The sequence below is a fragment of the Podarcis vaucheri genome (assembly GCF_965113315.1).
Source record: "Podarcis vaucheri genome assembly, chromosome: 17".
In the NCBI taxonomy this organism is placed as follows: domain Eukaryota; kingdom Metazoa; phylum Chordata; class Lepidosauria; order Squamata; family Lacertidae; genus Podarcis; species Podarcis vaucheri.
The window spans coordinates 20,014,320-20,086,408 of NC_138755.1; the positions used below are offsets into that span (position 1 = coordinate 20,014,320).

A 72,089-nucleotide genomic window follows, 5' to 3' on the forward strand; every position below is an offset into this window, starting at 1 on the left:
AACGAGATTCCCAAAACCTTATGCATTACGAAGCGTCAAGGTCCCAGTCGAGCTCCCTAAAGGGCAGGGAAGGAAAACATGTGGGTGGAAATATGGATTCTTGTGCCTTGTTGCTGGCACGGCGGTGGGCGTTTTGGAGCCCTTCTGAGATGGGCTGACATTTCACCTTAAGGCACTAAGCCTTCAGCGCTCTTGATGTTAATGTAAACATTTAATAGGAAGAGCTGTTGGCCTCAAGAACCACGCTTTTTCCTTTTCTGTTTTTGGCAGCGTTTGGGGGGAACTAAGAAGTTCAGCCATGCAGTTCTGAGAACTTATGTCACAGGGCCATTCCATCAGCAAGATTTGGCTCATTCCAGCCCCCCCCCCACTGTTTCCATCCCAGCTAGTTCTTGGTAACTTTAAGAACTAGTGCCTGAGTTTGCTTGTTTCCCCTCCTTCCCCATTGCCTTTTCCGTTTGTGTCATGTCTTTTAGGTCGCAAGTCCTCTCTCCCTCCTTTTTAAAATCAATTTGTAAGCTGCTCTGGAAGCCTTTTCCACTCAAGATCAGGGTGAAAAGACTTTAAGTAAGCAAGGAGCTAACTGAGGACGTAGGGGAAGGGCCCTAGTTCAGTGGGTGAGCATCTGCTTTGTAGCATAGCTGTCAACTTACAGATTTGAAAATAAGGGACCAGCAACTTCAAAAATAAGGGATCAGCAGCCAAAATAAGGGATTTTCCGGGCACAGGTATGTTCAACTTCTGAGCCCCTCAGAACCAAAGGCAGAAAGCCCAGCCAGCAGCCAAACAAAGCCTCAAGGAAAACCACCATCACCTCTCTGCTGGGAAGCGCTGAGCAAAGGCGAGTCCCCAGGCAATGCAGCCGATTTGATCAGCACAAGACATGCAAGCTCCACCCCCCAGTCGTTCTTAGACTTCTTATTGGGTGAGCAACACAGCCAAGCAACACAGCTGGAGCCTCCCTCCTCCCTAGCCAGCAGGGAGGGAGGGAGAGGAGCTGCTTCCTTTGAAACCCAGGAAATTTTAGGGACATCATCAGTAAGGCACAGCAGCAGGACATGGCGCTGGGATAAGGGACTGTCCCGCCAAATAAGGGACGCTTGACAGCTATGCTTTGTAGGCCGAAGGTCTCAGGTTTGATCTCCAGCATCTCAAGTAGGGCTGGGGAAAGTCCCCTGCCTGAACCCCTGTCCGTCAATGTCGACAATACTCATCTAGATATTAATAGGCAAGATGTTAAATTGTTTTCGTATTCAACAACAGCAACAAGAGTATTGTTAGCCCAGAAATAGAAGCAAGAAGAAATTCCGACGAAAGAAGAATGGCAGACAAAATTAATGGACTACGCAGAATTAGATAAAATGACAGGAAGGATTCGAAACCTGCAGGACCAGAGATTTACAGAAGATTGGAAGAAATATACAAACTATTTGAAGAGCAACTGTAATCAACAAATTACGCTAGTAGGACTACAAGACGTTTTGTAAGGAAAAATATATGAAACATTGCAAAGTACAGAAAGAATAGAGATATTTGTTATGAGATTTAAATGTAATAGTGGAAGTAAGAAACGTATATTAAAAGAATAGATTGGAACATTTTCAGATGTGATTGATGGAAGTCAAAAAAGAATGGTATAAGATATAAAAGCATGTTTAATTACTGTTGAACATGATATGTTTAAAAATTAATAAAAATTACGGTAATATATATAAAAAAGAAGTACTCATCTAGATAGACCAAAAGTCTGACGAGGCAGCTTCCTATAGTCCGAATGTAGTTGCATGTTTTCGCTTGCTTCCAGACAACCTGTTTATTGACCTTTCATCCTGATTTGTCCCTACAATGCTTGCAAGGTTAGAGAACTTTGGCTATTGTCAGGGACTGGGCCGAAGAGGAATGGTGGAAACCGCCTCCCCAGCCTGACTCTTCCAGAGAAGGAGAAGACAGTTCAGAATTACAACAGGGGTTTGAGGGAGCTCAGAGGCAGATGAGGGGAAAAACTGGGAAATAATGGGAGAGGAGCAGAAAGCAGCAGCAGAGGGGAGACAGCTGATGGACACAGTGTCATTAGAAAGCATTCCAGACCGCCCCCCTCTCCCAGAACCCTGCGAGCCTTGAAAGTAGGAGAGCAAAGAGCTCAAAGGCAGAGGGCATGTAGCAGCACCCGTAGAAGTGACGCATGAAGGCAGAGAGGGAGGCAACACCATTATTCCAAAAGGCTGCATTTCTGAGCCTCTCTCTGTGAATATTGAAGAAAAAGCAGTTGGTAAGAACTCTTCCTTGTCTTATCTGTTCCTTCCACCCTGCCGTGTCGGTTGGCTCCTCGGATGCCTGACAGCTGTTTGATGAGCGTTCATGTTTCCTAGGAGGTTAGACGACTTTGTGTCAAGCAAATGTTCTCCCACGCTTTCGAGCGCCCTTCCCCCATCGCTTATGGCAGAAATCCGATTTTGAGCGGAAGCAGTTTTGTGGCGCGAGATCCTCAGATCAAACCTCTAACTGCGCAAGCCAAATCTGCCGGCGTGTGAATCACACATGGAAAGAGCAACGATGTGAAGGTACCGTTGGCTTGGGTTGTGGGTGAGGAGCAAGGGTTATGTGTAAGACTTTGCTGGAAAAGACGGAGAGCCAGGGTGGTGTAGTGGTTAAGAGCGGTAGCCTTGTAATCTGGTGAACCGGGTTCGCATCTCCGCTCCTCCACATGCAGCTGCTGGGTGACCTTGGGCCAGTCCCACTTCTTTGAAGTCTCTCAGCCCCACTCACCTCACAGAGTGTTTGTTGCGGGGGAGGAACGTAAAGGAGAATGTTAGCTGCTTTGAGACTCCTTCGGGTAGTGATAAAGTGGGATATCAAATCCAAACTCTTCTTCTTTTCAAGGTGGGTTTTCAAGGAAGAGATAGAGAGAGCTGTCACTGTTCCTTTATACGGCCAGAACTTTTTAATATGCGGTACAGGAAGAGCTACTTCTTGCTGAAGGAGGGAAAAAGGCTGGCCACAGGATACTGGTCCTGATGGATCTTGGATAAGCATATTGTCAATTTCAGTTTCCCATCTTTTCCCACTTTTAAGTTTAGCTCTCCACATTTCCAGATCAGTTTGCTGCTGCTTCTTTTTTTAAATTCTGGAAGCTTCACCAGTATTTCGCCACAATTTTCTCTTAATATGCACATTTCTTTATGAAATGATGTCTCATGTTTTTTCAAAGCAGCTTCCCCTAAAATAATGCATTTCAAACATTATTTTTAAACTACTGTACTTTTCCATGTTTAAGACCATGTTTTTTTATTCCAAAATCATGCTCAGAATTTGGGGTCATCTTATATATGGGTAATGCACTGTGGGGCTACGGGGTTGGTTCCTACAACGAGTTGGAGATTGTTATTGGTGGCTGCTGTAAGGGCTGTTGTTGATTGGCTGTTGCTGTGGCAATTGGGCAGGTGATTTGCTGCTTTTTTTCAGCGATGGGACAGAGGATAGGTTGCACTGTGTACACGGGTGAGTGGCATTGTCAGTCTGGTGGGTGAGCGATTTTTGGCATTTCCCCTAAAAGGAGCTCAACAACTCTGCCCCACCCCCAAAGCTCTACAAGTGTGGGCAAACCTCCCCCCAAAAAGCTCAACAACTTTGGGGAATCTCCCCCCCCCATTTTCTTAATTTTGAGTCCCCAAAAATAGGGGGCGTGTTATACACGGGGGCATGTTATACACGGTAAAGTGCGGTAATTTATGCATTTTAATATACTTTGCCCTACTCCATGCTTTGTTGAACACATTACTCAGCTAGAGAACTGCACCGAAAAATTCAGAGAAGGGTGAATTGTTAAAAGATGGGTATGTTTTGGTTTGCATATTGTTTTGGAAAACGCAAATCACATAGATTTGCCTCTAAATGCAAACTGATCTGAATTCCTCCTTCATCCCTAGCGCTTGGTCAGATGATCCAGTAGGGCTCTTTTTAACGTTCTTAAGATGTTACCAAAAAGAGAAAGAAAAGAGTTGTGGAAAAGCTGTTCAGTTTCTACCTTAATTTTATAGGCTTGGGAGGTTAGTTTGAGTGAATACCCCCAGACATTTGGCAGTGTGTTCAAATCCAAAAAGAAGCACTGATGAGTTAGCCAATTCTGATTGTTCCCAGCTGTGGCTAAAGCTGTGTTTCTGTCATGCAAAACCTGTTGCATTCACCTGTATACAGCTATTATGTTCCCCACATTGAAATGTGCATAGGGCTCACTTAAGTAGCATGAAAAGAGCTGTAATTTGTTGCAGTTGTTACCTTTTGACCTATTCACAAATTTGTGTTTAAGACATGAAGCTTACCAAACCTCTCTCTCCCTCTCTGTGTGTTTAATATTGTGACAGGAATCTTGGTCATTTCAGCCCTTTATTAAATAAAACAATTTCACAGAGATTTTCAGAATTTGAAAATATTCACAATTAGGGGTAGACTCACAGAATCATAAAATTGTAGAGTTGGAAGGGACTCCAAGAGTTATCTAGCCTGGCAAAGAAGATCACACACGGGTGGAGGGAAGTACTGGGTTGTGGGGGAGGGAGATGAAGGGATTAATTGAAATTGTTAAATATTGGTATAGGATTTAAGAGATTTAAATTTCCATAAAGATTTTGTAAGGAAAGCAGAAAGCAGCAAGAAATATCAAGTAAAGATATAGGAAAGGAGATCACAGTAAATGAAAACATGAGACTTACGGTTTTGCTATATATGATTTTATTTTGGAGTTGTCTGTTGTAAAGAATGTATATTATGTGAATAAAATAATAATAAAAAATCAATTTAAAAAAGAGTCATCTAGCCCAACCCCCTGCAAGGCAGGAATCTCAGCTAAAGCATCCATGACAGATGACCATCCACCCTCTGGTTAAAAATCTCCAAGGAAGGAGAGTCCACAACCTCCCAAAGGGAGTCTGTTCCACTGTTGAACCACTCTTAGGGTCAGAAAGTTCTTCTTGATGTCTAACTGAAATCTCCTTTCTTGTAATTGGTTCAAATCCTACCCTCCAGAGCAGAAGAAAGCAATTTTGCTCCATCTTCCATTTTAACAGCCCTTGAGATATTTGAAGATGGCTGACATATCTTCTCTCAGTCTTCTCTTTTCCAGGCTAAACACGCCCGGCTCCTTCAACTGTTCCTCATAAGGCTTGGCTTCTAGACCCTTGATCATCTTGGTCGCTCTCCTCTGCACGTGTTCCTGCTGTTTGGGCAGGGTGGGCCCTAAAATGTTTTGTACTTTAGGTATACGGCCCCCCCTCAAGTTCCCTATGTGAGACTAACGGGCAGAATTTTGGCATGCAAAACTAGAGAAGACCTAGTAGTTTCATTGGTAGGTTCTGGGATAAAACAATTGAGCCATGGGTGGAGCCATGCCACAAGCTGGTGGGTGGAGCCTGGCAGAATCTAGAGGACGGATGGGGTACCACAGGGGTTTGGTGGGGGGGGTCTGAATGTGGTCCCCCAGGGCTCCTAATCCAACCCTCAAGACTCTTCAACAGCCCTGACCCATCTCCCAGATGCATTCTGATACCCGAACATATCCACAGTGACCAGTAGGGATACTGCCAGCAGTAGCTTCTGCCCAAGCATCACTTGGGAGTTCATTGGAGCTCTTCCGGGCACCCTGCCATTCATTGAGCTTCCCCATTGGCTGGACCTCCACAATAAGGGCAGTATATCTTTAAATGCAACCTCCCTTCCCTGTTCGTCATGAGCTCCCCCAGAGATATCTGGCTGGACACAGTCGGAAGTGGAATAGTTGATTTGTGGAATGTTGGACTGAGCCATTACAGCTCTTTTTATATCCGGAAAATAGGCTTTGATGATGATGATGATGATGATGTTAGAAGGTTCTTTGGGGGATGTGTTATGTTCTCCTCCCCTTTCCCCTTGGAGCTGATTATTGATTCCTCCTAAACAAGAAAGCCTGTGATAAATGGATTTCTGTGGGCACTTGGGGTGGAGTGGAAAGAAACTTCCTCTTGTTAACTCTTTCCAAATTTCCCAGTAGCTAAAACTCCTTTAAAGCTCCCAGCCCCCTGTCAATTGGGTCTCATTTCTCTTTGGAGTCAGTTTTGGCTGGTCTGTAGTGCCACCTTTGACCTCCGATGTGAATTCCATGAAAAAGGCCCATTCAGCTTATCTTTCATATCTCTGCATTTTCATCGTGGACACAAGCCAGGGGTTTCCTCTTGCGACTGATGGAGAGGCACGATAAACGGAAGACATGCATTCCCGAGACATTCTCTTCTTTCCTCCTTTCTCCCCTTTGTGTGTGTATGTCTCTCTTTGTGTGTCAAAGCCTTTGAAAGCCTGTCATGTAGGATGGAAATATATTGCTTGTGGTCTGGACTGGAACTGAAAGCAGATATTCACCATTCTCCCTCTTACAGATCATTTGGAACATGGGCTGGCAACAAAAGCTCAGAAGGCAAGCCAATTCTTGGATGCTGAAAGGAAAATCGGAGACTCGGTTCCCATTGTAGCCCTCCGTTTTAAGTTACATTGTTTTATAAGAAACGGAGAACATCAAACCTGGACATGTTTGTGCTGGTAAATAACAACTTGTAGGAATGAATATTCTGAGGATCTTATTCCTGTTTGCTCAGGAAAAAGTCTCACAGGTACAACTGCAGTTACCTCCTGCCCAGTGGGTGTGGTTAGGACTGCAGTCTGTTCGGAATTCCCCACTCAACTGTTCCTCATAAGGCTTGGCTTCTAGACCCTCGATCATCTTGGTCACCCTCTCTGCACACGTTCCGGCTTACCAATTTTGTTGTTGTTTACTCATTTAGTTGTGTCTGACTCTTTGTGACCCCATGGACCAGAGCATGCCAGGCACTCCTGTCTTCCACTGCCTCCCACAGTTTGGTCAAACTCGTGTTAGTAGCTTCGAGAACACTGTCCAATCATCTCGTCCTCCATCGTCCCCTTCTCCTTGTGCCCTCAATCTTTCCCAGCATCAGGGTCTTTTCCAGGGAGTCTTCTCTTCTCATGAGGTGGCCAAAGTATTGGAGTCTCAGCTTCACAATCTGTCCTTCCAGTGAGCACTCAGGGCTGATTTCCTTAAGAATGGATAGGTTTGATCTTCTTGCAGTCCATGGGACTCTCAAGAGTCTCCTCCAGCACCATAATTCAAAAGCATCAATTCTTTGGCGATCAGCCTTCTTTATGGTCCAGCTCTCACTTCCATACATCACTACTGGGAAAACCATGGCTTTAACTATACAGACCTTTGTGTGCAAACACACGTGTCCAGTCTTTCCTTCTTTCTTTATTTTCTTTCAGCGGTTGGAGGATGGATGGCAGCTAATGGATTATAGTTGAATCCTGACAAGACAGAAGTACTGTTTTGGGGGGACAGGGAGTGGGCAGGTAGGGGGGGTCTCCCTGCTCCTGAATGTCCCCTGAAGGACCAGGTGCACAGCCTGGGACTCATTTTGAACTCACAGCTGTCCATGGAGGCACAGGTCAATTCTGTGTCCAGGTCAGTTGTTTACCAACTCCATCTGGTACACAGGCTGAGACCCTGCCTGCCTGCAGACTGTCTCACCAGAGTGGTGCATGCCCTGGTTATCTCCCGCTTGGACTACTGCAACACCCTCTACATGGGGCTACCTTTGAAGGTGACTCGGAAACTACAACTAATACAAAATGCGGCAGCTAGACTGGTGCCTGGGAGTGGCCGCCGAGACCATATATCACCAGTCCTAAAGGATCTACACTGGCTCCCAGTACGTTTCCGAGCACAATTCAAAGTGTTGGTGCTGACCTTGAAAGCCCTAAACAGTCTTGGCCCAGTATACCTGAAGGAGTGTCTGGACCCCCATTGTTCAGCCCAGACACTGAGGTCCTCCTTCAAGGGCCTTCTGACAGTTCCCTCACTGCGAGAAGAGAAGTTACAGGGAACCAGGCAGAGGGCCTTCTCTGTGGTGGCACCTTCCCTGTGGAATGCCCCCCCATCAGTTATCTGACGGCAGCCCTGTATTGGAAGGTTTAAAATGCTTGATGTTTTTATTCTGGTTTTTAGATATGTTATAAGCCACTCAGGGTGGCTGGGGAAACCCAGCCAGATGAGCGAGGTATAGTAGTAGTAGTAGTAGTAGTAGTAGTAGTAGTAGTAATAACTATTATTATTATTTCAATTCCTTCCAGTTACTAGGGCAAGATTTGGAAAGTTGCTGGAGGGCTTCATTTTGTCTCATCAAATATTATGGCACTGGAGTCTGATGCTTGACCTCTTTGTTGATCTTTCCAGTAGCTTTATCGCAAGATAAATTTGCTCAAGAGAACAGTTGGTACTGTTGGGAGACAAATGCCACAGATAGCACAGATCCGTCTGGGTAGAGAGCAGAAGTTTGTAGTTTAAAAGGGGGCAGATCTCTCTTGGCTATGGTGAGTGATGTTTCAAGACAAACAAAATATCTGATAGCTTTGCACAGGGAACAAAGAATGCTTAGGAAGCAGTCATGTGGCATTTCAAGTCCTAAAATCCCACTTGGTTTAATGAAAATCATGCAATTTCAATGAAATTATTATTATTATTATTATTATTATTATTATTATTATTATTATTATTATTTTAAGAATTTACCAGCTAGCTGCAAGAAATATGCTGGATGTTTGTTTTGTTGGTTTTTTATATTTCACACGCAATTATAGCCCGCTATTGGCTATGTTTTTCGCACAAAACATTGCATGAAAGTTTTCTGAGAAAATTTGCTAGTCATATCAGAAACACTTTCAGCTTTCTCGGGGCAAAAGAACCCCATATGTTTTGACCAAGGAGGAACCTCCACAGGGATCTCTGAGACATTTCACTGGACTTCTTAGCTTCCTGTTGACTGCCCTCAACAATTCTCAAATTTATCTTGAAGGCGACTCCCCAGATTCATTTTGCATTTCCTATTCGGCAAATTTCCAGAGACAATCCTGGTGGTAATACTTTGCATGCAGACGACTCCAGGTTTGCTCTCTGGGACCTACAGTTTAAAAAGAGGATTGGGTACAGGCACTGTGGTGTAGAGGACCTGGAAAACCAGGGTTCATATTCCCCATTCAGTCATGAAGCTCACTGGGTGATCTTGGGCCAATTCCTGCCTCTCAGACTAGCCTATCCAGAGGGTTCGGGTGAGGATAAAATGGGGTGAGGGAGAATTATGCTCACCTTGAACATCTGGGAGGAGGTAGTGTTTAAGTGCAATAAAATAAACAAAAATAGTGGGTGATATGTTACCATGTTTGCTCAGACAAGTGAATCTTAACCCATTTTTTTAATTTTAAATTTTATTTTGACAAAGTAATAACCATAAATAAATAAGAATAAAAATGTGCACCCCACCACCAAGACCATTCCATTGTAACTCTTCAACCTCCCAAAATTTCAACATCTCTTGTGATGGTTTGACCCCTTTCCATTTTAACAGTACAAATTCTACAAACACCCTCCATATCTCCTCAAAATCATTTCTCCTGCGTATTCCCCGTCTTACCTTAATGGCACATGCTGATTTATCATTTAAGGACTACTTTTAAGGACTGCACTTCTGCGTTCAGGAAATGAGCCCTTCTGGGACAGGAATGACCGGGGGATTTTTAGCTGATATGTGCTCATGGAACTATTGTTTCCTGTTTAGGGAAGTTGTTAATGTTTGGTGTTTTGTCGTGTTTTTATTATTCTGTTGGGGATAAATGAATAAATATATTATTATTATTATTATTATTATTATTATTATTATTAATTTCCCACTACACTCCGACTTCATTCTGCTGGTCAGATTACTCTCTGTCCAGTAGAGCTGATTCAGGAACTTTGTCAATATAAACAGGAGGACAGCAATTATCATTTTACAGTGATGGCCAAACTTGGCCCTCCAGCTGTTTTGGGACTACAACTCCCACCATCCCTAGCTAACAGGACCAGTGGTCAGGGATGATAGGAATTGTAGTCCAAAAACAGCTGGAGGGCCAAGTTTGGCCATCACCGATTTAAGATAATTTAGCCGAGGTAAAGCACTTGGGCAGTGACAGAAACGGGAATCAGAGCTTTCCCTGAAATGGTGTTTTTCTTGGTGTTGCAGGAACCCCGCCCGCCCAATCATTCAGTTTGTACAAACTTCACACACTCACACACCACATACGCTACACTTCTGTTATAAATTCATAGAAAATCAACCATACATCGGATCTGCACTGTTCCACTTTTATTTTACTCCATGAATGAAGGACTACAAAATGGGGAAGGTTTGATACAGGCCAGCCATAATCCCTTGAGCATACCAGAACATACACAGGAGGCCCTGCCCAGTTGCTATGCCAACCCTGATGGTCCTAGACCGAAGACCATCAAGATCACAAAGAACTTGCATATGAGAGTGGATTCAGCATGGACTGGAACAAAGGACAATGGTCAGCTCTTCCCTCTGGGGGCAGGAAACTGCAAGCTCCCCTTTGTCACCTGGAAAGTACTCATGGGGAGGGGGGAAAGGAGGGACCAGCCAGGTGACAAGACACTCAGGTTACCTCCACAACTCCTCTCTCAACCCCTCCTTTTTGTGATGTAGTCTTAGGGGTGTACTTTGGGGGATTAGTAACTAATAAAAGTTGGGGTCTTCTTTTGTTTTGGACTTCCATTTTGCTTCATCTTGTTGCGGGTGGGAGTCCTCTTGCGACAGTATTCAATAAAGGCCAAGCCTACAGGCTGCTGTTTTGCTCCAAGTTATCCTGGTTGGTGTCTTTGTTTTTGTCCAAGGGAGCCCTCGGATTTTTCTGTTAACATTGGGGAAGAAACTTAAAAAGAAAAAGAAAAAACAAGTTCAACCTAATCAAAGGATTTAAAGTTTTTCAGGGGCGGGCGAAATCACACGCATACCAGAGTAGCCCTGCTCTTTGGGGATGGGTATCCCAGTAAGCATTATCCAAGTTTCTTCTTTGAAGAGCCAAGAAAGCTGTCCCGATTTTCTCAGCTAATTTGGATCATTTTGGTCTCTAGGCCAACAAATTGCCATCCATATCATCAGCTTACCAACACAAGAAAACAGAAATTGCTTTCATTCGCTTCGCTCTTCATGCTCCGGCTGTGCAATTACTTGGGGAGGGGGGAGGGGGAGTTTTACAGGCCACCGCAGAGCTGTGGAATAAAGAGCCGCAATGTGTGAAGCCAAACAAATGGCAGCTTTGTCCTTTGGTGACCTCGAGGGCTGGTGTCACCGTGATTATCTGCTCTTGTGTCAACGTTGCTTCAACAGGACCTCAGTAGCAGCGAGGAAACTGCCGGAAGGAGCAAGCGCTGCCAGGAGGTGGAGGCGGAGAGGAAATGTTCAAAAGGGATCATGCCCTCCGTGCTGCCAGCCCAGGAAAACTGGTAGCTCAGCAGTACAGCATCTGGCTTTTCATGCAGGTTCAACCCTGACATCTTCAGGTAGGGTTGAGCCTGAAATTGTCTCCCACCTGGAAGCATGGAGAGAGGCTCCCCGCAGTCAGTGTTGAATTAAGCGTAGTGAAATTGCAGCTGAGAATCTTAAAATATATGTGACTGATACCCTTCTTTGAGAATTAAGCCCATGTCCAGAGTTTAACATTGGAAAGCTTTACTTGCAGACTCTTATTGATGAATTAAAAAATAATATTTACAGTCACAAGCTTTTTCGAAGCACAGGCTTATAGTCTCTTCTTCCAACTTCAAAACAACTGTATTTTCCTTCCTTTCCAGAGCTCGGCACTCAGCCTTCTGTATTTCAGTTAGGCCATGCCTTGCAGCTCCTAGGAGAGATATCCACTTTTACCTTCTCCTGCAGCTCTACTCTTTCTTTCCAGCAGAGAAGAAGCACTCCAACACTCCATCCAACTTAGCAGTGTTCACAGTGGATTCTTGCTACATATAAAATGGAGTCTCTTCTTCACTAGATACCTCCCATTTGACCAACATTAGCCAATCACATGAGAACTACAGAACTCTCTAGAATTCAGTTGCCAACCAATCAAATCTAAACACATAGTAACGCATGCAAGGATTTGCAATTTCAGTGAATTACATTACTATAATTAACCGTCAGTGTATACCTATGTGAAATGAATTTTGAATAACTCTTCAAACATCTCTGACAGGTAGAAGATAAAGTTGTCCGGGTGCTGTAACCTTAAGCTGTTTGGCCATTTGTCTGTCTCAATCGGCTCAGTCGGGGAAGGGCACCTTAAATTCTCTCCTGATAAGGGAGGAGAGAAGAGGCTCGTTTAACATGGCTTCTGGGTTTTCCAGGAATAGCTCCTGTTCTAAACTTGCTTCAGGTCCCTCTTTGGCTAGCTCAGCTTGTTTTAGTTCTGTTGCCAGGTCCACTCCCTCACCTCCAACGTTAGTTTTTTCCTCCCTTCTAATCCAGGTGTGGTCAATAGACCACTCATGAGAATGGAGATTTCCTGGATTATTTGCTTCATCAGCCTTGGGATGGAAGTAGTTTGAAATTTTGGCCTGTTTTTTCTTTGGGGGAGTTGTTGCAAGTTGTAAAGGTGAAATCCCCAGTTCTTTGCAACATTGTCTTGTAAGTACCATCTTTGTAAAGGTAAAGGTACCCCTGCCCGAACGGGCCAGTCTTGACAGACTCTGGGGTTTGTGCGCCCATCTCACTCTATTGGCCGGGGGCCAGCGCTGTCCGGAGACACTTCCGGGTCACGTGGCCAGCGTGACAAAGCTGCATCTGGCGAGCCAGCGCAGCACACGGAACGCCGTTTACCTTCCCGCTGGTAAGCGGTACCTATTTATCTACTTGCACCCGGGGGTGCTTTCGAACTGCTAGGTTGGCAGGCGCTGGGACCGAGCAGCGGGAGCGCACCCCGCTGCGGGGATTCGAACCGCCGACCTTTCGATCGGCAAGCCCTAGGCGCTGAGGCTTTTACCCACAGCGCCACCCGCGTCCCCTTACCATCTTTGTACTCGGAGATAAATAGGGCTATTTTATCCAGCCCACAGCTTTATGGGCTTTTCAATGGAGGTGGTTCAAAGTTGATTTAAGTAGCTTTGAAAGGGGGGGTTTACAAGTTCACCCGACAGCTCCCAGATTCTTTTACTGATAAAAGTTGGCAGATATTTTCATAGTTTGAGCCTTTTTATCAGGTTAATTTGATCATTAGAGCTCCTACTCACGCAGCAGAGACTCAGTTGAGACTTGAGCCATCTTCCCGGAACCACCTTCAGTGTATACAGTTTTGAGCTAGATGGACCAATGGTCTTACTCAGTACCAGGCATGTTCCTAAAATCCTTGCTCTCTCAGTTTTCAAAGTCAGGAGAATCTTCAGTAGGTGCAATCTGTTATGAACAGATCTCTTCTAAACTGTGCCTTGAACAGCAGTCCAGGGTGCAGATATTAGAAGGTGATGCTGAAAAGAGGGTGATGTCATGTGCACACCATTGGCCACCCCTTATTGCCCTCTCAAGCTAGTCTTTCTGCATCCAGATGCTGCTGTACTACAACTTCCATCATCCGTGGTCATTGGCCATGCTTGCTGGGGCTGATGGGAGTTGTGGTTCAATGACATCGGGAGTGCCAACGGTTTCCCACTCTAGCCCTGTGGGAAATGAAAACAGCAGCTTGCAGATATAGCTGCCCAGCCTGGGGGTGCAGAACTGGTGAGCTTTGGCAAGGTGTTAGGGCAGCTCCCTCATGTTTGGGGGAACCCTAACAGAACCTTGAAGATAATTGTTCTTCCCCTTTTAGGAAAAAAGGTAAAGGACCCCTGGACGGTTACGTCCAGTCAAAGGTGACTATGGGGTTGTGGCGCTCATCTCGCTTTCAGGTCAAGGGAGCCAGCGTTTGTCCACAAAAAGCTTTCCGGGTCATGTGGCCAGCATGACTAAATCACTTCTGGGGCAACAGGACACTGTGACGGAAGCCAGAGCGCATGGAAACGGCGTTTACCTTCTCGCCGCAATGGTACCTATTTATCTACTTGCACTGGTGTGCTTTCAAACTGCTAGGTTGGCAGGAGCTGGGACAGAGTGATGGGAGCGGGGATTCGAACCACCGACCTTCTGATAGGCAAGCCCAAGAGGCTCAGTGGTTTAGACCACAGCACCACCCGCGTCTACTGCAGCATATACATACTGTATACATGCAGCATAGGTATACTGAGAAGTCGGAATTGATGGCAGTCCCCATTAATTGTGCACGTAAAATTAACCACACCTGCTTATGATTGTCACATGATGATAATGCAATTTTCTGCATGGAAGCTGCTGAGGAATGCATGGAGTTTTCCTTTAAAATAACCAGAGCTACAGATTTTGGAAGCTTATGGTGGAGGCTCTCCACTCCATATCCTTCCAGGAGCGGTTTCTTGTGCTTTGTTTTAAATAAAGAAGCATACCTGCGGCTTCTTTCCCCCCAGGGCTACATCTCACCTGTCCCAATCATCAGAACCACTCCATTAACTCATTTCCTCTTTAGATATGGCTTATCTGACTCTGTAAGATGAAACCTTCCACAAACAGCAGATGGCAAAACAAACCCTCCAGCTTTAGCTTTTGCTCTGAAGTTTGAAAATGCCAATTGGTGGTGCTTTGTCTTTTAACAAAGGATCTGCAGGTGGGGTCATCAGGAGGGGAGACAAATCCAATTCTCTCCCCCCCCCCCCCGCACCCATCCCAACAAAACACTTACCAAATAACTATAGAAGAAAGAATTAGAAACTTTCTAGAGAAATGCCCAAGGCTCCTTGACTCCCCCCCATGAATAGGGTATCACTTGTGGGATCTAAAAGTCTTTTTTAAAACAAGCAAACAACATCTCTGGAATCCTGAATGCAGTTCTGAATGTGGAAACCATGAAAAGAGTGCACAACTTGTGCTTCCTCTTCTCTCTGCATTTTTGCAATATCTGCAGTAAAGAATATAAGAAAGAGCCTGCTGGAGGAGGCTAATTGTCAGGTGTGCGTGCAGGAGCCAGGCCCTGTGACCAATAGGACTTTGCAGGACTGGGGCCTTCCTAAGTTTGTTCTGAAGAGGTAAGGCGCGGCCACACAGATGAGGCTGATTGGTAACTCACAGCGCCTGGTGGCAAGAGCTGGGAAGGGATATAAGGTCAGCATTTCCCTTCAGCTCTTTGCCACAGCAACATGCTTCCTGCCTTGGGCTTCTTGCTTCCCGATCCTTGAGCCTCGGCTTCTTGACTCCTTGCTTCCTGACCCTCAGACCCTTGGCTTCTTGACTCCTGGCTCTCTGACCCTTGGACTCTTGGCTTTCTGACTCCTGGCTTCTGGACTCCTGTTCCTGCTCCCAGCCCACCATCTTGCCCCCGGTCCCGACGTTCCCAGCCAGGACTTTGATCACCCATGAACCCAACCGTGACACTAATGGTCCATCTAGTTCACAATCCTGTTCTCACAGTGGCCAACCAGATGCCTGTGGGAAACTGAGGACAACAGCATTCTCCCGTCCCGTGGCTTTCAGAAACAGGTCTTAATGCCAGAGCATAGTCATCATTACTTGTAGCCATTGATAACATTATCATTCATGACCTCCACTCCATAACTGAAGCATCTCATCATGGAGACAGTGAGATCAGTGGTGTACACGACATGAGCAGACTCCGCAAGTGTCTTTATTTTCCAGGGATAGGCCTGGATTTACAGAAGCCATCCCAGTTTCTGATTTGATCCCGGAATGTCTCACTTTTCCTTAGGACAGCCCTATTTTCACTGGAGAAATGTTGGAGGGTATGGAGTTATGCAATCCATGAGCCAAGGAGATATGTAACTATACAACCCTTAGAAGACATCTGAAGGCAGCCCTGTATAGGGAAGTTGTTTTAAATGCTTAATGCTTTATTATGTTTTTATATCTGTTGGAAGCCACCCATCCACCCACCCACACACTGTATGCTTTCCTTTTTAAAGTTTGGAATAGAGTAGTTGCTTTGGAAGACAATAATCAGGCATCCGCACAACATGACTAGTCCAACGAAGTTGATGTTGAAGAATCATTGCTTCGACACTGGTGATCTTTGCTTCTTCCAGTACACTGGCATTAGTTCGCCTGTCTTCCCAAGTGATATGTAAAAATTTTCAGAGACACCATTGATGGAATCTTTCAAGGAGTTGGAGATGACACTTATAAGTGGTCCATGTTTCACAAGCATAAAGTAAGGTTGGTAGTACCATAGCTTTGTAAACAAGCATTTTGGTTTCCCTGCGAATGTCCTGGTCCTCAAACACTCTGTATTTCAATTGAGAGAAAACTGCACTCACAGAGCTCAGGCGATGTTGGCTCTTTTGTAAAGATAACTGCCCAGGTAGAAAAAGCATCCTTGCATCTATAGTTTCCCCTTCACAGAGTTCCTGTCCCCAGCTTGCCCAACAAACTACAGTTCCCATGATTCTTTGGTGAGGTCATGTGCTTTAAATGTGCACCAGATGTTCTTTGAATGTATGGTGCTGTTGATCTGCCCTTCATGGCAACACACTCACATTCCTGAACTTTCCATTAGGCTTATAAGTGACAATATTGCATGGCAATAAACAAGCAACCAAACGAGCTTGGACTTGTTGCTTTCTTCATTGCCTCTGAGGTCTGCACCCATTAAAACCACCCTTTTTTCATCGCCTCCACCTCTTTTAGGTACAAATATTTATAAGAAAAGAAATCTATTGTGGTGACAAGGAAAGGATAGCAAGAAAAGGGGAAAGATAAATAAGAGGCGCCTTCTTGCTAAAACATTCTGGAATGTTCTTTTCAAAATGGTGAGTTTGCTTAACATTAAGGGACTAAGGCGTTCGCCATGAGAAAAGGAATGAAAAATTGAATCCGCTGTCAGGTTTGTTTGCGTGTGTGTGTGTGTGTGTGTGGAGGGTTGCCAACTTTATTCCTGGCAGGACTTTTGTGCCTTTTAACAACCGTGTGACATCCAACCATATCTGCAAGAGCCTCGCTTGCTGAATTTTCACTTGTGTTGCAGCTGTCTCTCACAAATAACATAGCATCACTTCCGTGGGGCATTCTATCCCAAATTAGGCAGGAACGTCACCGGACTGAGAGCAGCCTATTTGCCACTTGAAGTGGTTGCAAAGGATCTTGTTAAATCTTATTTTGAAACACCTCCTGACCCTCTAAACCCCCTTGTCTTTACAATGAAGCACACCCATCCCGAGAGCTCTGAAAATTCACCCTTGAATGACTGGCAGAATCCGAGACCAGGGAGAAGAGTTGGTGAAAGAAGACTGGAAGAAATTTAAAGACTATTTACAGAAATATTGTAAAATTAATGAATGTTAGAAGGATGTTGGATAGAAACTAAGGGGTTTCCAGCTGTAATGCTTTAGGAGATACGAAAAAAAAGGTTTATAAATGGGTAAAAGCTTAATGGTAAGGATTTGCTGAACTAACAAATTGAAGTGGAATACAAAGAAGGGAGGTATGAGGAGGTCTGGGGAAATAAGCGTAAGGAAGATATGTTATGGAAAATTATTTGTTTTTTAACTGTTTTTATGTTGTATTTTGTATTTTGTATTTTTTTCATTGTTATATTTTAAAAAACTTTAATAAATATATTTTGAAGGAAAATTCACCCTTGAAAAAGCATCTCTGTAAAGAAAAAGAGTATGCACTGATTTCACCCATGTCAATGTAAAGACCTATTTCCGCTGAGTTGTTGCTTTTTGTTCGTTTCTTCAAGGGAAGGAAGAAGAGACCACACACCAGCATCCTCAAGGCTAGAGGTCTCCTCCTTGAGTATCTGAGAGCAGGAGGAGAGTCCCCCTTGATGGGACAAGAGGTCCATCGCGTCTGTTTTCAACAGTCGCCAGCCAAATGAAAAATGGGCTGGCCATAGCTTTCCATAGTACAAATTATGCAGGAGTCAAGTGGGCTATCTAGCACTAAAAACCAATTTTCTAACAAGGCTCCCCAAGCCAGTTTCTTTTCTGCTTTCATCTCCATCCCCCTCCCCCTCAAAAGTCATGCAACATTTCTATAAAACATTCCAGCTGTTGAATTTTTTTTTTGGCCTTCATGTTTTGGAAAGCACCCACCACGATGAAGCAGAAGAGCCTCTGTATGTTCTCCGCCACTGCGCTAAATTATAATGGAGGCTAGAATGATCCACCATAAATATATAAACAAAAAAAACAAACAACAAGAAGAAAAACTCAACACGCATTCTCCAACAGATTTCATGGTGTGGGTGCTTCCCCATGCAGGGGTCAATATGGCAAATGGATCATTAAGAAATTGGAAACAATTTGGTGCCCACCCTTTAATTTATCCATTTTCCCCTGGAAAAGGAAATCTGATTAAATGGGGTGGAGGTGGGGAGAGAAAGTGATGATATTTTGATAACCAGTAACATTGTAAAGGCTTTTGGGGAAAGGACATTCACATTAAGCATTAGCACAACATACATTGTGAAGTAGTAGTAGTAATAATAATTAATAATATTAATATTATTATTATTTATACCCCACCCATCTGGCTAGTTTGCCCCAGCCTAAAACACCTGCACCTGTTCTGCAGGATGGAAGCCGCCCTTGCTGAAAATAATTATAATAATTATAATAGCAGGCAGGTGGGTCACGTGGAAATTCGCCACACGCAATGGTAAAAGTAGCCTGAGGAATCACTGAATCGAGTGGTGGTATTGCTACAGATTGGGGCTGTGTCCTGCGAATCACCTGAGTAAGGAAAAAAGCAATACCAGGCTGGGCGTGCCATGCCAAAGGTGCATTGGAGGTGAGGTTCAAGCTAACACATGAAATAACTATTTGCATATACATGCATTGAATAGGCTAACATGTGAAATACCCACATTTGCATATACTGTACATGCCCCGAATAGACAAGTTTGCTTTTCAACTCTGCAGAAATAATCCATTAAAAGAGAAACAGGGATTTTGTACATCCCTGATCTGAACGGCGCATTGGATGAGCTTCCTGCAATAGTCTTCTTCATGCAAACGGCTGGTGCTCATCAAGATAAGGAAACAATTTCCCTCTTTATTCAAAATAAAAAAATTCCTTCCTGTAGCACCTTAAAGACCAACTAAGTTAGTTCTTGGTATAAGCTTTCGTGTGCATGCACACTTCTTCAGATACACATGTGTATCTGAAGAAGTGTGCATGCACACGAAAGCTTATACCAAGAACTAACTTAGTTGGTCTTTAAGGTGCTACAGGAAGGAATTTTTTTATTTTGACTATGGCAGACCAACACGGCTACCCATCTGTAACTGGAACCTCTTTATTCAGTGGCAGAAGTCCCATATAAAATTATAAAGATGGGAATGGAACAATCAGGAAGGCTGCGGCAGCCCTTGCAAGCCCCCCACCCTCCGTCTATCAGTGCAAGGTTTCACAACATGGTTTTATTGTACCCCCTCCAGTGAGCAAAATTGCTACTCTATCACCACAAATGAAATTCAAAGAGAATCTGTGGGTCTCTCAGGCAAAACATCTGAGGGATTTTGACGGCAGGCTAGGAGGCTTTGATGAGACCTAGCAAAATTTTCTTTGGATGTGGGCGAGTTCTGTACATCACTTGGTTGCCGATGGATTTTGGCTGACACAAAGTAGAGTTGGAGGTTCCTCCTTGGACGGGACCGAGGAATTTTCAGGAAAGCCGAAATAGCTTGAATAACAGTGGCCTTTCTTGCGTGCGGCATGTCCTTAGCTCAGAGGTTTCCTGGCCGGTTTCACACATTATGAAGAAGTGTTGAAAACAGAAGCACCAATAGCGCTTCCTCCTCTTATTCTGTTTTGAAACATGCTACCACTTGAAGGAATAACATTTTCTTCCAACGCCTATGATGAGAAGTGTCAATTTCCTCTGCCTCTGAACCTTGAGGAAGACAGTTTTGATTCCATCTGCACTATACTGTCACACACCCTGATTTTTGAGCAGTGAGAAGTTCCGGCATTTGCCCAAAGTTTGGTTCCCTTGGAATGAAGCTCAGGAGAGACTGTCTTCTGGATATGTTGTTTTAGTTACACATCTATGCATCTTGGACATAGGTTGGAGTGGCTCACAAAATAAACACCTCCCCGTGGAGCTGGGACACTGAGGAGAGAGAAGAATAGAACTTTAAAATAAAATGTTTAGGATGACGAGCAGCTTCTGGGTTTCTAATAAAGGTTTTAAATGTCACCTGAATTAGAAATCAAGATAACAAACTTTTTATAAATGGTAAATTGTAAACAGATGAAAACACTGACAGGATAATAACCTGCAGTTACATAAGAGTACTGTATTTTTCTGTCTATAAGACGCCCCCATGTATAAGACGCTCCCTATTTTGGGGGACTCAGGTTTAAGATGCCCCCTAATTTTTGACATTTTTTTTAGGGGGGAAAACTAGTCTTATACACAGAAAAATACAGTATCTATTTAAAGAAGATAAAGAAATGAGTAAATTAAGCGAATTTGGATATGTAGAAGATATTAAAAATAAATTTAAGGAACCACAGAAAGAGAGGGAAAGAAGTTGAGTTTTAAAATGATTCGAAATAATTGTAAAATCAGCTAAATGTATGTATCTGAAAGGTATAATTTTTTCCCCTCACCTGGTTTTTGTCGATTGTAACGAACTGATTATTTGTTTATTTACAATATCCACTGCCCACTCTCTTTGTTCTGTGAACTGCCCTGAGACCTCCGGGTATAGGGTGGTATAATAATAATAATAATAATAATAATAATAATAATAATAATATAATAATAATAATAATAATAATAATAATAATATCTTGCATCTCCATTAGTTACAGCTTTGGCTCCATCACGGAGCAAGTTTGTCTCTGGGTCTCCAGCTTCCAGTCTGCTTCCAGCTCAGCTAACACACACAGACACACAGCTCTGGATTTTGTTTTTCTATCTTGCACCTAGGTGTGTGTGTGGGAATGCCCACTCATTTGCTCCATGGCACAGATACGTTTTGTGAAGAAGAGGAGGAGGAGGAGGAGGAGGAGGAGGAGGAGGAGGAGGAGTTTGGATTTGATATCCCGAAAGGAGTCTCTACCCGAGGGAGTCTCAAAGTGGCTAACTTTCTCCTTTCCCTTCCTCCCCCACAACAAACACCCTGTGAGGTGAGTGAGGCTGAGAGACTTCAGAGAACTGACTAGCCCAAGGTCACCCAGCAGCTGCATGTGGAGGAGCGGGGAAGTGAACCCGGTTCACCAGATTACGAGTCTACCGCTCTTAACCACTACACCACACTGGAGAGAGGAAGGTACAGTCGTACCTTGGATCCTGAACAGCCTGGAACTCGGATGTTTTGGCTCCCAAACACCGCAAACCCGGAAGTGACTGTTCCAGTCTGCGAACATTCTTTTGGAACCCAAACAACTGACAGGGCTTCCACAGCTTCTGATTGGCTGCAGGAGCTTCCTGCAGCCAATCAGAAGCCGCAATTTGGTTTCCAAACGTTTTGGAAGTAGAGCGGACTTCCGGAACGGATTCCGTTCAACTTCCAAGGTATGACTGTATATAAATACGTTTACTAAACAACAAGAACAACAACTTGGGCTTAGTGTTTTGCATGAACTAGGATGGCATCTTGCTTCTTTGCTGCAAGACGAAACTTCTGTCCATTCTAGTTACAAAGAGAGACGACCAGAGCAGAGGAAAAAGCAACTGAGAAAAATCTGGACAGGCTTCTGGTAGCTAATGGGTGGAACTCATTTGTGGGTCTCACCCATTCCATCTTGCTGAGACTATGTATCAGGCTACTTACGAGCGAGATAGGAAGTAAGATAAACATCCTTTCCTCTTGAGAAACAGACTTAAGCAGCAGAAATGCAGAATAATGCTGAATGCCTTACAATCTGCCCTGTGTTCCACTTCTGTTACAGTGGTATTACAATTCTATTTGTGTATTTGAAAATAGGATACTCAGCTTTATTCATAAGTTTCCGGAAGGCTGACAAAAACATACAATCAGTCAGCACCAAACTCCCCATCTAGCAATGCTACTATTATAAGCAAGTAAAAAAAAACACCAACTTATGAAGTCCATCACTGAAATGCAAGACTGTTAAAAGCCTGCAGAGAAAGGAAAGTTCTTTTAGCTCATTGCCTGAGATTTACATTTAGGGAAGCGTTGAGATGTATGGTTTGCAGTAAGATCAGAGAATGATCATGTCTAATTTGACCTAACTGTTTAGTTAATCTGTTATGGCAATAATAACAGAGACAAAGTCTTGGTTTTCATTTCATTTGTTCAGGCAGAAGCTTCAACAGGCATTGAATCTGGCACCATATTTATGTTGTGAAATAGCGCTAGCCACAGCGATCCAGCGTGCAAATACTGACACCCAGTTGGGTGTCTGTCATATCTGTTGAAAGAAGAGTGCGGCTCGTTACAATGGAGGGAACTGTGGTTTGAAGGAGAGTGAAATTAATTGGTCTGCCAATGGAAAGCAAACACTGTCACCTTTCAAATGGGCATCATTTTTCCCTGCCAGTGTGCAGTAGCCGAGCAAATCAATTTTGCACTACCTTGCAGGAAAGTCAAAAGTTCAAACAGCGTGCCATTGTTTTGGAGAAAAAGGTCTGTTTTACATTTTCATAAAACAGCATAAAAAGCGCAGGTGCCAAGACCAAGTTGTTCAGTTTTCTCTTGATATTGCAGCCAACAACTACAATGGGTAAAGTGATATATATTTAGCTTTTTTTTAATAGCTCTTTTTTAAAAAGCACCGTTCATTTGTTTTCTTTTTAATGATTTCACATCTCTCGCTCTTCCTCACCCTCCTGCCATTATCTGGAACTTATGTGCACTTTAAGGTGTGTGTGTGTGTGTTTTTTATAGAATTGGTGCTCCTCATGGTCCCCTCCCCCTCCACCACACACATGATGTCATTGGCATAAAAAAAGCCAGCTCATATTTTCCTCCCGTTTCATTGGGATTCGGTAAAAGGTAAAGGTAAAGGGACCCCTGACCAACTCTGGGGTTGCGCGCTCATCTCGCTCTATAGGCCGAGGGAGTCGGCGTTTGTCTGCAGACAGCTTCTGGGTCATGTGGCCAGCATGACTAAGCCTCTTCTGGTGAACCAGAGCAGCGCATGGAAATGCCGTTTACCTTCCTGCCGGAGCGGTCCCTATTTATCTACTTACACTTTGACATGCTTTTGAACTGCTAGGTTGGTAGGAGCAGGGACTGAGCAATGGGAGCTCACCCCGTCACGGGGATTCAAACCACGACCTTCTGATCAGCAAGTCCTAGGCTCTGTGGTTTAACCCACAGCACCACCCGCGTCCCTGGGATTCGGTAGGTTTGGGCAAAATCTGAGTTCTAAAAGAAAACAAACCTGTTGCCAGTGACTTATGTGCAGTAGTCAAACAACCCAGTTGTGATATTAGGAGCCTTCCCATTATACCAAGTTCAATGAGTTTTACTTTCCAAGTATGTGGGCATACGATTGCAGCTGAGTGGCTTGTACCCTTGGCAATGAATCCACTGTTGCCCTATCTATTGAGTATTGCAGGTATTAAAACTGTGCAGTTTGAAGTGACTGGAAGCATGAGAACTGACTCCTTTTGGAAAGAAATCATTGTCTGGACCCATGAAAATATTATGCAAGCTTTTAATTGCAGATCTCTTTGAAACCAAACAGAAACATCAAATGAAACATCCAAAAATATGCTTACAATATCTTGTGCTGTCCAGCACGAGCTCAGCATCTTAGAAAATATGAAATAATCCAAACAGACCTATAAGCAAAGCTCTCTCTCTCTCTCTAACAGCACCCATTTCGCCTGGAGCTGTTTTCCTTGAGAGCTTTGTTTACATCTTCATGCCACACTGTCTTGAGACAAAAGACCCAAAGGCATCTCCCTTCAAAATACCTTTGCAGCCCTCTATAGGGAAGTTTTTTTTATATATGTTGGAAGCTGCCCAGAGTGATAGGGCAACCCAGTCAGAAGGGAAGACTATAAATAAGATCATCCTCCTCCTCATTTTTATTATTGAATAGGACATCCCTATTTTCATTGGCGAAATGTTGGAGGGTTTGATGTTTTATCGTGTTTTTAATACAGTCATACCTTGGGTTACAGACGCTTCAGGTTGTGCGTTTTTGTGTTGCGCACTGCACCAAACCCGGAAGTACCAGAATGGGTTACTTCCTGGTTTTGGCGCACGCGCATGCGCAGAACTACTAAATCGTGCTTTGTGCATGCGCAGAAGCGCGAATTGCGACCCGCGTATGCGCAGACATGGTGCTGTGGGTTGCGAATGCTGCGGGTTGTGAACGTGCCTCCCGCATGGATCATGTTCGCAATCCGAGCGTCCACTGCATGCTGTTAAATATTCTGAGCCACCCAGAGTGACGAAAGGCTGAGGAAAACCTGCCAGGTGGGTGGGGTATAAGTATTTTATTTTATTTTATTTGGTGGTCCAGGTCTTGCAAGGCCTCACCTGATGCAGATGTTATGGAGAAAAACAGCTGGGTGCCATCAGGTGACACCTCACCCAAAATCTCCTAATGGTGTGATTTAACCACCAACCTTCTTCCCAGGAAACTCTGAGAACAGGGGTCTCCTACCACCTACCAGCACCCTTAACAAACGACAGTTCTCAGGATTTTTGGGGGATGCCGTGACTGCTCAAAGTGGTATGTGCAGATGTGGCTGCAGCCCCAAGTCTCTTAGGCTTTAGGTCTCTTGGCATCTCCCAGCGTTTGTACATCTCTTGTTTGTGATGAGTCCTTAAAGTTGAACAGAGGCATCTTGGCTTCACGGAAACCTCCCATGTGAAAGGAATGACGATTGTTCTCCAGTGCAGATTAAGGAATAGAGAGATGAGACCACAGAACAGACCTTGCTGCCTGACGTCAGAAGCCACAATAGTCATTTCTGTACGGCTACAATTTCCATCCAAGTAAAGGGCAGCCAAGAGTATTTAAACATCTAAGACATAAATAACACTCATTTGCAGTATTGGAGGAAGTGTTTGTATGGAGAGGCAACCCTTAAAATAAAGAATGAGCCATGGATTTCAGCTATGTTAAGATAGTCGAAGCAAACATAATTACAGAGTACATGAACTACTTCCAGAAGTCAGTAGGTGGTTTCCTTTAAACTTGCTCTCCGTTTTCTTTTTCTGAGCCCCTTCCTCCTGCTGGTTGGCAATTTCCTTTTCTGTTTATGTGTCTGTTCCTTTCCAGCTTGGTTTCTCTTATCCACTTGCAAATGTGGGCTTTTAAAAAACAACAACTGTGCCTGGCATCATCCCATGCCTTTTCCTTCTTGGTCTGAGCTCAAGATATGTGCCTTCTTCCTCTTGGCTCCGTGAAGTTATATCGAGAACTGGCTCGCATTTGCTTGACTCCCTTTGTTCGGTGCCCCCTTCCTTAATTCCCCTCTCCCCATTCTTCAAATGAAAAGATTCCCTCTCATGCTCTTGTCTCCTAGGGTTGCATTGCTTTGAAGTGAATGAATCAACCACAGAGACAAATGGATTAAGCCTCTAATGTCTTGGCATGGCAGTGGATTCCAGCAGCTGCCGCTGGATTCCATGGGCACAGCCTTCCCTAAGGTAGTGGAGCCAGCAGTGTCCATTGCAGCCGCCTCCAAAAGATGCACAATTTGTCCATTCAAGTCAGTTTCTCAGCAACGGCATCAGCCTATGTCTCATTGCAGTCTTTACTTATTTGCAACCCAGTTCCCAGTGTCCCCCTCCCCACCTCTGCTCCTTGCACAAGATTGTCTCAGCGGATGTACAAAGAAATATTCCTCAGCTAGTTCTCACAGATCCATAAAAATCAAATCAAATCAAATCAAGAGGTCTGTTAGATTGGGCCAAAGGTCCATCTATTTTATTTATATAAAATATAAATAAACAGTAATTAAACAGTAATTAAACATACTTTTACATCTTACACAGGTTTTTTTTTTACTTCCATCAATCACATCTGAAAATTTTCCAATCTATTCACTTAATATACATTTCTTACTTTCACTATTACATCTAAATCTCATAACTAATATCTCTATTATTTCTCTACTTTGCAATGTTTCATATATTTCTCCTTACAAAATTTCTTGTAGTCCTACTAGCGTAATTTGTTGATTACAGTTGCTCTTCAAATAGTTCTTCCAATCTTTCTGTGAATCTCTGGTCCTGCAGGTTTCAAATCCTTCCTGTCATTTTATCTAATTCTGCATAGTCCATTAATTTTGTCTGCCATTCCTCTTTTGTCAGAATTTCTTCTTGCTTCCATTTCTGGGCTAACAATACTCTTGCCAGACCAAAGGTTCATCTAAGCCCACCATTTGAGAACAGCACGGCCTAGATGAGGGATGGTTAATCTGTGACCCTCCAGGTGTTGCAGAGCTATCCTGTCCTCCAACATTTCTCTGGTGAAAATAGGGACATCCTAAATAATAATAATAATAACCCCACCCATCGGATTGGATTGCCTCAGCCACTCTGGGTAGTTTCTAACATATATAAAAACAAAATAACACATCAAACATTTAAAAACTTCCCTATACTGTGGAACCTTGGTTCTCGAATGGCTTAGTTGACAAACAAATCGTCTCCCGAACGCCGAAAACCCAGAAGCAAGTGTTCAGGTTTTTGAACATTTTTTGGAAGCCAAGCATGTGGCTGTTGGCTATTGTTTCTGGGGCGCCTGCACCAGTTGGAAGCTGCGCCTTGGTTTTCGAATGTTTCGGGAGTCAAACAGACTTCTGGAACCAAGTTTGAGAACCAAGGTTCCACTGTCCAGGACTACCTTCAGATGTTTTCCAAAGGTTGTATAGTTATTCATCTCCTTTGTTTGAGGGTTGCATAATTCCATGCCTTCCAACATTTGGGCGTTCCCATCAGAGATCAAGGAAATAAACAACTATCTGACTTTTAGAAGACATTTGAAGGCAACCCTGTATTGGGAAACTTTTAATGTCTAATGTTTTACCATTTTTATGTGCTGTAAACCACCCAGAGTGGCTGGGGAAACCTAGCCAGATGTACAGAGTATAAATATTACTACTACTACTACAGTACTCTGGTGAAAATAGGAATGTCCTAAGGAAAAGTGGGACACACCAATCAGAAACTGGGGTAGCTTTTGTAAATCCAGGACTATCCCTAGAAAATAGGGACACTTGGAAGGCCTGAACTATGACTCCCATTCGCCCCAGAAAGCATGGCTAATGACTAGAGAGGATGGATGGGAGTTGTAGTTCAGCAACATCTGGAGGTTTGCCACCCTCGAGTGAGACACTTCTGAAAAACTTAGGGCTTAAAGGCAGCGTTTCTCCTTCACCCCATGGCTTCCAGCAACAGATGTGGCAAGGTCTATAGTCTCTGAACATGAGGTTCCACTGAGTCACCACGACAAATTCCTTGAGGATGAGGCTACAACTCAGTGGTGAAGAACAGGCCTCCATGCATTAGGTACCCTGGCACCAGGAAAGTTCAGCCTAGGACATTGTTAAGTCAGGGTGATGGGGAATGTCTGACGGACTATTGTAGTTTAATATTTTGTTGGAAGCCGCCCAGAATGGCTGGGGAAACCCAGCCAGATGGGCGGGGTATAAATAATAAATCATCATCATCTGGTCCATAGGCTACACCAGCCATCCCCTATATAATTAATGTTTTGGTATCATAAACACCTCCCCTTACATTTCCCCAAACACATTGTGCAGTGTATAGGTTTCATGGCATAAGATGCCTTTTAATTGTTCCACGAGCCAAGTGCTCTCTTTGCAAACATGTTTTCAAATAATATGTTTTCAATGTGTGCAGGTAAATTAGAATCAGCACCATAATATAATATAATATAATATAATATAATATAATATAATATAATATAATATAATATAATATAATATAATAATAAATATAAGAAGCCTTACTTCAGGTGCCATTTCTATACTTCAGATTATAGCCGTCGATTTCCTCTGATCCGATGGCTTCCCTAAAACCAGTGCTTTCCCCAGAGAAAAATAGGTGTCGGAACTCACCATGAAGTTGTTACAGTAAGTCGCCAGATGACTTGGGGTGACCCTGAACAGATGCCAGTTTGACAACAGCCACGTTCACACACCCCCCCCCCCGGAGGTTCTAAAAACTATGCCAAGCGATCTCCCTAGTTGTTTCGGGGGTCGCCCTTGTTTCTGGTGCAGGTCAGATAAATGTGCCCCTGCTCCCCTCATTCTCTTAGATTCAGGAAGATTACTAGGGCAGATCTGAAGCTTCAATGCTGCCACTGCTACATGGGAGACAGATTGAAGAAAAGAAAATACGAATTGGCCCTGCCCTGTAGCTTGACCAATCGTGGCTAGGGGCAGCTGGAAGCTAGGTGGAGTCAAGAAACAGAGTGGGGGGCACCGGCCTACAATGGCGCCCACCTGAGAGATGCCGGAACTGTGATCCGGCTGAAAAAAAGCATTGCCTACCACCTAGTGAAGGAAATTAGGGGGATGACAAAGTTACATGGAAATTTGGTTGTTGGAGATTTGAATGCACATGTCCTTCTCTTTATAGAGTATTTGTCCCCTGGGAGCAGAAACTTCCCCAATCTTCCCACTGCTTTGTCATGTCAGGTGCATGACATGAACATGTGTGAGTGACCTTTCAATGCTCTAAAGAAGAGCATTGCGGTGGGGTGGTAGTCAAAATAGCTCCCCTTCTCTTGATTGGCTGGTCATGGTGTCAATCTGGGCTTCGAAGGGTGGGGATTGGCCGAGGTCCAATAGTGAGTTTGTCCCTCCCTCGGCATCTGAGACCAGTTCTGTCTGTTAAACTGGGAAATTCAAAGAGAGCTTCCTCTTTGTCCAAAGAACGCTCAGATGCGGATGTTCTAACATCCGTTGATTTCTTGCTTTCCTACATTTCTTTGTTCTGAGAGAGAGAGAGCGCGCATATGTGTATCTCTGCCTTTGGAAATGGGGATGACTCAAAGACCCATTTCTGCAACCTGATAAGCTGAGGCTGCTTTTGGACAAACTACATCATGGGCCAGGTAGTGTAGGAAGCTTGTATGGTTATACTGGCATCTTTTTTTAAAAAAAAAAAAGTATCAATTTTCCTTAAAGAAATATAAATTATTTTTTTGATTGATTGTCTTCTATGCCATTCCCTCTCAGTCTGCCCATGACTACTTTAGCAAATATGCTACTGATTGGACAATGCATGAAACTCAGGGCTCTTTTTAGTTATTTTATAAAGACACATATCTCTAAATGTGTTTTTTAGTCAGAAAACTGCTGTGTACTGAGGTTCAAGCTTTGCAGCCAATCTCACATTTTAATTCCCTAAGGACATTACAGAAATATCCCTTTACAGATGGTGGGTCAGTGATGAAGCTTGCCTGAATTTCTGCAGAACCAAGTCCCATAAGTGGATAGACCAATCAGTGGCGTAGCGTGGGGGGTGCAGGGGGGGCCCGGCCGCACCGGGCGCAACATCTGGGGGTTAGGGTTAGGGGGCGCAAATCCACGGGTTAGGGGGCGCAAATTACTTGCCTTGCCCCGGGTGCTGACAACCCACGCTACGCCACTGAGACCACAATATATTTTAATTTTATGATTCGCTGGCAATGCTGGGCAGCTTCCAACACATATAAAAGCATAATAAAATGTCAAGAATTAAAAACTTCACTATACAGGGCTGCCTTCAGATGTCTTCTAAGAATTTGTAGTTATTTTTCTCCTTGTGTAGTTATTTATCCCCTTGGCATTTATCCCCCTTGGCATCTGAAGAGAGGGTGTTCCACAGAGGGGGGGGCCACTACAGAGAAAGCCCTCTGCCTGGTTCCCTGTAACTTCACTTCTTGCAGTGAGGGAACTGCCAGAAGACCCTCGGGGGAGGACCTCAATGTTTCCAGGCTGAATGATGGGGCTGGAGATGCTCCTTCAGGTATACAGGGTCAATGCCATTTAGGGCTTCAAAGGTCAGCACCAACACTTTGAATTGTGCTCGGAAACATACTGGGAGCCTGTGTACTGTATATCCTTTAGGGCCAGTGTTATATGGTCCTGGTTTCAGTGCTTAGTAAAGTCCCTTCTGGTGGTGTGCCCATCCCAGCTGTGTAGCTCTGCCCCAGCTCCTGCCAACCTAGCAGTTTGAAAGCACACCAGTGCAAGTAGATAAATAGGTACTGCTGTGGTGGGAAGGTAAATGGCATTTCTGTGCGCTCTGGTTCTCGTCACGGTGTTCCGTTGCGCCAGAAGCGGTTTAGTCATGCTGGCCACATGCTGGCCACCGGAAAGCTTTCTGTGGAAAAACGCCAGCTGCCTGGGCCTGAAAGCGAGACGAGCACCGCAACCCCATAGTCGCCTTTGACTGGACTTAACCCTCCAGGGGTCCTTTAAAGGTAAAGGGACCCCTAACCATTAGGTCCAGTCGTGACCGACTCTGGGGTTGTGGCACTCATCTTGCTTCATTGGCTGAGGGAGCCAGCGTACAGCTTCTGGGTCATGTGGCCAGCATGACCAAGCCGCTTCTGGCGAACCAGAGCAGCGCACGGAAACGCCATTTACCTTCCCGCCGGAGCGGTACCTATTTATCTACTTGCACTTTGACGTGCTTTTGAACTGCTAGGTTGGCAGGAGCAGGGACCGAGCAACGGGAGCTCACCCCGTCATGGGGATTCGAACCGCTGACCTTCTGATCGGCAAGTCCTAGGCTCTGTAGTTTAACCCACAGTGCCACCCGCGTCCCTTACCAGGGGTCCTTTACCTTTTACCTATTTCATGACTGAGAGAACTGCAATGATGACCCACTGAGCATTGTTACTGACATTCAATGCACAGCTCCCCTGCTAGCGTGTCGTCAGAAGGGAAGTATACAGTGGTGCCTCGCAAGACAAAAAGAATCCGTTCTGTGATTCTCTTCGTCTAGCGGTTTTTTTGTCTTGCGAAGCAAGCCCATTGACGGATTAGCGGATTAGCGCTATTAGCGGCTTTTAGCTGCTTTTAGTGGCTTATCTGCTGATCGGATCAGCTGATAAGCGGCTTAGCGGCTTAGAAAAAGGGGGGAAGGGGAAAAAACCCGCAGGAACTCGCAAGACATTTTCGTCTTGCGAAGCAAGCCCATAGGAGATTCGTTTTGCGAAGCACCTCCAAAACGGAAAACTCTTTCATCTATCGAGTTTTCCGTCTTGCGAGGCATTCGTCTTGCGGGGCACCACTGTATTCACGACAGCACAAAAACGGCTGCTGCTTAGCTAACCCCAATGTCTTCTGGCAAATGACTTCCAGGTCTGGTGCAGTTTTGCACCGGAAAACTACTGTGCTCCTTCCAGCCAGCCCATTCATGCGGGGGGGGGGGGGGAGGAGGAAAACAAGCTGAATTCTGCAAGGATCCCACAGTGACTTCTGTTGTACTCTAGGCCTTGGGGGCGGGATGTCAGTCAGCTTCATTATCAGATTGTTGTCATGTGGCCTGCTTTTCCACAAATGTGAAGGTAGCGCAGAATGTCATGCCCAGTTAGGGTCAGGAGAGGACACCCCTTATCTGTACCCCCAGCTGCGTCAGCACGGGCTTCCTATATAGTCTTCTGAGAGGAATTTGAGTGGCTGGGTTTCACAAGCTCTTTCGAGGGATGAGTAAAGGCATTTCCAGCTGTATCTCTGCTGTCAGTGCCTTGTCGGTCTTGCAGCGGCCGTGGGGGAAAACCTCCCCTCCCCCTGGAAGTCTGCTACTGAGCACTGGGCCTAGATGAAGGGAAGCTTTGCTGTCGTTTATTCCAACCCAACACCTAGAGAACGAAAAAGAAGCAGCGAAGATACTGTAAATGGCTCCTCTCTCTCTCTCTCTCTCTCTCTCTCTCTCTCTCTCTCTCTGTATTCCTTTTCCATTAAGTGGGAACGTAAAAGGATGAAATACTGCTGCATAGAGGAACCATGCGATCCTCAGACTAAACACAGCGGTCTGTCTCTCTTAATGGATTTGCCGGCTTTGTTTAAAGAACTTGAAAGCTCATTTGTTGCTGTAACCTAACCCCTCCACTTTTCATTTCCCTCTCTAAGTTTGGCAGAGGGAACCGGGTCCTCGAGGCTCTCCTCAATGCTGGAGAGAACAACCCATAGCCCTGCTACGAGCAGGTTGTGGTGTAAGTGGTTCAGAGGGGTGGACTTGTAATCTGGTGAACCGGGTTTGCTTCCCGGCTCCTCCACATGCTGCTGCTGGGTGATCTTGGGCTAGTCACACTTCTCTGAAGCCTCTCAGCCTCACTCACCTCACAGAGTGTTTGTTGTGGTCCATGGGGTCATGAAGAGTCGGACACGACTAAACAACTAAACAACAACAAAGACCTTGTGTGTCTAATTGGCTTATGGAAGCAGTTCTGCCTGTACTTTTGAGGGAGAGTCGGCTAACTTGATTGACTAATTAAGAAAATTTATCCTATACCCACTGAATGCTTTTGCATCACCGGGCGATTTAAGAACGACTGAAAACAAAATAAAACAGTCTAAGAGATTCTTGTACCATGGAAGGTGTGGCTTCTATAACAATTGGAGGAAATGTGCTCTGACAAAATAATTCTGGAGATCAATCAAGACTCAAATGTCATATTGCGGTGTAATGTACCATTCAACCCAGTGTGCCCCCCACCCCCCGTTAAACTAGGTGAGATAATTTCTGGACTCGTTGAGTTTCAGTAGAAGACATGTGGCATTTAAATGTCTCTTCATTTGTGCATGGTGGCTTAAAATAATATTTGAGTAGGCTGAAAGCCTAGGGAGAAGTGAGTAGCTTAGGCTGTTAGTCTTCACTGAGGCTTGGTATTTGTCTATTTTGTTTGCCAACAGGTATTCTGATATTGCTTATTCTGTTAAAAGCAATTTTCTTTTGTGCATTGAACCCTACTCCCTCCTTCCACCTCCAGTAATACACACACACACACACACACACACTCTTTTGGGACACACTCGAGTGGATTCATTCCAGACACCTTGAGACGGATCTGACCAATAATCCCACTTCTCTAGAATCATGAGAAATTGGTTGGTTCAAAAGGATAGTTATCTCTCTTTAGGCTTCTATTTCACTCGGGTGACCTGATGCACTGTAGATTACCTGCTTCTGAAAAGCTCCGGCAGACTGTAAATAAGATTTTGGCGAGTGCTCTCGGGCATCTCAGTTTTCACAGAACACAGGCCCCCTTTCGAGAAATATCTGCCCTTCAAGTGACTGCAGTTTGGCCTCGTTTGGTTAGGGGGTAAAGAAAAGAAAGAAAAGAACCACATGTTCACTTCTCCGGAGTGAGCGGTAAAGATATTCCAGAGGCAGCTGTTACAGGCATAGTTCTTGGGGGAAGGAAAAAAATAATATTGGCGACAGATGATCTCCAAGAAGTGCACTACATTTATAAATACAGAAATTTAGAAATTGAGCATGAGGAAGCAGGCAAGCGCTGCTAATCTGCAAAGTAGCCTTAATGCCTGCCAGACCAAATGTCCCATTTTTCCTTAGGATGTCCCTGTTTTCATCAGAGAAATGTTGGAGCCTATGGAGTTATGCAAGCCAAAGAGATAAGTAACTACACAGCCTTTAGAAGACATCTGAAGGCAGCCCTGTATAGGGAAGTTTTTTAATGTTTTTTTTTAATATTATTATTATTATTATTATTATTATTATTATTATTAGTTGGAAGCCTCCCAGAGTGGCTGGGGCAACCCAGTCAGATGGGTGGGGTAATAGTAATAGTAATAGTAATAATAATAATAATAATAATAATAATAATAATAGAATAGAATAGAATAGGATGTCCCTATTTTCTTCAAAGAAATGTTGGAGGCTATAATCTTGTATGATATATATATATATAACATGTTAAAAGTATCTTTAGAGCACAAAGAATTCTGGAAACTGAAGTTTGTTCAGAGTGCTGGGAATTTTAGCTCTGTGAAGGGTAAGCTACAGTTCCCAGGATTATTTTTGGGGGTGTCTGGGGGTTCTTGAAACGTTTGGTGTGTATACAGAAGTCCATTGAGCATCTGAACTGGGCCTAAGTAAGTTCTTTTCACTCCAAAAGCCACTGGTCTTCTTTACAGCCATGCTTGCGACCAAAACATTCAGAATTCAGCACCAGGTCTGTTTGCAATTTCATTCCAAGCCAAAATGGCAGGCTTTGAGGCAGAGGTGGAATGAACAACGGAGGAGGAAGTTGGGAAGAAGCGCAGAAAAATATGAAAAGGCAGAAGAATAAATACATTTAAGATCTCTGCGCCCAAAGAAGCGAAAAGTTTTCCATACACATTTTTGTGAAGTAACGTAGGATCTGGCTTTGCAGGCTTACAGCTGGCCTGTATTTAAACGATTAAGGAAAAAGCCTCTGATTAACCTCTCTTGGCTCAGAAGCTGACATACAAGCATATTTGTTACTTGTTTGAAAATGATCTAAAGTCCTGGCTCCGTGCAGAAGAAGCGCTACGGGGCGTGAGGCTAAGTTGGGGTCATGTGGAGTTACTGTTCCTCTTAGGACCGTAAGCAAAAACCATGGCTGTGCATTCATCAGCGGAGAACGCTACTTGAGAGAGTTAGTCCAGGGGAAACCAGCCAATCTCTTAATGGGGTTGTGAGGGAAAGGAAAGGAGATATTTTTTTAAATAAAAAATATGTAGATATTGATTTGCTAAAAGCAAGAGATACCCAGGTCCCTCCTCTGAATGCATAAAAACCACCTATCCTCACAAGAAGAGAAGACTCCCTGAGTCTTGAAGCTACCAGCATGAGTTTGACTAAACTGCGGGAGGCAGTGGAAGACAGGAGTGCCTGGCGTGCTCTGGTCCATGGGGTCACGAAGAGTCGGACATGACTAAACAACTAAACAACAACAATATTTCCAGACCCTCCAAGGATCCCTGTTTTCCAGAGACAGTCCCGGATTTACAGAAGCTGTCCAGGTTTCTGATTTGATCCCAGAATGTCCTGCTTCTCCTTAGGACATCCCTATTTTCATTGGAGACACGTTGGAGGTTATGAAGTTATGCGATCCCTGAGTGAAGGAGATAAGTAACTACAGTGGTACCTCGGGTTAAGTACTTAATTCGTTCTGGAGGTCCGTTCTTAACCTGAAACTGTTCTTAACCTGAAGCACCACTTTAGCTAATGGGGCCTCCCACTGCCGCCGGAGTACGATTTCTGTTCTCATCCTGAAGCAAAGTTCTTAACCTGAAGCACTATTTCTGGGTTAGCGGAGTCTGTAACTTGAAGCGTATGTAACCTGAGGTACCACTGTATACAGTATACACTGTATACAGCCTTTAGAAGACATCCCCTGCAAAGGGGAAGTTTTTGATGTTTAATGTTTATGGTGTTTTGTATCTGTTGGAAGCCACACAACAACAACAATTTCACTTCAGGGATGTGGGTGGCACTGTGGGTGGCACTGCGGGTTAAACCGCGACGGGGTGAGCTCCCGTTGTTCAGTCCCTGCTTCTGCCAACCTAGCAGTTCGAAATTACGTCAAAGTGCAAGTAGATAAATAGGTACCACTCCGGCGGGAAGGTAAACAGCATTTCCATGTGCTACTCTGGTTCACCAGAAGCGGCTTAGTCATGCTGGCCACATGACCCGGAATCTGTACGCCAGCTCCCTCGGCCAATAAAGTGAGATGAGCGCCACAACCCCGGAGTCGGTCACGACTGGACCTAATGGTTAGGGGTCCCTTTACCTTTTTATATTCACTTCATTATTATTTAAGATGCCCCTCTTTCTCCCCCTCTCAGTGGGAGAAGGATCCCAGTCCCTGTACAGTGGTACCTTGGTTGTCAAACGGCTTGGTTCCTGAACAAATCAGCTCCCGAATGCCGCAAACCCGGAAGTCTAAGTGTTCCAGTTTGTGAATGTTTTTTGGAAGCCAAATGTCCAACACTGCTTCTGATTGAGTGCAGGAGGCTCCTGCAGCCAATTGGAAGCTGTGCCTTGGTTTTCGAACCATTTTGGGAGTTGAATGGACTCCCGGAATGGATTAAGTTAGACAACCAAGGTCCCACTGTATCGTTCTCCCGGTGGCTGGAAAGCAGATGAGAGGCACCCCAGTTTTTGAATGGCAAACAGCCGAAAGGGAGAGAATTGGACACCTTCCGCTCCTTGCTGTTGTGTCAGTCAAATTTGCAGCTACCTTGCAAATTCAGGGGTGGTGGTCGGGAACTGTGAAGAGGTTGATAATGTAGCTCCTTGTTATGGCGATTTTTATCACATGTGATGGTCATGTAACAAAATAAAAGAGTTTTGGGAATCGATCTATAACAAGTTAAAAAAAGATGTTTAAATACACTTTTCCAAAAAAGCCGGAAGAATTTTTGCTAGGTTTGGTGGGGGAAGATATTAAGAAGTCAGATCAAAGATTATATCTGTATGCAACAACAGCAGCCAGAGTTTTGATAGCCCAGAAGAAGAAGAAGAAGAAGAAGAGTTTGGATTTGATATCCCGCCTTTCACTCCCTTTAAGGAGTCTCAAAGCGGCTAACATTCTCCTTTCCCTTCCTCCCCCACAACAAACACTCTGTGAGGTGAGTGGGGCTGAGAGACTTCACAGAAGTGTGACTGGCCCAAGGTCACCCAGCAGCTGCATGTGGAGGAGCGGAGACACAAACCCGGTTTCCCAGATTACGTGACTACTGCTCTTAACCACTACACCACACTGGCTCCCAGAAGTGGAAGTTACAGGAGATTCCGACTTTAAGGGAATGGCAGATAAAGCTGGTTGAATACACTGAAATGGCAAAATTGACACACAGAATTCGCAATCAGGAGGAGGCGAAGTACCAAAAAGAATGGAGTAAATTTATGGTATATATAAGTGAGAACTGTAGAAATATGAAAACGTTGACAGGATTGAATTAAAACTTATGTCATGGTGTAATGTTTAATCAATGAAACTGTGAATTATAGATAGGAATAAGAAAACTTTTGGAAGGGAAAGACGGAAGTCAACAGCTCTATGGAGCATAAAATGGGATATATGTAATAAGATGTGATGTCTTTGTTGGTTGGTGGTGGTGGTGTTCTTAAATCTTAATAAAAATCATTTTTTAAAAAAAGATAATGTAGCTGCTTGTAGCTCCTCTAGCCCACCTCCTGATTCCTGTTATAGTTATAGTTTTTCTTATTGTTATTTCCTCAGGAGGTTAATAAAGGAACAACTCCCCCTGGCCTAAAAAGGTGATGATGCACATGGAGCCAAATGATTTGCTGCCTGTCTGAAATGCAGCAGCTGTCCAAAGCTGATCGACTCATCCTTCTCCAGCAGGTGCAGTCGCAGCTGGTAGAAATGGCAAGATATTCTTGCGTAAGGAAGCTCAGACACATTGGAATAGCCTGTTCTTTCTTCCTCTGTGGGCTATGCAGTGATCCAAGAATTTGTGCCTATTGAACAATTGAAAAATGATGTAGCATCCGGGAGGACTCCCCCCACCCCCGTCAAATACACTTTGGAAGCAATTGGAAAGGACCTTTTGAAAATGAGCTAGCAAGGCTTTTTCTTGTCTCTTTTGAACAGTTCATTGCTATGCAAAGAAAGCCAGTGTGGTGTTGTGGTTAAGAGCGGTAGACTTGTAATCTGGGGAACCGGGTTCGCGTCTCCACTCCTCCACATGCAGCTGCTGGTTGACCTTGGGCTAGTCACACTTCTCGGAAGTCTCTCAGCCTCACTCACCTCACAGAGTGTTTGTTGTGGGGGAGGAAGGGAAAGGAGAATGTTAGCTGCTTTGAGACTCCTTCGGGTAGTGATAAAGCGGGATATCAAATCCAAACTCTTCTTCTTCTATGCATGTTTATTTGGACAAGAATCCCTCTGCAGGTACGTACTAGCAAATAATAATAATAATAATAATAATAATAATAATAATAATAATATATTTATACCCCGCCCATCTTGCTGAGTCTCCCCAGCCACTCTGGGCAGCTTCCAATCAAGTATTAAAACATGCAGAGGGTTAAAGCCTTAAATGCACAGTGTTTTCCGCTTCCAGGAAAAGAATTTCCAGCAGTTTGGAAGCTTTCCAGCTCTGCTTTCACCTGAGTATTTCAGACAGCTTTAGTAGGGACCCCCAATTCTCTGGGAAGATAATTCACTGTTTCTTGACTTTTAAAAACCATTCCCCTTCTTCGCCCAATCCCAGCCCTCAAACACAACCCCTTTCCCCTGTTATTCCCCAAAAGCCCAACCGTAGCCATCTGTTTGGCAAATGAATGCACCTGAAAGGATATTACATAAGCACCTAGTTAGTCGCTAATCCTAGATTTTAAATTTCTTTTACAAGTGTCTTAAAATTACAAATTGTGCTTAAATAGGATTAGACTGGGGAGGGGGGTGGAAATGAAGGAATACAGTTCTTTCCAAACACACTGTCATTGTATATTCATGAATGTAGCCCAAGTCATTGCATTTTTTAAACTTTTAAGTCTGGTTGATTCAATATCTTGGTGGATGAGTTACCCCAAGAGATGGACATTCGGGGAGTGCAACCCTGAATCTCTCCTTCTTGGTGTTGCATACCATCAACCATGGTATCCTTCTGGACCATCTCACAGGAGGATAAGAAGATACTTTGACAGATTTTGTCATTCCTGGGAGGCAGCTCCCAGATAGTGGTTCTCCTCCAGGGCCATCGACTTATGAGGTGCTGCAGGGTTCCATATTGTCCCCGTATGCTTTTCAGTCACTCTGCTGTCCAGAGATTTGTGCATCAGTAGACTGATGGCACTCATCTCTCTATCTCCCCTTTTCGCCAGAGCCTAAGGATGCATTAAAGCTATAGTTAAAGCTATGGTTTTCCCAGTAGTGATGTATGGAAGTGAGAGCTGAACCATAAAGAAGGCTGATCGCCAAAGAATTGATGCTTTTGAATTATGGTGCTGGAGGAGACTCTTGAGAGTCCCATGAGCTGCAAGAAGATCAAACCTATCCATTCTGAGGGAAATCAGCCCTGAGTGCTCACTGGAAGGACAGATCATGAAGCTGAGGCTCCAAGACTTTGGCCACTTCATGAGAAGACAAGACTCCCTGGAAAAGACCCTGATGTTAGGAAAGATAGAGGGCACAAGGAGAAGGGGACGACAGAGGAAGAGATGGTTGGAGAGTGTTCTTGAAGCTACCAGCATGAGTTTCACCAAACTGCAGGAGGCAGTGGAAGACAGAAATGCCTGGCGTGCTCTGGTCCATGGGGTCACGAAGAGTCGGACACAACTAAATGACTAAACAACAACAAGGATGCATTGGGAACCATAAACTAATTACCTATCAGCTGCGAGTGACTGGATGTGGGAAAACATAGGAAGTGAATCTGGATTGAAAAAGGACTGCTGGATCATCAGGTAACCAGTTCTTCTGTCAAAAGGTGTACAGCTTGTTTTAGACGTGGTCAGAGCCGCAGACTTGGGCTACAGATGTGGGTGCCCAGCGTGCATTTTGGGGCCTCTTCTTCTGCCACAGGGCCTCTGTTGGTGTCTGCTACCTTCTGCTGATGGCGTTCTAACCTGTTTATTTACTTTCATTTGGTTTTTCCATGTGTCTGTTTGCAACATTTATTGTTTGCTTTTGTTACTTCTTTGAACAAAACCATTTAAAATTTAAAACATGCAAATAATAGGATTGTAGCCTTACTGCAAATCCCGCAGGAGGTCAACACTCGGGCCCATCACCAATAGCCTAATTTTTCATCTAGTGGAAAGCAAGAAACAAACTTCTGCCCAGGCCAGTGTGAGGCAATAGGGCCTGGATGTGAATCTGCCACTCTGCTCTCCACCAATTCCCTTGAGAATTGACTTCTCAGTTATTAATTTTTAAAATTTGTCACTATACAAGTAACTGGTGTGCATATATAGCAACAAAGTAAGGACTCAGCTCCATTAGTGAAGAAACAGCAAATTTAATGCACTATAAACATTCAACATCAGATGGCGCAAGAGAACAGGAATTTCAAAATGTGTGATTTTCCATAGAGATTTTTTTCTTTTGTTAAACTGATCAAATTTCTGACTTATTTATGGCAGGTTTTTCCCCTGTGTCTAGATCCACCCTAAGTTAGCAATCAATAGTAAAACAACAGCCATTTCGAAAACCAGCAGGCCATGCTGAGTGCAGTGATAAAAAACTTTTCACAAAGAAGAAGAGCTACCTGGCTCCAAATGACAGCGGGGAGCAGGACTTTACGGATTTCTTTCAGCAGAGAGTCCTAGTATACCCGGGGTTGCTCCTGAGAAGGACTGTTTTATGTGGACGCTAATCGGGTCTCCATAAGAATTTGGAGCAGGCCCTCACCAGATGTTTCTCAGATTTGGGGAAGGCAGAGGGGAGAGGGTTTTGCCACAGAGCATACACTGAACTGTAGCCAACCCTGGCTCAGTGTTAAATGTCTGTGTATGTTAGATATGTTTCCAAATACCTGGACTGCCACATTCACACATTTAGGCGTATACCTAAAAACACAGCACATGAAGAGGCTTAGGATCAAACGCATATCACGGCATGTTTCCTCAGAAATCATTATGCTCCTTCCCTCACCCCGGCAGTTCTCTGGCCTTCACCTAGAGTCTGTTATTTCCACAAGTAAAACTGTCTTTTAATTATTTATGCATGAGGACGAAACGGAAATAGATATAAATACATATGAACAGCATGGCCCCAGAAGCAAGAAGCAAAAAGGCAGCTTCCAGAAAGCTTGGTTTAGACAGATTGGCAGATACTGTTCTGTAGTGAAGACCGTCTCCAGACGCCATCCAATCTGGAGCAGAGTTGAGTGCAGTCTCATTTTGCAGCGCTTTTTCGAAGAGCTGGCCTGGAGTTTGTGCCTTCCTTAAGAAAGGCGAGTGGCAGGACTCCTGAGGTTTTGTGAATTCACTTAGGAATGGGTTGTCTTTTGCAGGGTCCTTAGAAGGAGGAGGCAGGAGAGGTGTTTCCAAGTTAGGGCTGGGAAGAGTGGGGCGAGTGAGGCGATCTCCAGAACAGCAAGGTACAGAAGGGCATTTTTCTGGGTGCTTTTTGGAACGCGAGGAAGCATGTTCTCTTCTGCGGTGCTTTTTGGTGGGTGAAGAATCTCCTTTTGCGTGCCTTGGGGACGAGAGGTCTTCAGGGCGCCTTTTGAACTTTCTTGAGTGAAAAACAGAATGGAAAGGTTTCTTACAGCAAGGACATTCAGCCTTGGTTTCCAACAAGTCCTGTGTACAAGAAAAGCAGAAGCTATGTAAACAAGGGTTTACATATAGCATATTGCCAAAAGTTCTGAAACAGAGAGGGCACGTGGAATATTGAGACGCATCAGGCGCCCTTATTGTCTGGTGCAAATCCTTTGTGCCAGCTTTGGGCGAAGGGCTTTTGGCCTCTGTGATCTCCTCATTTAGTGACATTGGATCTGTAAGTGAGAAGAGGAACATTTTAGCATCCGCAGTGCTATTAAGAAGGTACAGAACAAGGGTGGGGAAACTGTGGCCCTCTGGTATGTTACTGCGTTGCAATTCCTGTTATTTCTGGACTTTAGCAATGTTGGCTGGGGCGGGCAGAAGAAGGAATCCAACATGGAGGGTCACAGGCTCCCTTCACGTGGTATTGAGCAATTTGGCATGTAACCTTTACAGTGACCTGCTGAACAACATCAGTATTCCCAACTGAGGACCTGAAACTTAAAGATACAGTCATACCTCGGGTTGAATGTGCTTCAGCTTGAGTGCTTTCGGGTTGTGCTCCGCAGCAACCCAGAAGTAACAGAGCGCATTACTTCTGGGTTTTGCCGCTTACGCATGCACAGATGCTCAAAATGATGTCGCGCGCATGCACGGAAGCGGCAAAATGCGACCCGCGCATGCGCAGATGCGCCATTGCATCTTACGTTCTATCCAGGATGCAAATGGGGCTCCTGGAACGGATCCCGTTCACATCCCGAGGTACCGCTGTAGTGGCTTGTTGAAGGGTGAGGCAAAATTTGAATCCAAAGCTTCCTGGTACTTATTATTATTATTATTATTATTATTATTATTATTATTTATTAATTTCAGTTATTTTAAATGATAAAAAGTCTCAAACCAGTTTGACAAAAGTAAAGTGCAACAAACAAAAACAGTCTAAACCCAGAAAATTTTAAAACAGTGATAATACAGAAATAGCGTGGTACCTCTAGCTACGAACTTAATTCATTCCGGAGGTCCGTTCTTAACCTGAAACTTTCCTTAACTAGAGGCGTGCCTTTGCTAGTGGGGCCTCTTGCTGCTGCTGCGCCACCGGCACATGATTTTCGTTCTCACCCTGGGGCAAAGTTCTCAACTCGAGGTAACTCTTCCAGGTTAGCGGAGTTTGTAACTTGAAGCATTTGTAAACTGAGGCGTTTGTAACCCAAGGTACCACTGTATACAAATGCTCACCCAGCAACATAACAATAAGGGCCAAGTCTTACCCACACCACTAAAAGGCAAGCACCACCATAGGCATCATTTATTAACCAGTGGCCTGGATTAGTCTGGTGCCTAAAACTGACAAAGGTATCACCAGGTGTGTCTCCCTGAGAGAACATCCCACAGATTGGGGAGCACCAATGATAAGGCTTGTTCTCAGGTACTCACCCTTCATACCACTCTTGGACTAGACTCAAATCTCAATCTCTTAGAGGCTGCACTACTCTATTGCCACCCAACAGCAGACCCTCCAACAATTCTCCGATGAAAATAGAGACGCCCCATTCCACAGTGATAATTTTACTATTTATACCCCAGACATCTTACTGGGTTGCCCCAGCCACTCTGGGAAGCCTCCAACATATATAAAAAACACTATAAAACATTAAACATTAAATAAACTTCCCTATACAGGATTGCCTTCAGACAGCTTGGGGGTTGGATAACTCCATGCCCTCCAACTTTTCTCCAAGGAAAACAGGGACGTCCTAAGGAACATCGGGACATTCCAGGATCAAATCAGAAACTGGGACGGCTTCCTTAAATCAAGGACATCCCTGGAAAATAGGGAAACTTGGAGGGTCTGCAATAGCACCCAGACAGAAATTCAGGACAAATGTAAACTTTTGTATAGGCAAAGCTTCTAAGGCCTTATTTAGCTTTATATGTTAATAGCAGCCTTCTGGAATTCGAGGAAAACAAAAACTCATTGTAGTTTTGAAAGGTTCTGTCTGCCATCTTGATTCAAAATGCCATCTGATTGTATCCAAATATAGATGAAAAACAGCTCCTTGATCTCAGGAACCATCGAGCAAGATTTGGTTACAGTATCTTAAGAGCTGTCCGAACGCATAGAGAACAAACAGCTTTCCAAAATGTACAGTAGGTTTGGTATTTAGTTGCTAACCATTACCATTGCAATTAAACAATTGCATGAATTAAACAATTCCTCCTCATGAGGCCGGAGGAACATCTCCTGGCTGTGAGTCGTGGAGGTCGCTCCCTGCAAGGCCCTTTCCACCTGGCCTAGGGGGTCAGGCCCACACTCACCAGCCCCACTGAAGAGGCCGGAGGAACATTGCCTGGCTATTGTTCTATTGATTTAATATGCTGTAAACTGCTTTGAGATTTTTATTAAAAATATAAAGCGATATAGAAATTTTAAAAACAAAATAAAAATAAATATCTTAAGAGCTGTCTGAATGCATAGAGAACAGACAACTTTACAAAATGTACAATAGGTTTAGTACTTAGTTGCTAACCATTACCATTGCAATTAAACAACTTATCACATGTTAATTCATCCCAACTTAGTCTTCCGTCCTCCCTTCCCCTCCCCTTCAACACAACCCTTGAAATTTCAAACCCACCCTAAAAGGTTCAGTTAAAACCTACGTATTTGTTAATGAATCTGTTACACATTCAGGCCTCTACATATGCACAGCAAAGAAAGAAATCAGGAAAATTTGAATGAGAGGGAAAAAGCAGGGAGAGAAAGCAAGTAAAGCAGGGAAGAGAGAAAGCACCAAATGATTTTCAATAAAAACCTTTTCATTCTGCATATACCCCACAAGTCTTCTTCATTCTTCTCTTACATACAGTGGTACCTCAGGTTACATACGCTTCAGGTTACATACGCTTCAGGTTACAGACTCCGCTAACCCAGAAATAGTGCTTCAGGTTAAGAACTTTGCTTCAGGATGAGAACAGAAATCGTGTTCTGGTGGTGCGGCAGCAGCAGGAGGCCCCATTAGCTAAAGTGGTGCTTCAGGTTAAGAACAGTTTCAGGTTAAGTACGGACCTCCGGAACGAATTAAGTACTTAACCTGAGGTAGCACTGTACTTCGATTTTTATGTCACTGAAGTCTCATGAGATAAGCCAAGACAGTTTAATTAAGATCCAAACAAATTTATCGGGGAGTGGAATGGGGAAGGGGGAAAGTCATAAACCCTTAAGTCCCCAATGAATGATTTGAAAGCCCTATGACGGGTCCAGGAGATCCAAAAGAATTTTGATCAAACAGGTGAAAATTTCCTTGGGGGTGGACAATGAGGGGACAAGGTGTTCAGGCCTATCTGAAAATAGCAAGGATTGTTCAAGGTGTTACATTAGAAACCTGGGCCTTACATGGAATAATATGTTTTTTAATTTTAAAATAAATAAGCAATTACAATATACACAATAATTTCTGCTACATTGGGGGACTTCTGGCTGGGAAGGACAAACGTACATCTTAATGGCGAAGTGAGTTGCTCAGTGAGTCTCTCAGGAGATGCACAAGAGATGATGGAGGAGGAGCGATGCTCTTCAAGGTTCCAAGACGGTTAGAGTTTGTGAAAGCTCCAACTGTCACTCCCAGTCCCGGCAAGCATCCCTATTTTCCAGGGATGTCCCTGATTTAGAGAAGCTGTTTCCCAGATTCTGAATGTCCCTCTTTCCGTATTTTCATTGGAGAAATGTTGGAGGGTATGGAGTTATCTGGCATGGGACACGGGTGGCGCTGTGGGTAAAACCTCAGTGCCTAGGGCTTGCCGATCGCATGGTCGGCAGTTCGAATCCCTGTGGCGGGGTGAGCTCCCGTCTTTCGGTCCCAGCTCCTGCCCACCTAGCAGTTCGAAAGCACCCTTAAGTGCAAGTAGATAAATAGGTACAGCTTTAGAGCGGGAAGGTAAACGGCATTTCCGTGTGCTGCGCTGGCTCGCCAGAGCAGCTTCGTCACGCTGGCCACGTGACCCGGAAGTGTCTCCGGACAACGCTGGCCCCTGGCCTCTTAAGTGAGATGGGCGCACAACCCTAGAGTCGGACACGACTGGCCCGTACGGGCAGGGGTACCTTTACCTTTACCTTTATGGAGTTATCTGACCCCCGAGCCGCCTGAAGGCCATCCTGTATAGGGAAGTTTATTTAATGTTTAATGTTTTATTATGTTTCCAAATATGTTGGAAGCTGCCCAGAGTGGCTGGGGAAACCCAGTCCAGGTGTGTGGGGCATCAATAGTAAAATTATCGTTGTGGAATGGGACGTCCCTATTTTCATCGGAGAAATGTTGGAGGGCTCAGCGCTTTTTTTCAAAGAAGCCATCTCTCACTGCTTCTTGCTGGCTATCTCTCCTGACAGACCTTCGGGAGTAATGGCTTCCAAGCAAGGACAGCTATCAGAAGACAGCCTGGTCCTGATGTGGGCAGCATGGGAACTTTTTAAAGCAAAACAAAGAAGACGGGCAGGCTTGGGGAATGGAAAACTCTGGCCCTTTCAATAAAGTTCAGTAAGGTAAGTTGGCAACCTTCTCCCAAAAATTCAGAAGAAATATATTTTTCTCTCCCAGTATATATATATTTGGGGAAGCTGAGTATCATTTTGCTACCAACCAACCAAAGTTTGAGAGCTAAAAAATATCTGCACAGCTCTAAAAATTATATAGGTAAGAAAAGCCCTTCTCACTTTTATGAACGCAACCTTTATATAACCCAAAGGTTACGTTAGAATATTGTCCCAGTTACTTGAAAAAGTTGGGGAAATGACTTTCTTTTGAACCAGGAGCAGCCTTTTTCTGGCACTATCAAATCAGATAGAAGTTTAGAATTGCTTATTATTATTATTATTATTATTAATACCCTGCCCATCTGGCTGGGCTTCCCCAGCCACTCTGGGCGGCTCCCAATAGAATATTAAAAACATGATAAAACATCCACCATTAAAAACATTTTAAAAATTGGGTTGCTGCACTTAAGAACTCACACAGCCCTATAAAAACATAATAGGAACTATAACGACGTACCTCTCAGCTTGTTGAAAGCATCGGTCAGATTAGGAAATGTTTGATTCAGGTATAAGATGAGACTAAGAGATCAAAAGAGACACATCTCTTAATTTTTTGGATTCTGTTAACATTTATGTAGATGCGGGAAATTTATTCCTCTGCCCCTCCCCCTCCTAAAGTATATTGAATTAATTAACATTATATCTCTGGCAATAGGCAAGACATTCAGCTCTGGAAAACAGCAACCATGGTGCTTCATTGGAAACATATTGGTCACTGGAGGAACACAAAACGAAATTCAATAGATCATTAAAAACAAACAGCCAAGGAAACAAATGCACATTAAAAGCTTACTTCCCCAGGCTAGAAATGCTGATCAGAAGTGTATCCAGTGCCAGATTTATGCATAAGCTAAACAAGCTATAGCTTAGGGCCCCACTCTCTTGGGGGCCCCAAAAAAACTTAAATGAAAAAAATCTGGATGTACATTTCCCAAATATAAGATAAAAAACAAATAAAATAAAACCTACATACAGCAGCAGTGTTTTGTATTGTGTAGGCTCCTACGATGTAAGTCGGGCCTGCTTTTCCAAGACAACAATCCAATGCTGGCTAAATTCCACAGGGAGAGAGATCTTAATGGGCTTGAGTGAGCAGGAAATTAGACAGAAAGGTAATTTCAGAGCCTTTTTAAACACTTGGCACAATGTCATGTGCCAAGGAACTGCACGCCTCCCTGTCTTTGACTTGGTTGTTTTTAGATGTTAAGAGAGCTTCCAGACTGTCCTCGGTTTTGGGTCGGATTCAGCCACATCCTGGCAAATTCAGGCTGCTCAGTTAAAGGTGATTTCTCAAAAGATTGGACTTTTCACGACAAGGAGATGCATACCGTAAAGAGTGAGGCAACACTTCTTCTTCTTCTTCTTCTTCTTCTTCTTCTTCTTCTTCTTCTTCTTCTTCTTCTTCTTCATTACGGTAAATTTGGATACCTATAACCATAGGTCTCAGGGTGCTTCATAACACTTGCTTGACATGACGTCATCTAATCTTCCCACAAACAAATCAGGACGAATCCTTCTTAAATAGCCAGTGGCATGTCTTCTTTCTCCAAATTGGCATATATTATCTCTGCAAACAAACCAGGCTGTCAAATTAAGCTTTTGTGTTTCTCTCTCAAGTGATGTTTCTATATTTTGAAACGTTAACAATTCACAGGAAGTATTTTTTGAAATGCTTGCTGAAATGTTGGTGTGTTCAAGGGGGCGTTTCTGAATGAGAACCCGTAGTAATATTTCTGAAATGGCATCTTTTGTATTGTGGGGTTAGGAGTGAGATGTATATTTATGACTGATATTGATTTAAAAGTATAAACCGAACATGGGTTTTTTGAGGGGAGAGGTTGCCTTAATTTTGATCTAAGCTGGAGAAGAATTTGGGGAAGAAGAATCTGAGCTGGAGGAGAATTTGGGGGCCTGTAAAGCTCACTTTGAGGTGGGCTTCACAATCCCCTGAAACTAGGGCTTTTTCCCCGGCTGGAACTCAGTTCTGGCACCTCTCAGGTGGGCGCCATTGCCATTATGAGAGAACAAAGGAGGCGTCTGTGGTGGGTTCTGGCACCTCTTTTCCTAGAAAAATAGGAAATAACGATTCTCCAATGCTGGGAACTTTGTTGACAAAAGTGGCTGCCTGAGGACAAATATGTGTAGAGCAAAGAGAAGGAGGAGGACTGAGGCAAAGGAGGAAACAAAGTACAGGAAGAATATGACTTAAGGAACCTTGAATTTGCTGTACAGAAAGGAATCTGTCCAGAGACCCAAGCCAATCTCTGCTAAGAGCTAGCCTAAACAAACACTAGATCACATGGTAAAAATGTTCTTGGTCTGAATGACTTCAGGACGTAGGTGGGGGAATCACATGGTTGAATGTATTCCCACATTACCAGCAAAATCCCTGCATGATCCAGGGGGAAGAGATTTTCTTGCCTAAAAGAAAATCTAGCATTCTATGTGCAGGGTTGTTTATTTATTTATATGCATTGAGGGTCCCCAAGTCATGTGGCCCACCACCTTCAGATCGAAGTTGTGCACTCTCAGTACAGCTACTGTTTTGGATTGAAGATGCTCTTTTGCCCTGGTCTGTGGTACCCCGTCCACTGGAATCACGAGCCTTCCGAAATCCCCTCATGTGACCTTGCAGACAGTGGAACCGGGGAATGCGTTTAGCCAGGATAACGAGGTGAAGGGAGGATAATGCAGTCCTCGCAAATTTCAACATGCAAATGAGGCCAGAGGGATGGGAAAGATTTGCGGAGCAGGTTGGATGCAGGGGGATGTTTTCTCTCTGTCTTTGTGGAGAAGCACTGCTTTGTAGCGATGTATCCTAGCAATGTCTGGTTAGTGCTAGGTATATGATTTAATTGACAACAGACAGAAATCTAATCCTGACCTCTTCCCACCCCCACTGCCCGCTTTTAAAAAAAAGGTTCTCTGCAGTGAAGGTCTGTGAGGGTCAAAGGAGAGTTAAGGGGGTGATGGGAGTGAAATGATAGGTGCCATATGGTTTTCAAATGTGAAACAGATTGGAGGTGAAACATTGGCATGAATACCACATGCCAAGCCCCATTTGCATGGCAATTTGTTGACCACCACTGCAAGGCTTGTCTGGACCACGGACACTTTTCTGGCTTGCCACTACTTTGATGCATCGGAGAATGCGATATCACAACTCAGAAGAAGAAAATTCAATATACACAATCAGTTAAAACTGGTGGCGCTGTCCCTTCTCTGGCATATTTTGTTGTTGTTTAGTCGTGTCCTACTCTTCGTGACCCCATGGACCAGAGCACACCAGGCACTTCTGTCTTCCACTGCCTCCCGCAATTTGGTCAAACTCATGCTGGTAGCTTTGAAAACACTATCCAACCACCTCGTCCTCTGTCGTCCCCTTCTCCTTGTGCCCTCCATCTTTCCCAACATCAGGGTCTTTTCCAGGGAGTCTTCTCTTCTCATGAGGTGGCCAAAGTACTGGAGCCTCAGCTTCACGATCTGTCCTTCCAGTGAGCACTCAGGGCTGATTTCCTTCAGAATGGAGAGGTTTGGTCTTCTTGCAGTCCATGGGACTCTCAAGTGTCTCCTCCAGCACCATAATTCAAAAGCATCAATTCTTTGGTGATCAGCCTTCTTTATGGTCCAGCTCTCACTTCCATACTTCACTACTGGGAAAACCGTAGCTTTAACTATATGGATCTTTGTCGGCAAGGTGATGTCTCTGCTTTTTAAGATGCTGTCTAGGTTTGTCATTGCTTTTCTCCCAAGAAGCAGGCGTCTTTTAATTTCGTGACTGCTGTCACCATCTGCAGTGATCATGGTGCCCAAAAAAGTAAATCCTCTCACTGCCTCCATTTCTTCCCCTTCTATTTGCCAGGAAGTGATGGGACCAGTGGCCCTGATCTTAGTTTTTTTGATGCTGAGCTTTAGACCATATTTTGCACTCTCCTCTTTCACCCTCATTAAGAGGTTCTTTAATTCTTCCTCACTTTCTGCCATCAGAGTTGTCTCATCTGCATATCTGAGGTTGTTGATCTTTCTTCCAGCAATCTTAATTCCGGCTTGGAATTCATCCAGTCCAGCCTTTCGCATGATGAATTCTGCATATAAATTAAATAAGCAGGGAGACAATATACCGTAGTTTTCGCTCCATAACACGCGTTTTTTTGCTCCTAGAAAGTAAGGGGAAATGTCTGTGCGTGTTACGGAGCGAATGCTTCCCTCCTCCGTGGTTTCCAGCGGGAGAAGAGCCGCTGAATGGGGAGGAGAGAGGGACAGAGTGCCTGCTTCTTTAAAGGAGCAAAGCGAGAGGGGAGAGGAGCCGCTTACACTCGTGTAAGCGGCTCCTGTCCGGTTGGCTCCTTTAAAGCAAGCAGGTTCTGCTTCTCTCCCTCCTCCCCACTCAGCGGCTCTTCTCCCCTCTCGCTCTTTCAGCTCGCTAAGGGGGGAGGGGAGGGAGAGAAGCAGAGCCTGCTTGCTTTAAAGGAGCAAAGTGGGAGAGGAGCCGCTTACAGGAGTGTAAGCGGCTCCTGTCCGGTTGGCTCCTTTAAAGCAAGCTGGCTCTCTGTATCTCTTTCCTCTCACTTTGCTGGAAACAGCAGGCAAGATTTTCAGTGTCCTCCCGCTTTGCTTTTCAGCTCGCTAAGGGTGGGGGGGGAGGGGGGGAGGGAGAGAAGCAGAATCTGCTTGCTTTAAAGGAGCCTACCGGACAGGAGCCGCTTACACTCGTGTAAGTGGCTCCTGTCCGGTAGGCTCCTTTAAAGCAAGCAGGCTCTCTGTCCCTCCAGCAAAGTTTTTCAGCTCGCTAAGGAGGGAGAGAAGCAGAACCTGCTTGCTTTAAAGGAGCCTACCGGACAGGAGCCACTTACACTCGTGTAAGCAGCTCCTGTCCCGCAGGCTCCTTTAAAGCAAGCAGGCTCTCTGTCCCTTCAGCAAAGTTTTTCAGCTTGCTAAGGGGGGGGGGGGGAGAGAGAAGCAGAGCCTGCTCCACGTGTGTTCCTTGTCCCTTGAGTGCTTTTCCTTCCCTCCACTTAAAACGTGGTTACAAAGCACAGATCCACATGGATCCTCAGGATTTTTGCACTGGGTCACCCCAAATTCACCATCAGGTCACATAGCATGTCCATGGCTACAGTTTGTACCAAAAAAAATTACGCACCCACTGTTGCCTTGGGCCGCAAAGGTGCAAAAACATTGTTACAAAGATGGATCCACATGGATCCTCAGGATTTTTGCATTGGGCTACCCCAAACTCACCGTCAGATCACATGTCTGTGGCCACAGTATGAACCACAAAAATCATACATCCACTGTTTCGTTTAGAATATTTTTTTTCTTGTTTTCCTCCTCTAAAAACTACATGCGTGTTATGGTCGGGTGCGTGTTATAGAGCGAAAAATACGGTACTTCACTATAAACATCAACAACTGTTGGCTCTGCTTACAGTTCTCCACAAAATGCCCACTGTAGTTGTTGACCAAGGGAAAACCAGAAAAGAGAAAATAAAACCAATTAAGTCAGGGGTAAATGTTTTTAAAAGGTTGATCCTCTGTATTGACACAAAGGAGGTTTATCCAGAACTCATTATAGGTGCTTATTCATGTTAATGAAGGATGGCCGAGAACTTAACATTTTAGAGCACAAACTTAAGCATGTCTACTCAGAAGTAACATGGGATTTTCTCCTAGGCAAGTGCATGTAGAATTGTGAGATTTGTAGTACGGAAGCCACCAATCGAAGAGTATGAAATGTGAACATTATATTTCTAGGGAGATTGGAGCCAGCAGAACTTAGAGCAAGCGAAGAGCAACAGCCACAAAATCCTGAAGGTATTGGAGGCGGGATGGAGGTTGTAGCTCTCAAAACTCCTCTGGGACCAAGCCAACCTTTCATGACTGAAAAAGTGTCTGCTTGCCTGCTTTTTTTCTTTACAGGCTGGAGTAGCACCGAACAAAGGACTGGCCTGTTCCCAATCATGATAGAAGCCAGCCCTGGATGCATGAACCTTTTCAACTACTGTAGGAATACGAACCCCTGTCTCTCTTTCCCCCGTCCCCTAGACAAACATTTTATCCAGCGGTACCAATTATGCACCCCAGAAATGCTTCTTTCAAAGAAACGCCCATTGTTTGGTGAGTTTGCTTCCCTACCCAGATTTTTCCATTGCTCCCTTGTCCCTCGTTGCATGTTATTCCCCCCCTCTTTCTCCCCCCTCTCTCGAAGCTTTGAAACATGTTGTTTCCAGATGTAGGCCCCAAGTGCCCTGTCAAGAGCTTCCTGTCCTGTTGAGTTCAGAGCGGATGGAATTACACAAGAGTTGGCTGAAACAATCCAATGCTCCATCTCCTTAATTAAACCCTGGGATTGTACAGAGGCTGCTCTATTCCTGGCAAGGACCCTCGCGCACCCCCACCCCACAACGTAGTAAACGAGCGGCTCATTAAAACCATGACATCCCCGCTGACGAGGTGTTCGAAACAAACATTTTCCCCTCCACAAATATATGGCTGACCTCCCCAATTAACTCTGCTGCCTTCTCAGAGCAGCCATTGAGGGCGGCTCACTGTTTGCACCCTTGCTGAGTCAATGGTGCTTTCTTGTATGGCAGGACCCTAAGTTAAAGACTAATAATAATAATAATAATAATAATAATAATAATAATAATTTATTACTTATACCCCGCCCATTTGGCAGGGCCTCCCCAGCCACTCTGGGCAGCTCCCAACAGAATATTAAAAACACAATAAAACAACAAACATTAAAAACTTCTGGAAACAGGGCTGCCTTCACATGTCTTCTGAAAGTCAGGTAGTTGTTTATTTCCTTGACATCTGATAGGAGGGCTGTGGAACCACTCGGGTACAACTACTGAGAAGGCCCTCTGCCTGGTTCCCTGTAACTTCACTTTTTGCACTTTTTGCACTGAGGGAACCACCAGAAGGCCCTCGGTGATGGGCCTCAGTGTCTGGGCTGAACGATGGGGGTGGAGACACTCCTTCAGGTATACTGGGCCGAGGCCATTTAGGGCTTTAAAGATCAGCACCAAACATACTGGGAGCCAATGTAGGTCTTTCAGGACCTGTGTTATATGGTCTCGGCGGCCACTCCCAATCACCAGTCTAGCTGCCGCATTCTGGATTAGTTGTAGTTTCCGGGTCGCCTTCAAAGGTAGCCCCACATAGAGCGCATTGCAGTAGTCCAAGAGGGAGATAACCAGGGCTTGCACCACTCTGGCGAGACAGTCTGTGGGCAGGTAGGGTGTCAGCCTGCGTACCAGATGGAGCTGGTAGACAGCTGCCTTGGACACAGAACTGACCTGTGCCTCCGTGGACAGCTACAAGTAGGTAGCCGTGTTGGTCTGCCATAGTCGAAACAAAATAAAAAAATTGTGCATGCACATGAAAGCTTTATAACGCGCACGTAGTTTTTAGAGGAGGAAAACAAGAAAAAAATATTCTAAATGAAATAGTGGATATATGATTTTTGTGGTTCATGCTGTGGCCACAGACATGTGATCTGACAGTGTGTTTGGACTAGCCCAGTGCAAAAATCCTGAGGATCCATGTGGCTCCATGCTTTGTAACCACGGAAGAGGGAAGGAAGGGGAACCATAGATCCTCTGCTCACGACTGCAGCAGATCCCCCCCCCCCGCCACCCGCAGGCATTCGCTCCATAACACGCACAGACATTTCCCCTTACTTTCTAGGAGGAAAAAAGTGAGTGTTATGGTGCCAAAAATACGGTAGTTAGTCTCTAAGGCGCTACTGGAAGGATTTTTTTTATTTTGTCCGTGGACAGCTGTGAGTCCAAAATGACTCCTAGGCTGCACACCTTCAGGGGCACTGTTACCCCATTCAGGACCAGAGAGTCCCCCACACCTGCCCGCCCCCTGTCCCCCAAAACAGTACTTCTATCTTGTCAGGATTCAACCTCAATCTGTTGGTGCCATTTATCCTCCAACCGCCTCCAGAATAATAGGAGATTTGAAAGGCCCTGTGTTGTTGTGCCTTCTTCACAAGACAGCAATATCTTGCTAGGTAACCAAAGTAGATTCAGACAGCATTTTCCTCCAGGGACGTTACTAGGTTCTTGCCCGGGGCATAAACCCATGTGGCGGAAAGATGCCTAAAATTTGCACATGCTGGTTTACATGTATAGAGATGCTTCTGGGAATTTAAGACTGTGTGTGACAGGTGATGCCACCTACCCTATAAACAACATTTGGAAAAGTGTGTTAAGTTTTAAAAAGTGGGGGGTGGGGTGGGGGGAGAGACAGATGTAGATGACCTGGGCCCCTCTGAGCCATTGCCTAACAACATCCCTGATTTCTCATGCTAAACTCCTTTTGGAGAGTTTTCTGCGCCCAAAATTAAGTGTGTGTGTGTCGGTCAGAGCTCAAGCCATATATAGTGTTACAAAAGTTGGGTACCTCCCAGTCTCCCTAAAATTGGGTGGATGATGGTGGTCAGGAGAACCCCCAGAACTTTGGGGAGAATGGGGGGCTATCATTTTGTATGGCTTCATAATCCCTCTGGTATAAATTCAGAACCCAATTCAGGTGTGGGTGAGGGATTCCCAAACCCTCTACCCCAGAAAAGTGGGGTGCTTATATTGCCCATAGACTATAATAGAGCAAAGCCACATCACTGGGATGTTTTGGCAACTTAAACCCTCTGAGCTCTGGGAAATGGATGTGGGCAGTAAGGTCCTTTTGCCCTGGCAGCCTGGTCCCCTATTGAAAGCAGCAGGTAGCAAAAATAACATGAAACGGATAAAATAAGCAGAAACAAATGTGTAATGAACTAAATGTGATTTTACCAAATGAGCAACTAAACCATTTTCCCCTTTGATATTGAAAATGAATGGAGCAACAAACGCATGCTGAGGACCAGCTGGGAAGGGGGGGGGAGACTATTCCTCTGAGCCACATTCCAGTTTCTCCTGGGATTTGCAGCTGTGCATGTGTGAGAATAGGTTGCCCCTTTGATTTTTAAATGTTTTGAGAGCTGCTTTTCAGCCCCTGTTAAAGGCCAGAAGGTGAGATAATAATTCACTAAATAAATAAATAGAGTGGGATTCACTTAAGGCATCCCATCAGCAGAAGCCCTGTGCAAAGTTTTGTGCTTGCGCAACAAGGATTCCTGCTTTGGCAGTGTCCCCAAAATTGACTGGGTGGTGGTGGTCAGGAGAACTCCCAGAACAGCATATTGGGGGGAGGATGGGGGGCAATATTCTGTCTGGCATACTGAAATCCTTGCGCTGATGGAACTTAGCGTGACATTGAATTCCTTCCATAATCTCCACATTTCTGCCTTTTCATAGAAACCCGCTAAAACATTTACACAGCTTCTACAATATGTCTAGGCTTTGCAGTTGTGCAGAATGCAGTTGTGAAGGAGAGGAAGTTTCTGATTTAGAGAGCAGCCATTGGGAATGTCTATCAGTACGTGTCTTTGTGAGTATAATATTATATAGAGGACTTTACCGAGAAGTCAGATGTGTTGCCTTTGAAAATGGCAACCAAGAACTGATCTCGGTGATCTAAGAAGTGGTCCTTGGTTTTTATTATTTTCAAATCATTGTGCGTTGTGGCTGCTTCTAGTTTAATTAAAGGTTTTTCATGAGATACCTGAAGCTCTAGAATTTTTATTGTAATACAGTCTAAGTTTTTAAACTTTATTGTGTGTGGTTGAGCGCATTAGATAATTAGAAAAATATTAGATAATTACCTTTTAAATGCATTGGGTGCATTGTATAAACCTCTTTCGTGCCCAGTAAGTGTGGGGTGCCTTTGCTGTGGCCCCTAGAACTCATGGCTGTTTTGCTTGAGAGCTTCCTGCCTTCCCACCCACAGGATAGAGGCTTCACTGAGCAATTTTTGGGTCGCTGGTTGACCTCATTGGGTCCCCCCACCACCACCTTTCCCTCATTGAAATTATGGCCTTCCTTTGTTAGGCGAATGACGTTTGTATGAGGGCGGAAATGGTATTGGGCAGGATCAACATAGTATGGGTGCCCCCATAAGGGACCTGAGAGGAGGATTGACCACAGCACTCCTAAGCTTGAGGTATCGGCCTGGTAGGAATCTGCACCTGGGTCGCCCAGTGAGAGCTTCCTTGCTTGGCTTGCACCATGGCAAGGTTCAACATTGGTTGGCTCCCATCACACAAGCTTGAAGCGTTCCAAACCCAGTGGATCCATTCCATCAACATGGGGCTTCTGGAATTATCAACTGATCCTGGATCCAATGCCATGCCAACCCTTGCCCTGCCTGCTGTTGTCAATGAATATTCGGCCTGATTTTACTCTATCACTGTTATACAGTCTGCTTATTTTGCTGCTCTCATGGGTCACATAATGTGTCTTCCTGGGCAAATAAAGATCCCGTCCCTTTGGGGGCACTTATGAGATCTGTTTCTCTCCCCTTTTTGCATGCCAGAAATGGCTTAAGCTTGCTGGTTTTTGTTGTTTTGCAGCTGATATTTGTATTTTAAGCTTTTATTAATGCTGTAACTAACCTATCTAGAGATCAGTGGTGACATATGACTGCCGTAAATAAATCAATATAGCCACATGTGATGGGGACTGATGGGAAAGGAAGTGATCCCTAAAGCACAAAGGCCTAGATCTGTTTAGGATTCCGTGCTGCTATGACCTGTTTTGCAACATAGCAACTTCAGAAGTTGCCTTTGATTATTTTTTGCGCAGACATCTACACTCCATACAGAAGGAAATGTACTGAATGTTCCTGTGATTATTGTTCCACTAGGAAATCATTCACAGTAATACCCTGCAAGCAGAGTAATTACTATTTACAAAGATCTGATAAAGATGCACCGGTCTTATATTTTCCATTAGTCCTGGACTATGGTAATTTCCTGTCTTTTTATAGTGTAGGCACTTGGGATTCCAGTTCATTCTCAGAACTCTGAAACCATGAGCGGTGAAGAGGAAAAACACCCTTTTTTCTAGGATAGATGGTTGCTCACACTTCATCACAGGAAATTCCAGGGCGATGGAGGCAGGCCATTACAAAGCTTGGCTATCCAGTCCCAAAATTCTAGACTCAGCAGTGCCCTGGAAAATGCTGGGAAATAACTGGGGAATACCAGTTAATTCTGAAGTCCCACGTGTGTGGCTGGCTGCCTGAATTCAAGAAAGCCTGCAGGGCTTGACTCACTCTTTAGCCAAAACAGCCCCCAGCTGAGTGTAAAACACAGATCTATGCAGCAAGGCACGGGAAATATAGATTGTTAGACCTTTAACGTTCCAGTGTTAGGCGCTTAAAACGCTGCTTCCCCCACCTTTACTCCTCTCAAATAGATCACAAACTTAAGTAAGTTTAAATGCTTTACTTACAGTAGCCATAGGCATCTCACTCATGTATCGTTCAATGCTTACAGCAGAAACAACACAGGCAAGGTAGTCTTGGTTACAAAATACAGAGGTTGATCTCAGACACGTGGTCTGAGTCTGAAGTCCCAGCCGTGTGCTCAGCTTACATGGTTCAAAGCGCGGGGGGGGGGGGGAGATGAGAGAGGAACCGGAAACAAACAATACTTCCTCCCTAAAGGTTAAGCTCCTGCCAACCTAGCAGTTCGAAAGCACGTCAAAGTGCAAGTAGATAAATAGGTACTGCTCCAGCGGGAAGGTACCGTATTTTTCGCTCTATAAGACGCACCAGACCACAAGACGCACCTAGTTTTTGGAGGAGGAAAACAAGAAAAAAAATATTCTGAATCTCAGAAGCCAGAACAGCGCAGCGAAAGCAGCAATCCCTCTTGCTGTTCTGGCTTCTGGGATAGCTGCGCAGCCTGCATTCGCTCCATAAGACGCACACACATTTCCCCTTACTTTTTAGGAGGGAAAAAGTGAGTCTTATAGAGCAAAAAATACGGTAAATGGCGTTTCCGTGCGCTGCTCTGGTTCGCCAGAAGCAGCTTAGTCATGCTGGCCACATGACCCGGAAGCTGTACGCCGGCTCCCTCAGCCGATAAAGCGAGATGAGCGCAGCAACCCCAGAGTCGGTCAAAGGGTCAGGGGTCCCTTTACCTTTACCTTTAAAGGTAAGGCACCTAGCTGTGCCTTCTTTAACAATTTACAGCTCTGTGGTCCTTAAACCCTTTCTTATTGGCAAACACAGTTGTGTTTGACGGCATGAAGTCTCCCACAGAAAGGGGAGGTGAAAGCCATCAACAAAATCCCGAGGGATGGGATGAGAATGTTCTTACAGAGAAGACTGAACAGGAGTGAATGAAGTGGCAGATCTTCCTTTCTGCCAACCATTTTCTCACTCAGTGGCTCCTAGATGAAAGATGCCCACAGGGCTGCTGTTTCAGCAGTCCTTGTGTTATTAGTAACCGACGTCCCACCGGAAGGGATTGGCTATGAATTATCCACAAATAAGCTTAAATGTGACTGAACACCATTGTTTGTTTCTTTTGATGATGGGAGAATTCTGTGAAAACAAAAAGATCAGAAGACAGGACTGAATTGCAATTTCCTAACCGGTTGATTTCCGTTTAAATGGGAAGTAAAAATCCCACTGTCCCGAGGGGAACAAGATCTAAAAAGCAAAAGGTTCAGAGTTACCTCCTTTTGTGATGGTTTTGAGCTTTCCCACAGGTAGTGATTACCAGTGACTCAGTAGACCAAGGCCTCTGGTCTGAATTCTTTATTACATGTTACTCAAGCAGTCCAAACAAACTCATCAGTTCTGGTAATATTACCTCTTCTGAAGAGCTAAGCTTTTGGAATCATGCAAATTGAGGCTTTTAAGAGAGAGATCAACAGACCCTTGCTTCTGAGTGGGATTTCTTCTTTCAGAGTGCTGTTTTTATTCATTAATTTCCAACTACATTCACATATTATAGGGATCAGAGGGGGAAGACATCTGAGTACACATAATATCCAAGTAATTGAAGAAGCAAATGGTTCCACCCATTTTTAAAATAGAGCATATATTGTCACGTGTATACGAACCTTCAAGACAAGTTTTCTCTTTATTTCTTAGGAAATGGGGTATTTGAAGTAAAACCTATTTTAGATGGAAAGGAAGAGTATCAACATGTGTTTGCATCAATAGGAAATAGCAAAGGAGTGTCATAGAGCTTTATGCTGATGACAACGTAGCGTGTGCACACTCGTAGGATGATCTACAGACCATCCTAAATATCTTCAAAGAAGCTTATGGAAAGCTTGGCCTATTGCTGGTAGAGTATGTGGAACTGGCGAAGTTGACGGAGAAAATTAGGAATCGACCCGACGAAAGATTTCAAGGGGACTGGAGCAAATTTATAAATTATTTGAAAGAAAGTTGTAAAAACCTAAAACTTTTGTAGCATTAACGTGAAATGTTTTGTAATGTGGAAAGAAGGAGCTAATTTACAAATGAAAGGGTGATTGTTAAATGATTATATATGGTAAAGAAGTGATTATAGAAATGTAATAAATATGTTAAAATAGTAGGAAAGTCAAAGAGTGACGGAAGGAAGTCGTTACTCGTCTGCAGTAGTGATGTAGGCTCGAGATATGTATGATACGTATGATAAAATGAAATGAAATATGGAAAACTCAATAAAAATCATGATTAAAAAAGGGAAAGCTTGGCCTATTGCTCAGTATCCAAAAAAACCAATGTGCTGCATCAACAAACACAAGACAACCTCTTTGCAGCACCACAAATCCAACTTAATGGTGTAATGTTGGAAAATGTTGATAATTGTTCCTATCTAGGCAGTTATCTTTCCACAAGGGCCGACACTGATGCTGAAATCCAGCATTGCCTGAGCTCTGCAAGTGCAGCTTTCTCCCAATTGAAGTGCAGAGTGTTTGAGGACTGGGACATTCGCAAGAAAACCAAAATGCTTGCTTACAAAGCTGTTGTACTATTAATTTTACTGTGTACTTGTGAAACATGGACCACTTATAAACGCAATCTCCAACTCCTCGAAAGGTTTCATCAATGGTGTTTCTGAAAATTTTTACATATCACTTGGGGAGACAGGCAAACTAATGTCAGTGTACCGGAAGAAGCAAAGATCACCAGTGTCAAAGCAATGATTCTTCAACATCAACTTTATTGGACTGGTCATGTTGTTCAGATGTCTGATTATCATCTTTCAAAGCAACTTAACTTAAGAATAGAAAGTGTAATGCCGGTGGACAACAAAAGAGGTTAAAAGACACTCTCAAGGCAAATCTTTAAAAATGTAGTAAAAACGTCAACAACTGGGAAACACTGGCCTGTGAGCGTCCAAAGGTGTCATGGACTTTGAAGACGCTCAAACTCAGGATGAAAGGGAGAAACATGCTAAGAGGAAGGCATGCTTCCTCATTGTGATCAACTCCTGCCCGGAAACCTATGTTCCCACTGTGGAAGGACGTGTGGATCCAGAATTGGCCTCCACAGTCACTCACTGTTAAAACTGTGTTCATGGAAGACAATTTTCCTTGACTATGAGTGATTGCCAAAGAAGAAGAAGAAGAAGAAGAAGAAGAAGAAGAACCCAAGAGGTTAGCATTGATTGTTTCGGTGCAACTCTAGCAGGGACTTGGAATGAACAGTGAGAGCTTACGCTTTGAACATACTCAAACCCCACAATATTCTGTTACCTTCTTTCCTCTAGTTCAGTGTAATGTACTTCTGGTTGTAAGGTAGAACAGTGAACCAGGAGTTTCCTGCGCAGACATTCCCTTAGACAAGATTTATAGGGTCTGGTTTTCCTGCTTTCAATCATTCATTTCCTTTCTAAAGGGTCCATTCCCCTTCCTAGTCAGTTGCTTAAATTAGGGCCAGTTTGTGCCCTAATATAACACTACTTTTCTCCTCTTGTCTGTGACCTGTGTGTTTCAGTGCTGTTTTCTTTCCTGAGTCAGGAAGAAAGGGGCAGCTGGTTGCTGCCTTCCACTCATCACTGTTATTTAACATCCAGTATGTTTGCTTTCCTTCCACAGCTGCAGTTCTGTTCTGCCTGCATTCAGTCTCTGACACCTTTGCTGGGAGCCAAATCCTGCTCATTTGCATGCGGGCAGCTCCATCAAGCTTTGAGATTTCCCAGGCATCCACAGAATTTCTCGGTGTCCCTCCACCATAATTTCTTTCGCTGGGCAGCCTCATTCCATGAACACATATTATTGGCACCCTTGGTTGAAAACAAACAAACTTCGCTGCAGAAAGATTAGCCATTTCATTTTAGGACCATACGTTTGGTTGAGATGAAACCACAAGGTATAAAGTCAATTTATCAGGATTATCCTGGCTTCAGCTAACCTCACATTGCACCAGTTGTGCAATGCTGGCTTTGTGCTCGTTCACAGCACACATGTATGTTCTCACAGTGGTGCTAAATGGATCGTCCGTGCCATAGATTCATGTTCCCAGGGTTGGCCTTGGATAGACAAAAGTGGTCAGAGATGCAGGTAAAGTGCCCCCTTGCCATTTGACCAACTTTTAAATACCTTTGTTTTTATTGCATTTGTAGCCCATTTTACAGCTTAGATGCATGATCCCAACTCCCCGTCATATAAGACAATAAATTTGAATCAATGGATTTGTTAATAACCATTCACATATGTGCTGTTTAATGGATAAGAACATATGTTTTGGATTTTCTCATGGAGAAAAAGAAATGAAGAAACGTGAACATAATGCTGGCCTCTCAGATCAGTCTTGGCCAGTTTTCAAGTGAAGATGCAGTAGTGGTTTCAACTACTTAGTTGAATCACTAGCTAATAATAATAATAATAATAATAATAATAATAATAATAATAATAATTTAATTATTTGTATGCCGCCCATCTATCTGGGTTCCCCCAGCCACTCTGGGCAGCTCCCAACAGAATATTAAAAACATGATAGATGCAGACAATGACCGTCAGCAAATGAAATACGGTTGCCTGACATTTAGACCTGGAGCTGTTGCACTGAGAAAAGAAAGCTGGAGAGGCCTCTCTTCCACCCTTCTCCTGTGTCTTCCTCATCCAAGCTCCAGAAGAAAGGCAAGAACCTTTAGAATAAGGAAGGAATGACTTTTGAAAACAATGGCGTATGTGGAACTGGCAAGATTAACAGCAAAGATTGGAGACAAAAATGACGAACCATTCCTTGAGGACCTTTTATGGAGTATTTAAAGAACTACAAAGCGTGTTCTCCCTAGCAGAGAGCACGTGTTGCGGTTGGGAACAGGCCACCCTCCAGTGACTAGGCAAATTTAGTTGAATCCTGACCATTTAAATGGTTAAACTGGGTTGCTGGGGTGTTTTGATTGTTGCCAATTCAGAGGAGGGGTCAGAGTCTATATATACAGGGGCCAGACGTTGGCACGGCCTCTTGGCCGTTTTGCATCGGATCACATGGAGCACTTGGACAATCTTCTCATTGTCTGGTTACATTTCTTTATTTCTTTATTTTCCCCTTCTTTTTAATCCTCTCTAGTCCCTTAAATAATTTAATTACCCCCCTTTCCTGTTCAATTTCCCACCCCACCCCTTACCCTGCCCCGTAGGAAGATTCTCCCTGTATCTGTGGCTTGCCTTTCCCAATAGGGAGAGAGCCCCCGTTAGGGGCTTTCTTTCGCAAAAAGGTTTCCCCCATTTCTCTTGTTGAAATTGTGGGGCTAGTCAGGGCTGTTCCCAGCTTAGCTGGTATCACTTTCGTTTATAGTATCCCCAAAGGTTGGCTTTATGGCTCCCTGTGCCTCCAAGGACTATGAGCACTCTGTATATGCTCTTGAACTATGCTGTTTCTGAACAAGTTTATTTTCTTTAAGTTTGTTTTGCCCTGATAGTGGCGACTGCCATTTTAGAGATGCGCCATTGTGGCTTGGTGGCTAAAGTGTAGGACTAGGACCTGGGAGACAGGGTTCATATACCCCTCTTAGCCATTGTTATAACAAAACAAAACAAACTGCTCCTTATGGGCTATTCTGTTGCTGGGTAGTTCGGCCCATTTGTGATAAAAGAACTTTGGGTTTCTTGAAGGGGTGCTTCCCTCTAAAAGGGCAAGCAGGGGTACCTGGACAAGCTGTGGGCTACCTCAACTCTGCTATTTCACTGGAAACATTTATGCCTGGCCTAGCAGGTGACCCTAGGGCTTTGCCCTAGAATTCGATGGCCTGGAAGTGTTTCCGGCCTCAATAGTGTCCCCATGTGGTCCATGAAGAATTGGTTTCACTGGGTCAGTGGATAGTGCCGGTAATGCCTAGGTAGCAGGATTGGTCCCTGTATGGGACAGCTGCATGCTCCCCTATTGCTCTACCTGGACACTTAAGTCCTTTCGGTGGTTACCTCACTGCGAGGGATGTAACGGGCGCCATGTTTGCAATATGCAACTGGGAGAAAGCACCTTTGCGTGCGTTGCAGAGCACGGCGCTGCACGGGCTGCAATTGCATTGCATTGCTAGGAGATTTGCAGTTGCATTGCACGGAGGGTGTGTGCATTGCATGGAGTGTGTAGTTGCATTGCACGGAGTTTGTTGTCGCATTGAACAGAGGGTGTGCAGTGCACGGAGTGTGTAGTTGCATTGCATGGAGTGTAGTTGCATTGCAGGGAGGGTGTGTGCATTGCAGGGAGGGTGTAGCTGCATTGCATGGAGGGTGTAGTTGTATTGCACAGAGTGTGTTGTTTTGTTTTGTTTTTGCATTGCACGGAGTGTGTGTGCATGGCACGGAATATGTAGTTGCATTGAACAGAGGGTGTGCAGTGCACGGAGTGTGTAGTTGCATTGCATGGAGTGTAGTCGCATTGCATGAAGGGTGTGTGCATTGCAGGGAGTGTGTTTTGCATTGCATGGGGCGTGTAGTTGCATTGCACGGAGGGTTTGTGTGTGCATTGCATGTAGTGTGTAGTTGCATTGCACAGAGCGTGCTTTTTTTTGCATTGCACGGAGTGTGTAGTTGCATTGCATGGAGAGTGTGTGCACTGCACGGAGTGTGTTTTTGCATTGCACAGAGTGTGTGTCTGAAAAGGAAGCTGGCTTGGCGGCAGCTTGGTTGGGACTTCTTTAGGGGTTCTGGCCAGCGTCGGCCCTGTAAATTTACATATCATGATGGCAGCACAAGATGCCCCCTGCCCAAGCGGGGGCTGGAAGCTGGCAAGCAATAGCTCAATACCTTTTGCCCATATTCCCATTTTATTTAGGGATCCAGTTGGATATCGTTGCTAAAACATACCACTTGGCTATGGAGAAGCTGTCTGCCTTGAAGGAAGTTAATTTGTAATACTTCCTCTGTAGCAAGTGATGCTTCACCAGATCCGATCTTGCTGGGTCACTTAACTAATCTTCCCACTAGGCCAGGCTGCCTAGATTTCACCCCTCCCATATCCAAGAATCTCCTGAGGAGTCTGCTGATTCTCCAGAAAGGAGGAGGTGTGTTCTGGTCTCTACTTATTCTGCTCCAGCACCAAGTCAGTCAGTCAGTCAGTGTCGGAGAGGGAGAGAGACTGAGTGTTAGAGATCATGTGTAGAGATAAGGTTGCTGCTAAGGGCAGCTGCAGACACTCAGTGCAGTGCAGCATTTATTTATACTTAGACCTATTAAGCTCTGTATATAGTTTGTATAGTTGTAGATAGAATAAAGAAGATATTCTACAGAGCTGCTCTCCGAGTTGTTTATATACTCTGCTAGACTCTGCTGTGTGACGACTGTCTTTTTGTGGGAGTGAATCCGGTGCTCACAACTCTTAAGCTGTGAGTCCACAGCACTTTGACCTGTCCCTGTGCAGAAGGTGGTCTCTGGAAGTGCTACCCAGCTCGCCTAGCCCAGTTGGGGCTGAAGTGGATGAGTCCAGTTGGTGGCACTGGCTCAAGGGCGATGCTGACAGAGGTCCCCTTACCTTTGTGTATGCCTACCAAGTGTGGTGAAGGCAGATATCAGGCGATGGTAGCAATTCCTGAATGTATGCAATAGTAGTTCGCCATGGCAGGATACCTTGAACCCGCTCAGGGATTTTCAGGTTCATGCTGGTGCTGCTGGATCTTTGCCCTTTGGTTTTTATTTCAAGGGCTGCTGGTGTGCAAAGCTATGGCCTCAAGCCTGGTGTGGTGAGGCAATCATGTGACATAACTTTTCTTGAGTTTTCCCCATTGTAGTAGCAGTTCACGTGGCCCGAGGAGTTCAGTGACCATCGGATCTGCTTTTGGTCTGATAACCAGGTGGTGGTGAGCGTCTTGGCAAAACAGTCCTCATGCTGTAACACAGTCTCTGCCCCTCCGCTCATGCTTTCGAGCTGCGCCACTTAAGGTTTAATATTGTGCTTTCTACTCTCCAAATTACGCTGACACTATCCGATTTTCAGATGAAGCGCTTCAGATCCTGGGCTCCAGACTCAGCTATTGCCAGACTTTTCCAGTCTTGTGGCATTTTGACAACAATTAGTAATTTCAGAGAGCGGCAGCTTCCATTTCCCCTTCTGCTTTTACCTCTTATGGGAAGGCCTGGATGGATTTCTTAGCCTTAAGCTGGCAGTTCTTGGCCATTCGGAAGAATTTGCCCCCATCCTCTGAGCAGATCCTGCAGTATTTGGTCCACCTGCTGCAGATTGGGCATGCGGTTATAACTATCCGAATTCAGTCCGCTGCAATGTCTGTTACATTGAAGCTTTATTTTTTCAGAGACCCTTGTATAAAGTTTGCAGCGCGCAGGGCCTTGGAAGGTTGGAATAGGCTCCAACCTCATAGGACAGTGGGCAGGGAGTCGGTCAATTTTACCTATGCAGTATCTGCAACAAGTTAAAACTTGTCTGCGGGTTAAAGATCAAGGTGAGACTCCTTTCAGTAGTCCATTGCATTTTCGCACTGAGGGTTGGGTAAATGGTTGTTGGAGCCAGCACGGGGCTGAGAGTCTGGAGGCTTATTGCTTCAGGACTTTTCCTTATCCTTTGGAGCTTGTCATTAGAGCTGGTAACTCTAAAACAGACTTAGTGGGCAGGAGTGCCACAATCAGGCTTCCCGCCACAGGTGAGGAGGGCCCTTGCCCGGTTATGGATAACAGAATATTTGGCTTTTTATTCCCTGGGGGCTGGCCCGCTCCTAGTGCATGAAAATGGGTTCCCGTTAGCCCGGCATCAATGTGCTTACGTCGTGCACCAGTTATTACAGCCTGCGGCTTGCTTACCGCTGAACACTCCTCATTCCTTACGATTAGGTGCTGCTGCAAAGGCTGCACACTGGGGGCCTGTCTGTAGACAGGATTGTGAATACAGGTCATTGGAAGTCTGACGCTGACAAGGGTTATATCAGGAAGTGTCACAGTGATGTCTGTGCTGATGCTTGTCTGTTGTTTCCTTTTTTCATAGGAGCAGCTGTGCACATTTGGGCCACAGCATTGTACACTAGGCTGGCAAGCATGTTGACGGGTTTGGACTGGGGCGTCATCTCAGTCTTCCTGCCCATGTGAACATATACTGGATGTCCAGATGGGGAATGCTTTGGGAGGAGATCCTTCCTTTGGTGCGGTCGAGTGTGACCTGTGCAGGTCCTCCCGCAGTGCTGGTGGTACAGCTGGGCGAGAATGTTTGCTGTCTTCCTCCAGCATAAGTTTGCATTCCTGCATGCAAGAGGGCTTGGATTGAGTTGATGGCAGCTCTCCCTGGACTCAAAATAATTTAAGGCATTGGTTCAAGGTGGTCTGGAGGGGGGGTTGGAGCACCTGTCCCCTCCAATGCACAAAGATGTTCCATTAAGGGAATCCAAGGATTTGCCATGCTTTTGTCGACCCCTTTTGAGGGGTAGGGCCATGCAAGAGTGCCTGGGAGCATTTGGGGTGAGCTTGAGTCTGATCCTGGTTCATTCCTCCCCCATGCTGTTTACTGGAACTGACGATATGGTGGGGCCCAGTCGTCAGTGCTGCCCTGCTGAGGTCAGGTGTAGCTAGTCGGGAACCAATGCCTAGACAAACTACCACTGAGCAGGCCAGAAAGCATGTTAATAAGGCGGTGGATAATAGAATAAAATAAATAAAGTAAATAAAATAACAAATAAAATAAAATAGGTCCTTGCTTTAGGTGGTTCTGTAATATTGCACCCTCCTAATTTTCTTCAAGGCTATTGCCCTCTTTAGGGCAGATGGGGTGCATCTTTCCCCTATGGGGAATGACACCTGGCGGGATGCGATTGCCTTGGGATTCATTGCTCCCCCACAATGTTTGCTGGTACTGACGATATGGTGGGGCCCAGTCGTCAGTGCTGCCCTGCTGAGGTCAGGTGCAGCTAGTCGGGAACCAATGCCTAGACAAACGTACCACCAAGAAGGCCGGAAAGCATGTTAATAAGGCAGTGGAAATAAAATACAGGTCGTTGGAAATCGAATGCATTCAAAGATTATGTTCATTAACATTATTGGTGTCTTACAATTTTTGCTTGTTTCATCTTATTTATCAGGTTTAGCGGTGACCCGTGTTTGGATTGTGGGGCACAGTATCGTCCATTGGGCTGGCATCGCGGCACGGCAATCTGGATTGGGTCCAGATTTCGGCTTTCCTCCACATATTCGCTTGCCTTGGCTGTCCAGACGTGGGATGCGCTGGTCGGAGTTCCTGCCAAGTATCCGGAGGCAGTTGCCCCTGGAGGGGCCGCCAGCTGCTATTGTCGTGCAGCTTGGTGAGAACGACCTAGTGCCCATGGACTGTTTGTCACTACGTGCTGCAATTTTGGGTGACCTGGAGACGCTGCGTGCAATGGTGCCGACAGCGAAATTTTTTTGGTCAAAGCTTTTGCAACGCTGCGTTTGGAAGGGCAGTCGTTGCCTGGCTGCCACTGAAAGGGCCCGAAAACGCATCAATTCTGCTGTGGTCAAAAAAGTTTTGGAGCTGGTGGCGATGCAATTTCCCACCCCGAGATTCTTTTTGAGAGGCCATCCTTTTTCCAAGCTGATGGCGTGCACCTTTCCGCTTCAGGGAATGAGGATTGGATAGGTGCGGTGGTGACCAAGCTGAGGTCTTGGTTGGGGCTGTGAGTGGTTTGGCGGTGAGCTGAGGGCTCCATGGCGGTTAGGCACTGGTTAAATTGGTGCTTGGAGGGGTAAGTGCCTATCCCTCCAAATGATGCGAATGGGAATTCCGTTAAAGGAAATCCAGGGGCTTGCCATTCTTTCGTCCTTGTCCCCGGAGTCGGACTTGGGCCGTGCAAGCCCCACAGGAACATGAGGGTGAGAAGTAATGGTCTGGTGCCCAGCTTTATTTCTCACCCAATACTTGTTTCCCACGCTGGCTTCCGCTGGTATCCGGAAGGCCAGCTCTGTCCCTGAGGGCAAGGACAGATAGTCGGAACCAGTGCCTAAGCAACCACTCACATTTTTGTATTTGAATAAAGTTGTGGCCAAAATTATGCCAAAAACCTTAAACAAAAATTGATGTGTGAAGTGTGAATTATTGGGGGGCTACTGTGACTCAACACGCAATAGTGAGATGAAATTTTACAAATTTACTCCAGTCTTTAGAAAATACTTGATTTTCCTGGTTTGGGATCTTCCCCATAAATTTCTCCATTTCCGCGTATTCCATCAATTCCATCTGCCATTCTTCTTTTGTTGGTATTTCTCCTTCCATCCATCTCTGGGCTAGTAGCATTCTCACTGCCGTTGTTGTATACATAAAAAGTATTTTATTTTCTCTTGGAAACTCTTCAGCTATAATGCCTAGTAAAAAGGCTTCCGATGTTTTAACAAATGTATTTTTAAACATTTTCTTTATATATCATTTCCCAGAAAGTCTTTACCAATGTACATGTCCACCATATGGAAAAATGTACCCTCTTTCTCTTTACATTTTCAACACAATTTAGAACGTGTTTTGTACATTTTAGCAATTTTACTTGGTGTTAGATACCAACGGTACATCATTTTCAGCAAACAGCATGCAGTAAATTTTATTTCCTCTTTCCATAATTTTCCCCAAGATGAAAGTTGGATATTAATAGCCAAAGTTTCTAGCCCAATGTATCACCACTGCCTTAACTTCTTCATCTTTTGTGTACATTTTTGATAAGACTTTCACATTATTTTCCAACAGATCAATATCAAACCTCGATTTCATTGTGTCAAAACCTTTCTTTCTGTCAAGCTTAAAAACATCATTTAATTGGTGATACTGCAACCAATCCATTAACAATTCTCTAATATCCTCAGTTCCCCCCCCCCAGTTTTAATTGGTCTCCTGCCTCTTTTATTGAAGGTCATTCTCTGCAAAGGAAAACAAGACACATATGTGGCTGGCTGAACAAATCCAGCTGAATAAAGGTCTACGTTGAAATTTGCAAAGGTTTTTTGTGGGTGAAAAATCAGTAAGATTTATTTTTATTTTTTTAAGGAATTAAAATAAGGAAAACGTCTATTCTGGCAAAAGAGGGGCATGACAGCAATGGGGAATATAGATGTGAGGCCTTTGCATCCAGCCCCCTCGCAAGGGGATGAAGTAACTGTGCCAGTTCACGGCCTTCTGTAGCTCATCGTGTTATGAAATGCAAATTGGCAGAGGCGTTGAAGAAAAGGACTGACACGCTGGCAGGAATCTTCTTGTTCATACCACTTCTCCTCCCTTCCACCGTTTTTTTTCCGTTCTCTCTCCAGAAATGATTCCCACCCACCCCCTCTCCCCAGCCCCATGTCTGGAGGTACCTTTCCTCTTTCGTTTGAGCAAAGGGCTTGTGGCATTATTCATATCCCAGAAAGTCCGGGAGGGGGAGGGAAGAGGTTGGAACATCTGGATTGCAGGGCGTCTCTCTTGCAGCACGGGCCTTTGAAGAGGGAAACATTCTGTTTTCATTTTGCCCCCCCCCCCCGGCGTCATGTGACGTGCTGCTCTTTGTTAAACTTTCTAGCTTCTCTATTGGCTGGAAGTGTTGTTTCGCTTGGAGGTGGCGAGGGACAACCTCAAAAGGCAGTCATGGGCCATTTGGTTAGAAAACTAAAACAAAGAGCTTCAGCCGATGGCTTTCTTGGGTCCAGATCCAGATGTGAGGCCGTCACAGATGCAAAGCACAAACACAGAAACCCCTAAGATGCACTTAGCATCTCGTCAGAAAATAAATCAAGTGTAGGAAGGGAAGTGAAAAGGACATTTGTAAGGCTATCGAGCAAAAACCTGAACTATCTAAGCTTAAGATAGGGGAAAAGATATGAATGTGAACCAGATATTTGCCATAAAATGTCTTAACGTGTTATGAATTATCACCATCTATTAGACGCAAATACACAAACCAATCAAAGTTAAGCACTTTTAAGGGCCTTTTGAGTTCAATAGCGGGAATCAAAGCCCTTTTGAAATTTCTGTTTAAATCATTGGACTTCAAGGTACTTAACTTTAATTAGATTGTGCTGGTAGTCAGGAATCCTATGTAAGGAAATAGGCTGGTTTAGTTATGCGGGATTCATGACTCATTTTAACTCTTACAAATTCCATGAATCACTCCATTAAGACCAGTGAATTAGTAACAGACAAAAGCATTAGTCAGTGCACATGTGGCTATTAATTTCTGGTCATTAAAATGTGTCATATAGCTTAAATGTGTGTGTATCAGTCATCTGAATAGTGTGCCATGATGCTGAATATCTCAGGTGAATGTTTGATGCTCATTGTGGGTTGATTGCCAAACTGGACTTAAAAAAAAGAAAAAAAGTCTGCTTTTCACTGTGTGAGTTTGCCCTTATTCCTGTTTATTTATAAGAGAGATTTTGATCATGACACAGAAATTTACATTTTACACTATCACTGTCATCATTGGCATCAATTATTTGACTTGCTAGCCTCTTGTATCGTAAAGGTCTCCAAGTGACTTAATCATCATACTAGTCCTTATGAAGTCTGGGGAGTGTGTGTGAATCTTTTGAAAAGATATCAGCAAAGGCAACATGCAGACTTCACTGGGGAGATTGTCCCACAGATTCACCCGCAGCTGAAATAGTCGTGTCTTGTCTTCCTCTAAGTTTCTCTTGAAGAATTGGCCTGGCCTCAGATGATGATCTAAGAATGTGGGCAGGTTTATATGAAGAGAGGTATTCCAGAAGATCTTTCGACCATAAAGGGCTTTATATTTCAAAATCGGCACTTGCAACGGGACCTGGAAGATAATATTCATCAACCTTTATTACGGTCCAGAGACCCAACAAATCATTACAAAGCAATACACAATTCATACAGCCTACCTCCAGGTTAAATAAGCATTTCATTCAGAAAATAGGGATCATTGGTTCTTGCAACCACCGATAAAAACACCGATAAAAATATTAATTTTGCAGTGCTTCCCTTCTTCATTAACTTTCTGGCTCAGGAATGCTGCTTTTAACCACTCGCCTGCACTGGGAATCAGGCTTTATTTATTAGCTCAGGATTTTCCACGGCACTTCAGGGGAACAAGGATTGTGGTCTCCGATGGTTTTTCTCAGCATGCTAGCTTTGTGATGAAGGACTTACAGTGACTTAGGCAAATTGATCCTTTCCTTTACTCACTGAGCCAGAACAGGAGGCCCCACGATCAGGCACATTTTCTGCCTTTGTCCTAACCAATGAGTCTCACTCGTTTTTATTTGCTTGTTTTCACATAACAGAAGCTCAGTAGCGTTACAAGACCCCACGGTTCGTATTTCCAACCCAGCAAATTCAGAAGCATCTTCTGCTGCAAAAACCGACAAAGGGCACATCCACACCATGACCAGCTTGAACAATAAGTTCTTCTTTCTGGGGTGATTCTGCGAATTGCAGTTGTGTGAGGATGATAGCAGGAGTCTACCAGCCATTCTCAACACCCTTAGCAAACTACAGTTCCCAGGATTGGCGTAGTGCCAAAACTGCTTGCACGTTTGCAAAGCTAAGCAGGGTCTGGTCTGGTTTCAAACTGGATGAGGGATCGGGTGTTAAGATTCCTGCATTACAAGGGGCTGGACTAGGTCCTTCCAACCCTACAATTCTATGATTCATTGTGGAGGGAGCCCTGATTCTTAAAGTTGTATAAAAAGTATAGATTCAGGTAGGTAGCCTAGGTAGCCGTGTTGGTCTGACGCAGTCGAGATATATATGTGTGTGTGTGTGTGTGTCTTCAGTAGCACCTTAGAGACCAACTAAGTTTGTTCTTGGTATAAGCTTTCATGTGCATGCACACTTCTTCAGATACCAGTGTGGGTATCCCTCTATCACAAACGATGAGTTTTCCTAATATAGTCCACCTCCTGGCTGTAAAATCTTCACGGTTAATGGACCCCAGCATAGCATTACATGCAAATATGTGTGGACACATATCTTGTGAAATAATAATAATAATAATAATAATAATAATAATAATAATAATATATTATTATTATTATCCCGCCCATCTGGCTGGGTTTCCCCAGCCACTCTGGGCAGCTTCCAACCAAATATTAAAAACAATACAGCATCAGATATTAAAAACTTCCCTAAACAGGGCCACCTTCAGTTGTCTTTTAAAAGTAGAATAGTTGTTTATTGCCTT

General features: G+C 44.4%; 3 long non-coding RNA genes across 4 annotated transcripts; 1 reads left to right on the plus strand and 2 right to left on the minus strand.

The window, feature by feature from the left end:
• Positions 1-18,912: 18,912 nt before the first annotated feature.
• On the minus strand, positions 18,913-28,592 carry LOC309522194. Its single transcript, XR_014214966.1, has 3 exons — positions 27,964-28,592; positions 19,230-20,049; positions 18,913-18,985 (listed from the first exon to the last, which is right to left on the minus strand). It is a non-coding gene; the product is annotated as an uncharacterized lncRNA (long non-coding RNA).
• Positions 28,593-39,805: 11,213 nt separating this feature from the next.
• LOC309522141 lies at positions 39,806-44,702 on the minus strand. Its single transcript, XR_014214900.1, has 2 exons — positions 44,572-44,702; positions 39,806-41,307 (listed from the first exon to the last, which is right to left on the minus strand). It is a non-coding gene; the product is annotated as an uncharacterized lncRNA (long non-coding RNA).
• Positions 44,676-59,068, plus strand: LOC309522117. 2 transcript variants are annotated; one of them, XR_014214857.1, is made up of 5 exons: positions 44,676-44,807; positions 45,459-45,611; positions 51,581-51,778; positions 54,970-55,102; positions 58,661-59,068. It is a non-coding gene; the product is annotated as an uncharacterized lncRNA (long non-coding RNA). The 2 variants fall into 2 exon arrangements; XR_014214858.1 differs by lacking the exon at positions 58,661-59,068 and having other exon boundaries at positions 44,678-44,807; positions 54,970-55,275.
• The last annotated feature ends 13,021 nt before the right edge of the window (positions 59,069-72,089 follow it).